This window comes from Gymnoscopelus microlampas (assembly GCF_963454915.1).
Source record: "Gymnoscopelus microlampas genome assembly, chromosome: 22".
In the NCBI taxonomy this organism is placed as follows: domain Eukaryota; kingdom Metazoa; phylum Chordata; class Actinopteri; order Myctophiformes; family Myctophidae; genus Gymnoscopelus; species Gymnoscopelus microlampas.
Window position 1 is genome coordinate 7,648,726 of NC_139959.1, and position 72,089 is coordinate 7,720,814.

The 72,089-nt window shown below is 40.2% G+C and overlaps 2 protein-coding genes across 2 annotated transcripts; both read left to right on the top strand.

Moving 5' to 3' along the window:
- The first annotated feature begins 24,508 nt into the window (after positions 1 to 24,508).
- Positions 24,509 to 34,506, top strand: insig1 (insulin induced gene 1). The gene is made up of 6 exons (XM_084048413.1): positions 24,509 to 24,833; positions 25,423 to 25,803; positions 28,368 to 28,492; positions 28,958 to 29,124; positions 30,849 to 30,948; positions 32,776 to 34,506. The coding sequence occupies exons 1-6, from the start codon at positions 24,782 to 24,784 to the stop codon at positions 32,803 to 32,805; spliced, it is 855 nt and encodes a 284-aa protein (XP_083904539.1). The 5' UTR covers positions 24,509 to 24,781; the 3' UTR covers positions 32,806 to 34,506.
- A 14,950-nt stretch (positions 34,507 to 49,456) lies between these two features.
- en2a (engrailed homeobox 2a) lies at positions 49,457 to 52,479 on the top strand (the record flags this gene model as incomplete). Its single annotated transcript, XM_084048435.1, has 2 exons — positions 49,457 to 49,943; positions 52,106 to 52,479. 2 exons carry the CDS (start codon positions 49,457 to 49,459, stop codon positions 52,477 to 52,479), a joined length of 861 nt encoding a protein of 286 aa, XP_083904561.1.
- Positions 52,480 to 72,089: the final 19,610 nt, after the last annotated feature.

Below are 72,089 nucleotides of genomic sequence, written 5' to 3' on the forward strand. Positions count from 1 at the left end.
ATGATGATTGCAGTCTGTTCATATTCACATGAGAACAACTGTCACTCTCATCAAGACAAGTAGCCTGGTGTCCATTGTTGTGTGGACAATTATGGGGTGGCCCGTTTCATATAATGCGTTTACGCATTGGTGTTTGATAGAATAACGTATATTACACAGGCTTTGATTTTGACATTGAGAAAATAAGTAGATATTCCAGTGTGTGTTCTGTGCATGGGGCCCGGCACAGAAGTATCATTGTAAGAAGAGTAGTGGAGACAGGCTGGCATGTTGGAAATATTTCCATTTTCTAGCCACAAGTGGTTGGATATGGAGAATTCTTGCTTTGGTGCCATGGACCAAGTCCACTTAAAACAAAAAGATATGACCATGAAACTCCAAACAACTAGTGTTTGGAGATGGAGATGGATAATTCTTTCTTTGGTATGATGGACAAAATCCACTCAAAAGTCTGCTTCATAGCTGGATAAAGGTGAAGAATTCTCCCTTGGATGTACGCTCGAAATTCACCTTTTGTGCTTGAAGGTTTCATGACATGCTGGTTTACAAAAAATTCAACGTCTTTATCATGGTCCTTGGCAGGTTTTTCTTTCTGTGTTCTGAAGCCTTTTCAGCTGCAATGAGAAGAAAAGTGCCTGCCCACCACTGCAGAGGTTGTGGGTTCAAGTCCACTGTCTATACGAACACAATTGGCCCGTGTTCGGGGGAGGGAAGCTGGGCAGGGAGGGTGATATCTCTGCACGTAATCCTACAGGCTGGGGCGGCACCGGTCAGCCAGGAGTGTTGGGCAGGAGGAGATTTTTTTTTAATATCCCTGAACCGATTATCTGACGATGGTCTCAATCGTTCAGAAAGTGTTTGTTCATAAGTTGGTCCACCTGGACCTTATTGACTGCAATGTATTCCACGGCTGCAGTTTGCTTCCCAGTGAGACGAATCTGCCGGCTGGAATTGCTGGATAGTGAAATGACTATACCTTCTTTTTAATTACCTTAACGTGGGTGTGGGGATGACTGGTTTATCCTGTGTGCAGTCACACACACAGTTCACAGAGCCCAATTCTGGACTCAGGCACCGGCTTCGAATGCTATCAATGCATTGAATGGGAGATTATCACGTTTTATCAGACCATTGAATGGGCGAAGTAGGCGAGCTACCGTCTACCCCGCGATTTGTCAGACCATTCATTGGGCGTAATCAGGAGCTACTGACCTACCGACGGAGGCGGAGCAGTCCCCACAACAATATTTACGATTCTGTCCATATCGGTACATAACTCGAACGGCGCTGAGTAGGCACAGGCGAGGGTCGCACCTCGCCTGAGACTGCGCGCCTCCGTCATGGTCCGAAACCGAAACAACCAAAACCAAAACTAAAGTATTTAAGTCATCTCCGTCGGTAGGTCAGTAGCTCCTGATTACGCCCACTGAATGGTCTGATAAATCGCGGGGTAGACGGTAGGTCGCCTACTTCGCCCATTCAATGGTCTGATAGAACGTGATAATCTCCCATATGCATTGATAGCATCCGAATCAGGTGACTCAGGCCAGGTGTGACTGCTTAAACCAGCCATCACTTACCACAATCTTATTTATATTCTTTATTTTATCACATTCTTGTCCTGTGTTTCATTCCTGCTGCCATTGCTGCTACAACACCTGAATCTAATATCAAAACACTTAAAATGTTCATATGTCCACAAAAACAAGGAATAGAAAAACAAGTATGACCAAAGTCATAATAAAGCCGCATGTGGCAGGCTTTTTTGGCCCCAATCTTTTCATAGACCTGATTACTTGTTTTTTGGATTGCTTGTTTCTCTCGCCAAACCTGGCAACATTTAGCGTCGCAAATTAACGCTCTAATGTTTTTAGCGGCGCGCGGATATTAGCCCTCTATACCTGGCTTTTGCGTCAACGTTCTGATTGGTCAGGCTCGCCAAGGTTCTGATTGGTCAGGTCCGTCAACGTTCTGATTGGTCAGGTCCGTCAACGTTCTGATTGGTCACTATTCATGACATCACTATGTTACTATTCATGACATCACTATGATGTCATGAATATAGAATTAGATGTCTATATAAACAATGACTAAATAAACAATGAGTAATATCAAGAAATATTTAATAATTTCATTTTATTATTCATTTGGCTAAAGTCTCCTTCTAGGTAAGTTATTTAAAGTTAGATCCTCAATTTAACTTTATCTTGGGAATCTTGGGATCTGTCCAAGATTCTTCCCAATATGACGAATAGAAAGAGAAAGATACAAGAACGTAATGTTCAAATACAATCTTTGAATGATGAACAGACGAAGGGTGAAGTAATAGAAAGTCTGAGTTCGGGGATCCAGTCATCCGTTATGAGAGAATGGTTTGATAAAGACGATCGAGAATCCAAGAGTCCTTTCTTTCAGGAGCCGAAAAACGCAGTCATTGACCCAAAAATGAGCTCAAAGAGTGATGTTATCCCCGAGGATACAAACAATGTCATTGACCCTATAATTTCAAAGGATATCACAGAAATAATGATGTCCTATAAGTTCAAATTGAATGAACGTGATGTTCAAATACAGTTGCTCACCAAGGAACTCGACGCCTTTTAAGGTAGAAACGCAGCCATGTCACAGAACCCGATGTTAAAACAGCTAGAGAGAGCCTCGAGCTGTAACAGTGCAAGTGCAGATACTCTGTTAGAAATTACCGAGACCAAAGTATATGGAACCACAAATACTGAAGTAGCAGCCAATGTTTCAATAACCCCTATTGCCAAACTTAGAGTCTCTATGACCTGGAAAATTCAAGGAGTCGTCGTAGAAAGCTCAGATGTCAGGAAATATGTAAATATTTCGGGAACGGGCAAGATATTTAATTTTACTGTGAGCGATCAAAGTGGAGCAATTAAAATCATCGCATTTGGAGAATACACAGAGAAGTTCTTTTTAAAAGTGAAGAAAAACAATTCTTATTGTATTTCGAATGCAAAACTACAAGTAGCTAACCATAAGTACCTCACGGTAAACAGGGATTACGAAATTATCTTACAACAGTCTATCAATTCCCACTAGTACTTTGCTATGCGGCAACATGCCACAAGTTCCAAGGACAAGAAATTTCCAAACCCCAAACAGCAGCTATGGACTTAACAACAATATTCCAGGCCCGTCAACGTTCTGATTGGTCAGGCAAGGGAACTATTCATGACATCAATATTATATCATGAATACAAAATTAGATGGTTTATATAAACTGTAAAAGTCCGGAACATAAACACTCTGGGTACGGCTTATAAATTGTATAGATTATTTCATAACACATACATATCTTTCTGGTACCACATTTATACACACGCACACACAAAGTTTATTTTTTAGGTACCCACTCTATCAGCTATGACAGATCAGTTTTTGCCACTTACCTTGGAATGCATTTGGTGATTCGCTTCCAATGGCACTATTTAGTGCCACTGGAAGCCTTGAAATACATTTACAGAGATTTAATATTGTTTCTCTAGTAGAAACACATATCTATGACAAAATATATCAACGGCGCCGCTACCTTCACACAGGTGTGATTTTTTATATAAGTGGTGGCAACATTTTGTGACACCACACGGGTCTTCCCAACAATAGCTAAGATTGAAGTCAGTGTGAACATGGGCAAATAACTTAATAGCCAAACTAGGTCTAATGAAGCACGCTAGCATTTAGGCTAACCCTCCTGGCTGAAGCCGTCTCCCCTTCTCTCTCTCTCTGCTGTGTAACTCCATGCGTTGCCTTGTTGTGATTTGTGTTCGTCCATGCTGGCCCCTAATATGGTCTGCTTCCGGGTGGTTCAACCTAACTTAACAATGAGGATCGTTCTGATTGGATCCCTTCCCAACTAGTCCCTCAAAAAGAGTAAATCTGATTGGATCTCTTCTCCATTCGTCCCGCCCTAACATTTTCGTCTCGTCTAATTCGTTGACTAACGTGTCCGTTACATTTCCGTCTCCCCATTGGCTTAAAAGGGGGGCTTAAAAGGGGGGAAGTGTGATGGACAGCCAATGACACTTAGGTGTCGACACTTTTCACTCAGGTGTCGACACTTTTCACTCAGGTGTTGGACTAAGACTAGTGCTGTTTATAGAGCCGCGCTGCTAGCGCATGCGGCTAAAAACAAAAGAACCTGGGCTTATAAGGCTCATATAGACTCTAGTCAATAACACCAGTCAGGATGGCCAAACAAAATAAAACAGGGTTTGTTGTGTTCCAAATGTAGTTCCAGATCAGCCCATAAGCTTGACAAATTTGTATTATGACTTTATACTATATATTTTTTATAACAAAAACAAAGGCCTTTTTGAGGACTTGCTGCTAGACTACTGCATTGTCGTTACTGAAAACCCTGATTCACTGCAATACTTCTACCCACAGTACTGTAGGTATTTAATTTAACTGCATATGGTTTCCTCGGCAAGTACACCATGGTGTTAGGAGGATTTAAAGTTCATACTGGAGCCACAAACCACCAGGAAACAAAGGTTGCAATCAAATATCCAGTTTATTTAGCCGGATAATGATGAATAGCGTTGACATTTGGTTTCATGATGGTGCCATGGTTCTAAACAAAACAAAGCAAAACAAATTTTAATATCATGCCAGATGAAATATCACATAAACATAAATATGGCCTTTAAATCATATTATACGTCAAGGTATTGTATATCATCAACATAATAAGTGGCCAAGTATTTACTTCATAATATTAAACTCATCTAAATATCCATATAACTCAAGTTCATCAATTCTTAAATATAATCCACATCACTAGAAGTAAAACACTGGAACTTACATTATACCAGGTTTAACAGACGCATGGCAAACATCAGTGGTACATCAGCAGCACACGGCAAACACAGGTTGGCTGCATGTGTTTGGAAACAAAGGACAAGGGGAGAATGAGAAACTCAGTCCTGCTTTTATAGTGGGAGGAAGTGAAGTCACCACCACAGGTACCAGTCTGAATCCCATTGTGGTGTCTCCTAGTGGAGCGGAGGGGAAATGAACCTTGCAGTTTCTGACAATGAGATACATCCTTTAAACTTTTCTGTGGATACAGGTTTCAATAATAGATGTACTGTACAGTATGTGTGGCTCCTGAGGGAAATGTACCCCTTGTAAACACTGGTGTACCTACAGCCGGTAGAGCGGCTGGATGGAAGCCTTGAGGTTTCCAGTTCGATCCCGGGCTCCCCCAGAAGAGTTAGTGTCGAAGTGTCCTTGAGCAAGACGCTGAACCCCTAATTGCTCCCGATGAGCAGGTTGGTGCGCTATATGCACCATTTACAGTCAGTGATGGAAGAAGTACTCACATGTTTTACTTAAGTAAAAGTATCAATACTGCATCATAGGATGTGACATAGATGATTTTCCGGGCGAAGGTGGACTTCTTGGATTAGATGAGAGTGATGATTACGTCGTCGTCAGATGAGGATGATGATGATGAGGATGGTAGATGATGATGATGGTGTGACCGTTTATCTTTGGACAAACAGCGTCCAAATGTCTCAAACAACATGTTGACCTCGGCTCTGACCGGTCACTGGTCAGTGGTCACTGAAAGAAGGGTTAGCGTAGAGAAGAACACCGAGATGAAGTGTTCTCAAAACATTCCGAGATTAACTCACTATCTACTTATTGTTATTAAATTCCAGGAGCCGACATTTCAAAACAACGTTAGTGGCAGAGATGAAGCTGCAGTGGCCTTGCACACAGAGAGAAGTAGAATAGGAGAAATAGAGTACATGACTGAATTTAGGCCAATATGACACCATTTATATTAATTTGACATTTAAAGCAGGTTTAGGACACTCGACAAATTATGATAAACAAGATTAACTCTATCAATTGTACCGGAGTAAAAGTACAATATTTTTCTCTGAAATGTAGTGGGGTAGAAGTAAAAGTATTGAAATTTGTAAATACTGAAGAAAGTGAAAATACCTCAAAATTGTACTTAAGTACAGTACCTGCCTACAGTACTCTAGTTGCTTATTGACTGCACACTGATGTTCACATCAGTCATCCTCAATCTAGGCACCACTCCAGGCAGTAATTAGGGTTAATGTGTAGCACTTGGCTTGTTTCAAGCCATCATGCTTGGAATTGTAAAACAAATATTACAGCCAATTACAATTTGTTGTTCAATACTTTGATTGAAAAGCTTCCACTTTAAGCAACTTTGAAGCAGCTAGAGATAATACCTCTAGATAAGTAAGAGGAGCTCATTCCATTGCAACATATTAAATAAAGGTAACTCCTTTTGTCTTGAATGGAGCTGTTCAGAGCTTTCGTGGAGGCAGTAAGTGTTTTTTAGATAAACATGTTTTTTCAGCGGACATCTTGGTGGGGTATAAACAGGTTGACTTAACATTGTCCCCCACCAGTATGTCTGCAGCTACTATGCCACGCCCCCCGTGGTGACGACACGTTTACAGTATATAGACCGCACTCTCGCATCACGTTGCATACACTGCCAGGAGGACCTGGGGATCAAACCAGGAACCTTCTGATTGCAACTGCCACCCTGCTTAACCACATTAACCATTGCATTCCTATTTTAGGCATGTCATTACAGACAAATATTGACATGGGCCTATTTAATTTCTACTCTGTTGTACACCTAGGTCGCACGGCGAAAATAGCAGATCTACAGTACAAGCTTGCGGTGCATTGTGAGCTTGTACTGTAGATAGGCTATTTTTAACGCAGGACACCGCCGTATGAAGTGTAAATCAGGGCTGGATGGTTAGGATTGCTACTGGGATATCTATCTTGTGCTCAATATTTTTAATTGACTGTGGTGTTCCGCATCTCAGGGCAGTGTTTCAATCAACATCACTGGATGTATTATTCTTCAAGTGTGATTATTTCAAGGGTGTCCATTTGGCAGACTTGCAAATTAGCTGCAATTATCCTCTATCATCATGAGACGCAATTATGCAACAAAATAACTTTTGTTATAATTGGGTGGCAATTACTGGGTGAGCTGCTGCCGTTAGCATTTTGTTTCATGATGATAATAAAAAAAGAGCACTGTAACTAAGTAGATGTCAAAGATGTACTATGAATAATTACCTTTAAAAAGAGGATGACACACTAACTGCTAAATAATAGGAGAATGGTTGTGGTTGCCATACACACTGTTTTATTGGAGTGAACTTGAATGAATGGAGAAAAGATGTAGCGCTAAGAAGCAGAGTATACTGTGTACAATAAACCAATGTGAGCCCCTTTGACACAGAGAAAGAAAGAAGAGTTTAGGTGTCAAAGCATATGACTTCAAAGCATGACAATAACCACTTAGATCCTCTATACTTAGTAAAACGGACCTGAGTTGCATTGTACTTGACGCAGTCTTTTTTATCTACACCACCAAAACATTGCAGATACAAGCTCACAACGCGCCACGTTGAGCCGTGTTTGTGAGCTTGTACCTGCAATCTTTTGGCTAAATGTTGTTCCCCCCAGAATATGGATGCTGGGGTTCATGTGTTTAACCCTCATGGGAAAACATTTCTTAGAAGACTAAGTTCTCGCCCCTCCCGTTTTAATGAGAGAACTTCTGGGAACTGATTACTTGGAAGACAGACATGACAATGTTGACGCATTATTGGAACATGTTGTTCTATGGTTTAAAACCATATTGCTTCTTACAGCTATTTATTACTGGTCTCTGACAAACAAAGAAGGCCAGGCATATTGTTTCCTGTTCCCATAGCAACATTGTGGTCTCGTCTCCCTCCATAACCACCGTCTGTGACCTCCCCCTCCGCTGTAGCTCCAGGACTCATTCACATATGGCAGTGGTTCACAAAGTGGGGTCCGGGGACCCCCAGGGGGTCCTTGGCGGGGTTCCAGGGGGTCCCCAGCTAAAGTAGTCAATGTAGCTTCACAATCATTTTAAACACTTTTATCCATGTATACGTTGGCTATTCAAAAATCGCAGATGTGCAAGCCCACAGCGCGCTGCGAGCTTGTACATCTGCTGTTTTTGAACATTTTTGAAACATTTTGAAAGTTTACACAAATCTTCTCTTCTGGGGTTCCCTGGCACCAACAAATGCGTATCATTTTGGGGGTCCTTGACATGAAAAAGTTTGAGACCCACTGTGGTTAAGATCTGCCTCAGGGGGCGACCAGCAAAATGGCCGAATTCTCACTTTTATCATTCTGAACGTATCAAAAATGTAAAGGTTGTTGTCACACAATCAAGTGGTTTATAAATTATGAATAGATTGGCAGGACTAATGAGGGAGTGGAAACAGTGAGTAGTAGTAGAATGGACTGTGGGAGTGACCAGAGGGAATGAGGAGACGGAAAGAGAGAGAGACAGAAGACAGAGGCAGAAAAGAATGTTTGTGTTATATACTGTAGAATAGATGTTAGGTGTGGTGCAACCGTCTATGTTCGGGGGAGAGAAGCCAGGTGGGGAGGTTGCTATTGGTCATTGCATGCACTCCCATGGGCTGGGGCGGCACCTGTCAGCGGGGAGTGTTGGACAGGAGGAGTAGGATGAAGGCTCTACGGTGGGGGCTCCTCACAGGTGAGTCAGTAGGATACATCAGAAGGATACAACTTTAGGCCTACATGTGCTGTCTACCTGCCACCCTAGTTACTTTGTTGCACATACTGTACTTGGTTTCTTAGTAGGCCTACTCCAACTACCTCTGATCTGCACCACTTAACCTGTTGTTGGTTGTTATGGCCCTTGCACTGTATAAGACAAGTCATTCTGGATCAGAGCGTCCGCTAAGTGCTTTTTAATTGTAATTTGTAACATTACATTACAGTATTTCCATTACATTACTATATGTGTAGATGAGAAGTGCATGTAGCGATAATTAATGAATGATACTGTTACACACTTCCCTAGAATAGTTTTAAATAACAAAAATATTTGTGATCGAATCAGGGCTACGAGAAAGAAAGAAGGAAAGAAAAATATGCCCTCATGATCATTCAGCAATTGTTTGCCCCGTCATTTACTACAACATGACTGCCATCTGCTGCTTTATTTCTGTATTTTAAGGATAATAACGGTATTTCCCTAATTCAACCACTAGAGGTGCACTGCTCTCTGTTATGGCTTGTGCCATGGGCTGTGAAAGGAAACCCATTGTAAACATGTGTGCAGGCGTTGCACTACTGAAACCTCATGTTTACACACAAGGATCACACAATAATCTGTTGATTTGTTTTTGTTTTTGCAGATAAACATATTTTTTCATTTTTTTCTTGAAGACAGAGCCTTGAATGTCCTAGCAATATCCATAGTGTAAATATATTATCAGTAATCAGGCAAGAAAGATACAGTAACAATAACACTCACAAATTTGATGTACATGCAAGGTAAAGGGAGCACACTCTATTTAGTTACATGCAGTGGTGGAAAGTATCTAATTACATTTACTCAAGTAATGTACTTAGGTAAAATTTTGAGGTACTTTTACTTTACTTGAGTATTTCCACTTTTACTTCTACTCCACTACATCTCAGAGGCAAATATTGTGCTTTTACTCCACTACTATTATACTATTATTTGAAAACTTTAGTTACTAGTTACTTTGTTGATTTGGATTATTATTACAAAACGTACATTAACCACTTCAGCCCTATCTGAACTTTGGCCATTTGAAAATAGCCGATCTAAACGTTCACAACACAAGGCGTTGTGAGCTTGTAGATCTGCTATTTTCAAAAGATATCCCCACTTCTGGTTGACTATGGTAATGGGAACAATGTAATAGATTAATTTGAACCAAAAATAGTATGCCCCATCTACACAAACAGAAACATTCTGTATAGATAGTCAGACTCTTGTTTATTTTACTTGGCTTTTTCATTTATATAAATATACCATTTCTGTTTCAACCCATATGTTTGGGCCTGATTGAACACATTTTCTTACTACTGGAGAATGTTCAATTGTTATTGTTTCTGGTGTATTTTGATAACTAAAAGCAGTCCATTATTTGTGTGATTATTTGATTTGTGTGTTTGTAAGTGTATTATGGAGATTCATTTTAATTATATTTTCCCTATTGCTATCATTTTATCTCTCTTAAAACATGTTAACTTATCTGAGCCACACCTTCAGCTTTTTGCTGTAATTAAGAGGGTCATGTGGTCACATAACTTGACAAGAGAAAACATTTAAAGTTTACTGTTTAACCTTTTTTAGTTTAGTTTTTAGTTTTCATTTACCACCTCCCTTGAAATGTGTCCTCAACATCAAATATTAATCTAAGAACCAGTTTGCCTGAGGTAACAGAGGCAGTGATATGCATCAGTGATCATTGAATAGAGGTGGGCAGACACAGAGTATTAAGCATACAATGTCCATCTTTTATGAGTGGACAAGCAGGTTCAACTTATTTAGATATTGTTCTACTATTTATGTTTCAACCACTACGTTTACAGCCTTGATTGAACACCCACATTTTTGTTATTATTGGTGAATGTTCAATTTGTATTGTTTCCAGAATACAGTATTTTGACAACTCAAACAAACCATTACTTTTATGATAATTATTTTATACACATAGTATTTTTTTTGCAAATGTACTGTATATGGAGATTCATTGTGTTCCGAATCATGTCATTTGCCCTAAGGTAAATGCCTTTTTATCTCTCTTAAAACATGCTACAACTTATCTGAGCCACACCTTGAGCTATTTCTGCCGTTAGAGGGTCACTGTGGACATGTGGAAATAACATGTACAATTTGTCAATGTACAAAAGGGAGATTAGAGCAAGTACTATCAGATTGTGAGTTATAGTGAATTAGATTGTTTATCGACCCTTTTTTAATCCTCTTTGCCCTTTTTGGCAGAGCAGTGGACACAATGATGGACTGGTAGCCAATTGGGACTTGGGAGTTCCCCTTAAATATGGCAGTACAGCGATCAGTAGATCTGTCGCCAGCCAGCCTGCCCCTCACTGAGTAAACAACAGGCCAGCGGTCCTCAACCTGTGGGTCGGGAAATGTTGGGCCGGGGAAAAAAGCAGATCCACAAGCTCACATTGCGTTGCAATGCGTCATACGACGAAGTATAAAATAATAGGGCTTAAATGGTTAAAAGAAATGGACATATAGTCATATACACACCTTATATTCCTGCCTGCATCTGTGGGATACATATTTAAATATCAATTCAATTCAATTCAATTGGAGCTTTGTTGGCATGAGAAAACATATGTGTACATTGCCAAAGCAAGCCTCATCAGGTCTCTGTGTCCTGATAGACTCTCCACCAGCACAGGTAAACATCCTGAACCGGCTGTTAAATCACCTTGAATAAACTCCTCTGCAATCCCGTTTGGCAGGACTGAGTATTTGCAACTTCCCTTAGTTGAAATGAGTCCACAGTGTTGAACATTAATCTATAGGCAGAGACAAGGACTGGGTTGCCTGAGGTAACAGAAGCATGTTATTGTAAGCATTCTTTAACCTGAACGTGAACCCTAGAGTCCCAATTTTGTGCATGTCATGTCAGGTTGTCGATTGGTCTCCAATGCTCTCCACAGAGACATTTAGGGTGCTTCTTGAGGCCACATTACGTGTGACTGCACCTGTTTTATGTAGCCCTATATTTATTTGCATCTGTGATTTGTTTTAATGTAGTTCAAATGTTTGTTATTCATTATATGCATTGTATTTTATAACTGTACTTGTTTGCATGCTGTAATCAAGACGTCCTTGAAAAAGAGAGCTTGCTCTCAATGGGCTTCCCTGAATAAATAGAGGAAAAAGAAAGGTGGACATTCAGCAAACATTATGCAAACAAAGCAGATCTACAAGCAGTGAGCTTGTAGATTGTCTATGTTCCGCAAAGAGATTTGTTGTAGAGGAAGACAGTGAGGGAGGCCAAGTATATACCAAGTATATACTTAAACCCTATGTACTGGGGGCCAGTACATAGAGTTACATAAGTGGTTAAATAAAGCCGTGATCGTTGATTAGACTAGGTGGGTAGGACACAACTATCAGTGTGAGCTTTATTTTACATTCATGTCTTATAATAGAGAGACACAAGTTTCCATTCAAACTAAGCAACCTAGTAGAACACATGCAACCAAATCTAGCCATCTGCTTTACTCTCTTCTTGACACTGTCCCATTGTAACACATTTGTTCAAACATTCTCTTAAAGTTGATCAGCTTGTTCAGTCAAAACACTCTCTCTTTCCTGCAGGTGTGTGGACACGCATGCACGCGCGCGCGCACGCACGCACGCACGCACGCACGCACGCACACACACACACACACACACACACACACACACACACACACACACACACACACACACACACACACACACAAAACAGGGGATTTTCCCACTAAGGGAGCCACTGTGATTGGTCAGGGTTGACACATGAGCAGACAGGAGCGTGTTCATTGGCTGTCGATGATGCACTGATCATGGGTTACTGTATGCCATGCTGCCGTACTGCACTTCAATGAACCCATTGTGTAGCCATGGAAATATCACTCTGTGCTATGTATACATTTAGAGTAATAAAGAATTCAACAAAGGACCTGAATAAATGAATGGAGAAACATGACGATACCTTCATATACTTAGAGCACTTGTATGAAAGTATGAAAATGCATGCAAGTCAAATGCATGGCCTTATCGCAGTCACAAGATCTCAACCCAACTGAACACATTTTGGACTGACGTTAGAAAGCGCTCTCCTCGGTAGCGCTGTCGCCTCACAGCTAGAAGGTCCTGGGTTTGATTCCCGCCAGGGACGCTGTGGGCGCTGGGGGCGTGTCTTCTCCTCCGCGTCATCAGCGCCCATACCCTAGGTGGGGTTGGCGAAAGGGCCTACTCTGTGATGTTTGCATGTTCTCCCCGTGTTCCATAGGGTAGTTAATACCCTCACAAAAACATGTAGTAATCCTGTTCGCTATACTGCCTCCCCCTGGTCAGCCGGGGCGCCTGATGGAGGGGAAAGGAACTGATTGGAATAACGTGTTCCTTCCACGCGCTACGTCCAACCGGGGAAACTCCCCCCTGTCAGTTGGCTCTCATGCATTGAAGGAGGCATGAGCTCGGCCCTGGGCTCCCTAGGCTGGTGGGGGGAGTGTAGCGCTCAGGATCACTTAGAAATTGGCACCGGGTGAAAAAAAGGGTTACAAAATCGCGGGATAAACAAATCTAGGTAAAACAATAAAAACATTTTTAAAAAAGCGCTCTCCACCATCATCATCAAAATGAGGGAATACCTATTGTTTAGTCCCTCCAGTAGACTTCCAGACACTTGTACAATCTATGCCATTGTGTATTGAAGGTAATCTGGTGGCTCGTGGTGGCCCATCACTAAAGCACTTGATGTTGTTTTTCCCTTTGATTTGTCACCTGTCCCGTCTGCATATATCCTATTTCTATTCTATTACCCCTTATTTAACCAGACATGTTGACCCGGCAGAACACAATCTGAGAGTGTTTACGGAACTGTCCCGCCATGCACTGCCAATAACGAGATCTGGATGAAATGATGAAGAGAAAATAGCTTTTCTTTCGCTCACTCTTTTACAAGTATCCTCAAACTAAATATAAGAACGGGTACTGTACAGAGGGGTTGTTGCATGACTGAGACAAGCCCATATGCAGAGGAATGGATCGATGATGCAGTGGTGGAAAGTAACTAAGTATATGTACTGTACTTAGGTAAAATTGTGAGGTATTTTTACTTTACTGGAGTATTTCCAGTTTTCAGTACTTTTACTTCTACTTTTAGTATAGTTACTTTAAAAGATTTAAATGATTATATTATAAAACATACATTAACCACTTTAGCCCTATTTTATATGTAGACTATTTGAAAATAGCCGATCTACAAGCTACCAACGCTGTAGATCTGCTATTTTCAAACATTTTAGTACTTTTACTTTTGGTACAAGTATATTTTGATGCCAGTACTTTTGTACTTTCACTCAAGTATCATTTTGAACACAGGCCTTTTACTTGTACCAGAGTATTTTTATATTGTGGTATTGCTACTTTTACCTAAGTAAAATATCTGAGTACTTCTTCCACCAGTACTATGATGTAGCTGTGCGCCAAAGTGAAGCTGCTACAGTATGTTGGCCTGTATATGCGGCATTTTTGAAAGCCTATCCCTGATGAAGAACAAAGAGACCAGGAGATTGTGTCCTGTTGCCATATCCTAAAGCTGTGGAGTCAGGGCCTTTATGGTGCCTTTTGTTCAGGTGATACCCCCTATACCCCGGGAATCTGCTATATTGTCTTTTATGTCAGTGATACAGAAGCAGTCAAAATGGTTCAGGATATCCACTGTATATTACAGTGGCTCGCAATGGAGCTGGAGAAAAGGTTAAGCAAGAGGCTGTGGAGCTTCGTTTAAAGCCGTGGAATGATCAGCACCCTTGTTATAAAGTGGAATAGATGCCATAATCACCTTCAGTGTGGTTCGCCGGTGATTATGGGCTGTTAAACTAATTGCTACTGTATTCAGTACTGTAGCAGTCCAATTAAGCGGAGATTGTAGAAGAGAAAATGCTATTATTTTGAAATGGGCCGATGGGGGATCCAGCAGAGGATGGAGCGGATACTTTTTTGCCTTAATCTATGAGGATGGATTAGGATATCTTATAACTTTATGCATGACAAGGGAGGGGGGAGGCACACTCCAGCATTTCCATTAATGTATCTGTCCACATGGACGGATTAGGGTGTTTCCCTTAATAATTTCATACAGGATAATGGAGAAAAATTGTCAAGCTCCTGTTTGATAGATCAATTTACTATCTGCTGCCACAGCAGCATATTCCTTGTAGATACATTGCGTTCCCTCCCAGCTATAATCTATATGACATGCTTGATCTGGTGTTCATTTGAAGTGTTGTGTCATCCTGCTTTATCTTCTGACGAAGCGGAGACGTCTTCAGTAACCAGCGCCTACACTGCTGCTTGCTTGGAGCTATTTGCTGTTATGTCAGATCATTTTCATGGGTATTGTGGTCCACATTAGCTAGCATAAAACTCTTGGGTTTTAGCCTCTCCATTATGTGTGGGTACATTTGTGCATCAGAAGCACTCTAATGTCTTCGTCTTTATGTCTCTTTCTCTCTAAACTCTAAACTCTCTTCTTTGGGATTAAGATGATATGATAAAATATTTGTATTAACAAAATTTGTTGTAGTGTGTATAGCTTGTATGGGTGTGGTTCAGCTAAATTGTATTCATTTATTTGTTTAGCTCTCATTTCCCCATTTTCGTCCAATTTAGTCATAGCCAATTCCCCATATGTACAGTAGCTACTGCAGTCCCTGTTGCTGCCAACACCCATTGTTGTCCACATGCCTCCGCTGATACAAATGGTCAGTCACTGCCCGCTTCTTTTCACCTGACAGTGAGGACTTTCACCAGGACCGTGTAAAGTTTAACTAAGCACACAGAGCGAGGTTCACGCTAACTTCCCCAGTTCCCCTCCCCTCTAATCAGGCACCCGACCAACCAGTAGGAGTCACTTATCGTCACCTTGCTAAAATAATGCCCTGAGTCATTTTTTGAGGTAAATGGTATTTTTGCCTAAGTCAGCTGTTCATGACCCTGGCCACCTCTGGTCAAATCGCCTATATCCTTATTGAAAAGGATCATGCTAAGCATTCTCTGTGTATTTTCTTTATGCATAATATATTGGACCAACAAGTGCATCACATATGCTGTCATACTCTTTTGGCTGGTGTGTTGTTGTTTTTTTGTTTTTCCCTTTTTGATAGGGTTGGGTTATGTTTGTTGTGTTTGTCTTGTGTGTTTGGTTGTTTTCAGAAAACTTGAAGGGTTTCTTTTTATGACTGTTTATCTTATCCTGTAAGCAGTGACAATCCTTCAGTAAAGATAATGTTTAAATGAAAAGGATCATGCTGTTCCAACCCCAGTAGTATAATGGCCTATCTCAAGAGTGTGATAGGAGATAGGAGACACAAAGACAATATGACTTCTGGTGTAAGTCTGGAGTAAGTCACTTACTCCATTAATAATTTGGCCTAAGTCAGGTTTACAATAGCCTAAGTCAAAACAAAAAGTAATTTAATCCTCTTATGTTACATAACTGCAAGACAGCGTTATTTGTATGTCAATAGTCATATATTGCTATAAACATTTTGTGTGAAATTATTAAGAAATGTCATATAGTTTGTTTTGGTTCAGTTTTCTGAAAAACTTTAAGGACATTATTAGCAAGGTGGTGTTATGTAGCGACAAGGACACAATCCCCTGCTGGCTTCCCGTTCTCGAACACTGCCAAGTGTGATCATTGGAGCACTTGGAGGCACCGCAGCCAGGAATCATAACCCAGGTGTCTACAGCAGGTGGCGAGTGCTTCCCATCCATGCCACCTGGACGTGGTTTAGCACGTCCAGGTGATGGAATAATGTAAGTTCACCCCTGGTTTCTCACAGCCAGTGATGGAAGAAGTCTCAATTGTTTTATTTAAGTAAAGGTATCAGTACCCTATTGCAGAAATAGTCATAGTTACAAGTTCAGTATTCAACATTTACTTGAGTAAATGTACAAACGTATTGGCATCAAAATATACTTTAAGTACCAAAAGTAAAAGTACTCATTATGCAGAAGGTCCCATTTCACAAGTTTTCAAATGTATAAAATCTATGAAAATCCTTTGAAAATAGCAGATCTACAAGCTCAAAACGCATCGCAAAGCGACGCATTGTGGAGATGTAGTGGAGTAAGTCAAATTATTGAAAATTGGAAGTACCCCAGTAAAGTAAACAATACCTAAAAATTTGACTTAAGTATAGTACTTGAGTAAATGTACTTAATTACTTTCCATACACAAATGCATTACACACACACATGCACTCAACACACACATAAATGCAGAAGCACAGAAACACATCATAAGTGCTGAAGCACAGAAACACATCCACATGCAGTAAATGAGCACATACCCCCTCAGAAACAGAGAGAGATACATGTGCACACACATGCATGCGTGCACACGCACGCACGCACACACTTTCATACACAGCTGTGGGCAATTATCCTCAGGGCATGAGGGCCCTCCAGATTCATGGGGAACAAGTACACGTTCTCAATCCAAGCATTGAGCATTAACAACTCTCACTCATCCAGAGATAGCGAAGAATAGCATTGTTAAAGAACTATGATGATGGGGTGGTAGTTTGGAGAACTGGGGGGAGGTCCCTCTGTAACCATGCTTCTCTGTGTGGCGCTGGCTGGCCTCCTTTGCACTTTTGGGGAACTGTGAGGCCCAAGCAGTTTATCTATGTTAACCACATGGTCCGGTGAAATGAGGATAAAGTGAGTCTGACCGATGCTATTTTCTACGGGCCGCAGCAGAGGGAACATTCATCATCGCTGTCGTGTGTAAACCTTGTGTGTCCAAAACTGTTACTTTTCAGGAAAGGTCAAAAATAATCTGTGTTCCAATGGAGCCAATTTAGTTATTCAGTCGCAAGCTCTATAAGCTCTTGGTAATACTTTTTTTTAATGATTTATTTATAGCTTTTAAACATTTTGATACAATACAAACATAATACCCTAAAACATAATAAACATAATGATGAAGAAAGAAAGAACAAAACAGAAATGTTTTGCTTCAATATTTATAAAACCCACTGACAAAAAAGTAAATAAATAGCAAAAATAGCAGATCTACAAGCTCACAACACATCGCGATGAGCCACGTTGTGAGCTTGTAGATCCGCTATTTTTGCCACTTTTGTGACACTGTAGTGTAGTATGATTAGGTAGGGCATTATTTTATTTGAAAATAAAATAATGGAGATACAAGGTTTCTGCCCAACAGCAACGGTATGTGTAAAGTATGGGCCTCCACACCATGCATGTAAAGAGGCCATGAATGAGGCTCTACAGTATTATGTCTACAGTATTATAACTTTATATGTAACCTTTAATGGAGGTATGAAATGGGTGGAGATGAGAACTCTTTTGATTGCTTAGAAACCGGAATTCAATTTCAGAGTATGCGCCGCCCTTATCCTGTATGTTGCACTGTATTTGTTCAAGATTTGGGCATGCACCTGCACAACATTTTTGAACCAAGCCGGGAATAAATGCTAACTTTTAAATTCTCAAATATACTTTCATGGTTGACTTGTTTGGTACACTAAAAAAGTGAAAAGGTTCTAGTCAAATACAGCTCAGCCTTTTTTATTTGATCAGTTATCACTGCACAGAAATTGGTTTATATTTCAAACTAAAGCAAATTTAAAGTCAACTGGTTTGAATTGTCGGTGTGCAGTCTGAAACCCGCAATATGTGATTTATACCACCATGGTTTTATAGTTCCCTATAAATTTGGCGTGAATTAACTATCTCAGCTAGAGTATTGTATTTTATAACAAGACTAGGTCAAGCCCTCCCATATGGCTGGAGTGTGGACTGTGTTTGGAGACCTGGCCATGGTAGCAGCCATAAAAAAAAACACAAATCACAACACATTAAAATACAACATAAACATACATGGTAGTAAATACCGATCATAGTGAACGACATTTGTGGTGACATGGTTAATTGATGACCAATGCATTCCAAGTCATTAACACACAACCATTGCATTTGCTTACAATAGTCTTAATTTAGATTTGTACTTGACTTAGTAGCCGCATACTGTACATTGTAGCCACATACTATACAATTAATACTGAATGGGAGTTTTTGGGCAGCCAGGTTTCTGTCAAGCATAAAAATCCCAAAATGAATCAATATAGAAGATGTTGTACTTCACTTTTTGTAATATCATTTTGAATATTCAAATGTCTGCCCAACAGTCTTCTTGGTTTAGCCCAAGGATCCCATACACTATAAGCATGGTTCACTGTTGGGAGAAAGTGAAACTAAAGTGCTTAAATATTTTTATTTAAGCACTTTATCTTGCATGTTGAATAGTTTGATGACACAGAGTTTATCCTCATCACAGTTCAGCATGTAGAGTGGCGCAATGCTTGGCAAGCTTTCTGGTGGTGTTTACGCTCATTGAGTCAGCTGAGAACTCACCCAATCTGATGACTTCATTGGTGATCCATTTGCTATTCATAGCAGTCAAAGCAGCACTACAGTTTGTAAATTTCCTCTTCTACCCCGATTTGAACTTGGTTTCCCGATTAAGTGCTGAATGTTTTACCATTGAGCTAATGGAGTCTGCCTCATTGCTCGGGGGATAAAATTAATCTTGACCATCAGGTCAAAATTCGTGTCAGATCCTGTGTCTAGGTGAGACATGACCTTTGACACGATCTAAATGGCTCAATAGAAGAGCAGGGAGACAAAATACAATCACCCCAATTGTATAAGTCATATTGTATTAACATACTTTACCATACAGATTGGACTAAATTAAAATGTATTCCTTAAACAAAAGGTTACATGGTGAGGCTTTAAGTCGTACCCCAGAGTATTTTGGACAAGCCAGGATTGTGGTTCACATTCCCTCTAAATGGCACAGAATCATATCGATCTACACACATGCTCAGCCAGTGTGACAAACAGAGAGATCCAAGGATGTGTATAGAAGGAGGAGGAGGAGGACATTCTATGCCATATTATGCACTATAGACGCATTGGGAGGCAAACTGGAGCTGGACTATTAGCTGAGACTGAGTTGTGCTCGCATTCTTTCATGCATTAGTTTGGAACAGGTGTTTTCATTCCCCTATATGATGATTGGTAGCCTATTGAGCCAATGATGTAACTTCATTAGGGACTTATAGTCACCTTAACTTCATGAACGACTCAGTCACTGACGTGTGTATTAATCGGGCTGGGCTCACTCTGCAGTGCCGTCCAGCTGTGTTTGTATGTTTCTATAAATGACTAATGACTCTTAATGAATTGAATACACAGGACCACAATGGAAAAAAGTCCCCAGGGCTTTTTGTGTTATCCTTTTAACAATGTTTGTAAACCGTACCTCTGTACAATCTGCAAACTGTTAATAAAGTATTCAATCAATCAAACTAGCTTCTGCACTAAATGACTCCCTGCAGTAGGAAGGCTAAACTAAAACTAAACAAAAAAAACATTGACATGATTAAGATCTTTCTCTGTATTTATCAATTAACCCTCCAGTAATTAGGGTTTTGTTCTTTTTCAACATGGCTCATAAAAAAAGATAGACCATTGAAAAAATAAATACATTCTGTGACCCAGTTATAGGTCTTTGGGGCTGAACCTTGGACAGCAAGATCCAATCCCCAGATCACACTGTCACACATTGATGAACTTATTCCTGCTCCACACATAATAAATGCCTCAAATACAGACAATACAATGAGGGGAAATACCCTGAGACATTGCCAACCAAAATTATTACTTTAAAAAAATAATGGATTTTAATTAAACATAATTGAAAAGAAATGCTATCTGATTAATATGCTCTGTGTTTTGTCGTCCAAATTTGCTGTAGGACATGAAGCATCACTAAATTTTGTAAGCCAATTTGCATGAAAGGGGTGATTCACCCTTCGTATTACTTTATGCAAAGTGCCTGCAGCTGATATTGAGTAAATCCAGTCTTCTTTTTTTTGTACATTAGACAGGCTGAGTTATGATTAATTAAATCATTAATTATGTTTTGGTATTTATTTGTATATTGGAGGGGGGGGGGGGGGCATTTACATTTCATTAAATATTCATCCAGTTTTGCAAAGGTGAGTTTTCCTGAGAGATGTCTAATGTCACAAGATGTGTGTGAATATCCCATTGTGAGTTATGCAGTGTGTATAATTTAGAAAATATGGCTACACGTGTGAGTGTGTGTGTGTGTGTGTGTGTGTGTGTGTGTGTGTGTGTGTGTGTGTGTGTGTGTGTGTGTGTGTGTGTGTGTGTGTGTGTGCGCGCGCACGCGTGTGTGCGTGTGCTGTCTGACTGATTGGGTTTGTGTGTGGGGGATAGACAGATATTCAGTCACCCAGAGGCGACACAGCAGTTAAGGTTACAGAGTTACAGGTAAAGAGTAAGGAAAAGAAAAAGTGTACAGCAATACAAGGCAAAATGAAATACAAGAAGCATCAACAATACAAAGCAACAGTACAGAAGTGAAAACCTCTACAACTGCCCTGCACTATGCAGGAAAACAACAGTGTCTCGCCGTTTCCCGTCCTGTGCTGCACAGGAAAAGCAACAACACAGGTTACAGTGTCTTACAGTTTCTCACCGTATCCCGTCATAAGACGAATGAAGTGTCCACTACAATCAGTGCCTCATAAATATCTTACCATATCTTGTCATGTTACGACCCTTAGTCTAGGGGTATAAAGGCCATAACATAATAACTTAAAGGACAAATAATTTAAAACTGAATATGATATTTATTACAGACAGAAAAAGTTAACAAAAATGTTACACAAAGGAACCTAAACAACAGATTTAAACAGAAGTGAACTAAAGGCACAAATGAATCAAAAGGTCTGGGTGACAGGACAGAGGAAGGGATTCTCTGCTGCCGAAGCTGGCAATCCTCTTCCTCTTATTCATCATCATCATAACCTTTATTTCAACTCGGAGTACAGTTGAGGGCAAGCCCTCATTTTCAATGTAGCCGAGATACAACATAATCAGCATAATCAACATGAATACATTTACATACATCAATTAATTAATAATCAGAGAATAGAAATACTCAGTATTTCAACGAAAGAACAGGAACATTAAATAAAACAGTTACAGCCTGGTACAAAGGTGCTGGAAACCATTGCTCTATATTGACCCAATGAGGGCAGTAGTCTGATTTTTAGGGACTTCTGAAGCTCATTCCAGGCAGATGGTGCACTAACAGAGAATGCTGCCTTGCCTAGCTCTGAATTCACAAATGGAACCTTGAGCATCAGGAAGTCACTCGAACGGGTCTGGTGGGTACTAGGCTTCTGATCCAACATATTACAAATATATGGGGGGAGCATTCCTGAGATAGCTTTAAAAATAAACAGATACCAGTGCTTATCACGCCTCACAGAGAGTGAGGATAAGCCTGCGTTCTCATAAAGAGTACAGTGATGTGTACCATAACTGTCACCAGTTACCCACCTTAAGGCAGAGTGGTATACTGTGTCGAGGTGTTTTAAAGTTGAAGGGGCAGCAATCTTATAAATAATGTCCCCATAGTCTAACACAGAAAGGAAGGTGGCTTCAATAATAGTTTTTTTGCGGGATGCAGGAAAGCACGCTTTATTCCTATAGAGAAAACCAATTTTCTGTCTTAGTTTAGTGACAAGGTTTTCGATATGATATTTAAAAGATAATTTTTCATCCAGCCAGATGCCAAGGTATTTATACTCTGAGACTCTCTCAATTTAAGAGCCACTTGAAGCGATTATAGTTAGATTTAGATTGTCACGGTTGGTGGTTTTAGCCCTAGAGACCAAGCATTTCTTGAGTGAGCTTTATAGTCTATGGTGAATGTTCTCCAGTCCCAGCCAATGCAAGCAGAGTTCATCAGAGCTGGCCAATCCATGGAGGGAACCAATTCTCCATGGGCAGCTGGCAGACTCCAGTGATCAACAGACTTGACAATCAATTGCCACCGGCAGCTGACAGTCACTTGGCAGTTGGCACTCAGCACCTCCAGTTCTCCACCTCAGAAACAGGAACACAGAATACAAGCAATACAAAAGGCAAAATAATATAATTAATCTATATATATACAATAATTAAACAAAATACAAATTACGTCATAAAACAAATAATAATGATCAATGAGCCAATCAAAAAAGTGTCCATTCAATCAGTGCAAATGCGTGAGAAAGTGAAAGTGCTCACAGTGAAAAACAGCACAAAACCCTACCCATGTCATTAGAGGTCAGAGTCTTTGAGGGGGCGGGCATGTGTGCTGTACGTGCAGACAGAATTGCACCGGAATCTAGAGTTGCTCATGTGTGCTTTTTACTGCATGTTTTTGTCGTTGGGCGAAAGAAAACTCTTATCACACGGTAGTAGTGGAGAGATAGCCAGCCCACTGGGTCACAAACAGAGGGTCTTGCAAAACACTTTTCCCCATGTTGTTGTTGGTCCTTGGAACACATCCGGCCATTGAACCTTTCCATTCCCATTATCTCCACAAAGTGACGTGAGGGGCTTCGCAGGCCCTGCATTGCAACTCCCCTCCCGGGGCAGTTCAACAACTGCATCACCTGCAGCTGTGCCACTAACCCCATTATGAAAACATGCCTAGGCCTATATAAGGGAGCCCAGCCAACAAACTGCAGCCACTCACAAATTATACGAGGCCCTGCAGCCTAGAATACTGAAGCTTTAGTTACCTAGGAAAATAACCAAGCCCAAGTTTTATAGATTGTTTTAAAAAAAGACTTTGCAAAGTTTCAGCACTCTCATTTTAGGCTATAGATAATTTAGATACAGTTTCAGAGGGAACGCTTGAGATTGTGTTTTTTTCCCTTATTTTTGGGGGTCAAGACTGGCGCATACAGGTACACCATATGCCTTTACATAACATGTCTTGTTTGTATACTGTAAGTCAGTGGTTCTCAAAGTGCTTGAGGGGGTTCCCCAGCTAAATCAGTTAATATAGCATCAAAATCGGTTTAACCGCGATGCGACACGTTGTGAGCTTGTAAATCTGCTATTTAAATCATTATAATCTTCATACAAATGTGAAAACTTTTTCACATTTTCAGATGAAGACTTTGGCCAAACACATTCATTTGGGGTCCTTGATGGGAAAAGGTTTGAAAACCACTGCTTTACAAAACGTATCCTGTTTGTACTGTAAGTAGCCTAACACTGTTTGTTAACTGTACTGGTGTTGTATGTTTACCATTAGTTCTCAAAGTGGTGTCCGGAGACCCCCAGGGGTCCTTGGGGGGAGTACCAGGGGGTCCCCTGGAAAATGTGTTAATACAGCAGCATCACAATCATTTTAACCATATTTTATACTTTGTATTTTCAAAAATAGCAGATATACAAGCTCATAGCGCGTCACTTCGTGCCACGCTATGAACTTGTAGATCTGCTATTTTTGTAAATCGTGAAAATGTGTGCATATTTTTTTACACAAATATAACATTTTTAACACAAATCTTCTCTTGGAGGTCCCTGGCACAAAACAATTAATACTTTTGAGATGGGGGCACCACAGCCAAATACATATAATTGTGGGGGTCTTTGACTTTGACTTTGAAGTTTGAGAGGGGCAGGCTTTCCTCCTAGGAAGAATGACCTTTTTGGATATCTGAAATGACGGTTGTGGATATAGGAGGAATGTCATTGTGGATATCCGAAACGTTAGTTTTGGCTAGGAAGAACTAAATTATAGATATTATCTATAGGCCTAGTATACATATCCAGTCTAGATATTAAATGTTAGGACGGCTTGCCATCGGCAGGCAGAGTAGCACATCAGCTCCCATGCATATGCATGCAGCACCAGGCTCTCCCTGTGAGGCTCAGACTGTGTGTGACGGCGTCCTCAAAACCAAGGGGGCGGTGGGGTGGCGCGTCACGTCATATCGAACCGCCGCGCTCCCATTGGCCGACGATCCTCACCCGACACAGCTGTGATTGTTTTCTGCAGAGGAAGCTCCGTGTCTGGCATGAGGTCTGCTGCTCTGGAATGGAATAGCAGCCTTTTTTCTCTCTCTATAACGATGATGATGTGAACAAACAACCGTACAATAGAAGCACTTCTCTTTTCTCTCGTTGTTGTAACAGCAGAAAAGCTTCATCGTTTCCAAAGCAAAGCCACCACGGATGAACAGGAGTGGAGGAGTGCGCCAGACAGTGGAGACGTCTGGATATCAAGGTAATGTAATAATGATTATACAAATAATAATAACAACCTAACATCACTTATAACGTTTGTACAGTTAGACTTCTTGATTATTTTTATTGTCATGAATATAGTCTACAATCGCCAGTTTAACATGCAACACCTAGCCTTGGATCAAGACTATCATAGATGTATTTTTAATCGAGTCTGACTTTTACTTTCGTATCTCTACTATCTCTAGATATAGAAATTTCAAAATCGACAATGATAGGCTATCCAAGGCTAATGCAACACCCCAAATCCAAAGGAATGCTTGAACACCATGTGTGTTTCTGTAATCGCAACGTTGATATTAGGGCACTTAGGCCAGTAGGAATGTTTTCAAATCCACAAAAGCTTGTATATGTGAGTCTCTGGCACAACATATAGTATCTTAATTCTAGACCTAAAAAAATGACTTAATGACTGTTGTTTGGGTGTTTTATTGCCAGCTCCCAAACTGTGTTTGCCAACAAGACTAGAGAACCACTGCTGGAGTTGCTCTTGTCTTGTAGAAGTAGGCTACCGTAATTCTATAACTAAAAAATGACTAAATGACTTGTGGTTGCCTTGTTCTCACCAGCTCCCAAACTGTGCCAAATGCCAACAAGACTAGAGAACCACTGCTGGAGTTGCTCTTGCTGTGCATCAAGAAGATCAGTGGAATCTAACACGAATTCATCGTCAGGACCGAAGTGGTTCGCAGCCAAAGGATCCGATCAGGAGATGATGTCCATCATAACGTCGGTGCTCCATCAGGCCTACGGCTCCCTGAGGCACGACGTGCGGTCCAAGGCTCACCTGATCCGCCGCGGCCTGGTGCTGTTCACCGTCGGCGTGGTGCTGGCGCTGGTGCTCAACCTGCTGCAGATCCAGAGGAACGTCACGCTGTTCCCCGAGGAGGTGATGGCAACTTTGTTCTCGGCAGCCTGGTGGATCCCACCGTGCTGCGGGACAGGGGCCGGTGAGTTTATTGATTTTTTTAAATTATGTTTTTAATATTTTTATATGTATTTTATGATATATTATATTTGTTATTATTTTGACACTGGCTTTGGCAATGTAAACGTATGTTTTCTTTTCTCATGCCAATGAAGCTCCTTTGAATTGAATTGAGTTATGATCTTTGACCTTTTGATCAAGATTAAGAAGCATTATTAGTTATGATCTTTTGACCTTTGATCAAGATTTAAGAAGCGTTATTACGGTGCTATAAATAAATCACACTAGTCGTGGGTGGGTGTATCGTGCATGACTGTATGTCTGAGTTTTTTGGAGTGGGAGGTTGTTGTTTTTTTGGACAATGGAATGCAATGGAGGGGGGGGTCTATGACTTATTCACAGAGCCATATAATTATAAAAGACATCACAACATGACCGGTGAGTCGTTTTTTCGCGGTCACATGATAATGACTCGGATTGTGAAACATTTGAGGGTTTGTTATGGTTATTATCCATTATGTAAACGGTTCTACCCTGTGCATACTGTTTTGTCTGCTGGCCTAGTGGGAGAGTGGGGAGCAGTGTTGCCAGGTTTTGCGAGAGAAATAAGCAACCGGGTCTAAGAAAACAAGCCCAAAAGAAGCAACTTAGGTCACATGAGACATCTTTAAACCTATACACATTGGCTATTTGAAAATAGTCGATCTACAAGCTCACAACGCGTCGTGATGCGATGCGTGTGAGCTTAGCTGATCTGCTATTTTCAAAGAAAAATATTGGGGAAAAGGTTAAAATGTAGGAATATTAAATCCACAAAATCTTGTATGGATTGGGGGTCTCTGGCACAAAATATTTTCATACGGTTGGGTCTACAAATATATATTAATTTGGGGGTCCTTGACATGAAAATGTTTGAGAACCATCATGCACTGGTCTGGTTTAACATTAGTTTAGTTAACAAGCCCAAATAAGCAACTACACTTTAGAAACAAGCCCAAATAAGCAACTACACTTTAGAAACAAGTCAAACAAGCAACTACACTTAAGAAACAAGCCCAACAAAACGCAACCCGCAACTAACCAATATTTTCAAGCAACGTTACAGAAAAACAAGCCCAAAGTCGCTTACAATAAGCGGACATGGCAACACTGAGAGTGGGGAGCCTATTATTAACCTCTCTATACTGGGAGAGCTGCCTCGCCATTCTATTGGCTTCCTGTGCGACAGTCCGGTGACGTCAGAGGCAAGCGGCTCTCCCCATTGGTTGCTTTCATAACGGGTGAGCTGGAGGGGGCGGGGCGTTCGTGGCCGCCTGGCTTGGAAACAAGGAAGTCAGTTATTATGAGATAAATAATATAGGTCTAACCTAACTCTACCCCTCCCCCCTATACTTTGGCAGAGGATATTATCAGTGATGGAAGAAGTGGGCTACTCACATGTTTAAAAGTATCAATACTGCAATGTAGAAATACTTTGTAAAAGTCTGGAATTCAAAAATGTACTTGAGTAAAAGTACAAAAGTATTGGTATGAAAATGTACTTAAAGTACCAAAAGTAGACTCATTATGTCTAAAATGGATACAAATCTTTTGAAAATAGCTGATCCACAAGCTCACAATGCGTCGCAAGATCGGCTATTTTCAAATGGCCAAATGTATTGGGCTGAAGTGGTTAATGCATGTTTTGTAATAATAATCCAAATCTACAGAGTAACTAGTAACCAAAGTTTTCAAATAATTGTAGTGGAGTAAAAGTACAATATTTGTCTCTTGAGATGTAGTGGAGTAGAAGTAAAAGTACTTAAAATTGGAAATACTAAGTAAAAAATACCTCAAAATTATACTTAAGTACAGTACTTGAGTAAATGTACTTAGTTACTTTACACAACTGCCTAACTCTGCCCCTCCCCCTGTATACATTGGCAGAGGATATTATGATTCAAATATTCAGGATAGTTCAGATTGTCACGTTCGTTATTTCTTCATTCCACACGTTATCAAGGTGTTGTGGTACAGGTATTTATAGACCTGTATAAATAAAACATTGAGAAAGGGGGTATTTGTTATGTCACAGTACATTTTCACATTACGTGACACATTCGTCCTCTGCATTTAACACATCCTATTTGGAGCAGTGGGAGATCGTTCATAAGCGTTTATTATCATGATCATGATTATTATTGTCCGTTCAGCAAATTCTCCACAGCGCTATTAGTTTATGATAAGTTTGTGTAAACTGTTATGTAACCGGAAGACTCGCCCCAAAACACACTCGCCCCCATATTTTTCACGGACCGCTCGACCCGAACGGTTCTTGTATTCTTCTTGTATTGGTTTTACTGAGATAGGAATAAGTTTAGGCTGAGTTAGGCATAGTTTTACAGAGGCTATGCTAAGGAATAAGGTTAGGCATAATTTACTGAGGTTACGTTTAGGAATACCTGGTGGTGACAATTTCCGAGGTTGCCGGTTTTGACTCAGGCGAGCGTTCTTGTATTCAATTGTTATATGCATTTATAACCTTAATAGTTATGCAGTATATGTATGTATGTAAATTGTTATATAATGTTTTTCCTTTTTTTGCAGCTGTTATTGGCCTGTTGTACCCCTGCATCGACAGCCATTTGGGAGAGCCCCACAAGTTCAAGAGAGAGTGGGCCAGTGTCATGAGATGCATCGCAGTCTTCGTTGGTATCAACCATGCCAGCGCTGTATCCTTTCACCAAGTCGATCATTATAAACAAAGGGAACCTCATGTCCCTCCTTCTTATCTTATCTTTATTTTTATTACCTTTAGTATCACTATTGTTGTTGTTATGTTGACGCCGCACAGTATGTTTCGAGGACCAGGCTCACGCACTTGCATTTTGCTGCTTGTGCCTGTGTGAGTGGTGACAAACTTTTTGACTATTGATTCATGTTTACACATAAATAATTATTGTACACATTGTCCCTTTTTAATTTCTCACCCCACATGGGAAGTAGATCTGTTTTAACTCTCCATTTCTAGTTCAAGACTTCAAATAGTGTGCCAAATCAGCAATATTGTCCCTGTGTGACATTTTCTTTAAGTTATATAATTTGTTTACATATTGAACTAATATTTGCAGGATGATTTAACCAATTGCGTGGTGCCATTCTCTCTTGATATTCATCTTAACTGCCTTATACCACAGAAACTAGACTTTGCCAACAATGTGCAGCTTTCGCTAACACTTGCAGCCCTGTCGCTGGGCCTCTGGTGGACATTCGACCGGTCAAGAAGTGGCTTTGGCCTCGGCATCACCACTGCCTTCTTAGCTACAGTCATCACGCAGCTGCTGGTCTACAATGGCGTGTACCAGTAAGTCAACAAGGCATTTTTTAATAGACCTGCAATATTGTCTTTTATATGACAGGACACCGTCTCTGTCGGGTGCAAACCTCATATGTCCAGAACGGTTACTTTTCAGGATTAAAATTCAAAAATGGCAAAAGCAGCAGATCGACAAGCTCAAAACGCGTCGCTTCGCGCCGCGTTTCCAGCTTGTAGACCTGCTACTTTTGGTCATCGAAGCATGTGGTTACCCATTTCTTTACAAAAGTTACTTTTGGTGCTTTTGTGTGATGCTGTAGTATAATCAAGTAGGGCGTTTATTTAAGAAAAAACACGAAAAGTAAAAATTTGGAGTTAAGAGGTTTTTCTGCCCGACAGCAACGATATGATAAGGCCACATCAGAGTAGTGGTACAGAGTCTGCCAAAGTTTCACTTTTGAACAAATGAAACCTGTTCTGCAACAGTACTGTACTTTCTCTTTTCCGTCATTATGTCTGAGGCTTGATCCGTAGAAAAATGCCTTTGGATTTGACTAAATGCCAATTTGGTCTTATCCGCATAGCTTTGAGTATGAACCTACGCAATGGTATGTTATGTGAGACGTTTTTTTTTTTTTTCTTAATGCTGACGAAGGCCAGAAGGGCTGAGGCGTGTTTGTGACTGATGCTGATGCATTAACCCATTAAAACCAAACCGGGAAAGCATCTGTGTGATTTTAGATTTTTATAGCACATTGGTTGGCTATTCAAAAATAGTAGATATAAGGCCCGGACGGTTGGCGTAACCGTCTGGGCACCTCAGCAGGTCGTGGGTTTGACTCCCGATTCCGATGACCTTTGCTGCGCGTCACCCCCCATCTCTCTCCAGAAAAAGGATTTTTTTATATACAAGCTCATAGCCGTGCTATGAGCTTGTAGATCTGCTATATTAAAAAAAATCCTGAAAATGTGTGCAAATCTTTGAATATACAGGTAGATATTTGTTTTTAAAGCGAACCTTTTTTACTCAAATCTTTGCTTCTGGGGGTCCCTGGAACAACATCTTTTGAGATGGGCGGTCCGCGGCCAAATGCATATAATTTTGGGGGTCCTTGACATGAAAAAGTCTGAGCACCACTGATATAGCAACATACGTTTTTCAGAAAACTTTTAGGATTTAGAAGGCATTTGTAGAATCGGCCTCTGGTCTTAATGGGTGAAAAGGAAGCCTGAAACCTATTTTCTTTAATGCGGTTGATCCTTTTTTGATCATGTCTGTTTTAAGAATCTGCACCTGCCATTAATCTTAAAGTTTTGTGAATTGACCGCGCCAATCCTTTGGACTATTGCTTGTATAGACTACAGTGTTTCCCACCATGTGACCTCATCAAAGGGGAACTGACTGATAAAACACTGACAGTAAATACTTTTTTACTCGTACTCCCATGTGATCAAAAGCGCCCAGCTGGGAGGACGTGCACTGCTGCCTCAGTTATAGGGGGCTTGAAAAGCGCTGGGTTCAAAAGACCCCCACAGCTCATGTTGACTAAATGAGCTCGATACAGAAGTGGGGTGGGGGTGCAAAATATTGTTTTTCAAGATGAAGGTCTCGCTCTCTGCGTTATGAAATTGTGCTGATATTGCTTTTCCTTTGACAGATGTGTCTTATTTGAAGATGTTCTTTTTTTCCCTTTTACTGTTAATTTGACTATTGAGAAATGGAGTGTGAATTAAATGTGATTGGTTGTGGGGGGTTTTTCTCTCTTTTTCAGATACACATCTCCAGATTTTCTGTATGTACGTTCCTGGCTGCCTTGTATATTCTTCTCAGGAGGCGTTACAGTAGGAAACATCGGACGCCAGCTTGCCATGGTAAAGTCTTATCACCATTTACGTATGTTACGTAACTAGTTGAACCCTATAGCACAGCAGCCCTATTATGGGGGGAACATTTGCCAAAAATAGAACATCTACACGCTCACATATGGCTTGGAAGTTAGATCGGCTATTTTTGGCGAAGAGATTTAGACGGTAAAAAAGCTGTCCAAATATAGTTGCAACTCAGGTCTGTTTAGAGGGTTTAAGTGGTTAATAAGATTCTGCATATTTGTAGGGAGAATTATACTTACTGTACATATGCACTGACAAGTTATCTGTAAGTTATGATGCTGTGGTAAATGGGTTGAAGTTTCAGCAAATACCATGTAGCTAGTTTTATGTTGGTGTGATTTTCTTTTCACTCAAGACATCACTCTATTCTGAAGGAAAGTGTCAACGTGCAGTATCCTGTCATCTCAAATGTTGCTTTAATTTCATCGGCACAACAGAGGAGGGAGTCTAAACTTCTCTGACTTGCCCCCTTAGTTCACAATTATCCCATCAAGTAGACGCTGATGTCTTCATTAAGCATCATCTGTCATCTATCATAGAAGGCTCAACTCGTTCTCTCTGAAGAGTTGCACAACGGTGTCACTCGGCGCCTTACAACTGACTTTCAAGTTAACACGTTGTTGGCTTGGAAAATCAGTTATTTTGCGTATGTCTGGAGGTATAAATTAGGTTTAAGAGTCCCGCCAGTCCCTCTGTTTGACTCTGTGAAAGCAGATTATGGGACGTTGTTTGTCACAGTCGTGGCCCCCTGAACACATGAGCCAGTCACCAGTCCACTGACCAGAGGGTCATTTGATGCTTGTTGTTGTTTGTGATGGGGCTTGGAATGTTGGCACGAGTTCTCACTCACTGTTTTTGTTCTTGTGCTCTCTCTCTCTCTCTCTCTCTCTCTCTCTCTCTCTCTCTCTCTCTCTCTCTCTCTCTCTCTCTCTCTCTCTCTCTCTCTCTCTCTCTCTCTCTCTCTCTCTCTCTCTCTCTCTCTCTCTCTCTCTCTCTCTCTCTCTCTCTCTCTCTCTCTCTCTCTCTCTCTCTCTCTCCACGCTCTCTGTGTCCACTGTTTCATGTGTGAGAGGGCATAGAAAGAACCTGATATTTCATTCAACTTTGCCATATTAGTCAACAGTTGACATGCAGACACGATACAATACAATACAAAGCAATGCAGACAAAAGTTACTATTACTTTTTATCAGGATGTAATGCATAAACTGATATGATTGTACTGGCTTAAGTGAAAATGTGGTAGAATGTGACATTTTGTGACAAAACGGTGGCTGAATAGTTTGGTGTACATTTAAACACAACCTTTATTTTTTGATATACTTTATTGGAAACACAACCTTTTGATGTCATCTAAGTTCCCACTATACAGTTTGCCTTAGTGCATAAAATGCTGAATATGGAAGTTTCATTTCTGGAAAAATGCAACAGAAAGAAAACACTTCCCCACTTCCCTTTCTTATCATTTCATAAACACAGCAGAAAAACTATTCACTCCAATGTCATTAACCAATCCTTCGTGATGAAAAAAGTATGGTCATGAGATGATATAAAAAGAAAAATATCCGTATAAAGGACATCAGACAAATGACATCTCACAAAGTCTTCTTTAGTCCTAGCTAGCATAATACAAGTGAACTTCTAGCTTTTATACTGAAGTCCCACATTAATTTCTCTTTCTCTCTCTCTCTCTCTCTTTTCTGTTGTTGCAACTCTCAACCTTGTAAGTGACTGTAACTTTATTTCATCCCCATTTGACTGATGGTGATTGACATGTCATTAACATCAGTGTCTCCCTGTCTTCCCCCAGGGCGCTGTTGAGAAACCTCACAATGACTGAAGACAGTTCTGACAGCGTGGAACACACAGGAAAGCAAAGAAGTGGAGCCAAGACAAGAAAGAAAGTAAAAGTTGCAGAGAGTACGAGAAGAACACAAAAGAAGAAAAAAAAGGACTCATAGTTTTTAACTTTTAGTTTTTTTTCTTCCTATTCTCATAAAGTGTAGGTCGGGAGAACACATGCCCCATGCCCTGACCTAATGTGCCATGTCTTCTGCACCTCCTTGTGGCCAAACAACCTACAGTAACCCTCCCATTTGTACTATACCACAGTAACAATAGGAGGACTTCTTTCACACGAGTTGGGAGGACATGTTGGCCACTCCAGTTCTTTGGTGCGAATAGTCACCTGGTTTCTTAATATTGCTATTATTTTCTTCTTTTTACATTGAACAAGTGAGCCATTTAGCTTCTTGCTGTTAAGGGAGTGCAGGTGTGCGCGCTTTTGTGTGGATGCGTCTCTGTCTCGGCAGAAAGACATGGTGGCAAGTGGTGGTGCTACAATATTTTGTTTTGCCTAAATATGATATGAACACAAAAGGGATTTTTTTTTTTTTTTTCGTGTGGTGGTGAAAATGTCTTCACTCTCATATGGAAATGTATTCAGCAGTCATCTTTATGGCTCAGATGATGTATTGTATGTTCCCAATCTAACCAAAATAAGTATTTATTTCTTTACTGGCTGAAACCAGCCTATCCTTGACCCAAACCAAAAACAAAACAACCAGCATACTATATAATAATAATAATAATAAATAAATTATAATTAATTATTTTAGTTTATTTAATTTCTCCTTAGGCAAGATTATTGTCCGCCCTGAAGGATTTTTTTTGTTTTTGTTTATCTATTTGTTTTTCTTCTGATAGATACAATGAATAGAGAGAGGAAAGGGATACAGGAGTTACAATCAGTATTGGCAGGGCTTCACTGCTAAATGTGAATACAAATATTGCATCTGTCAAGTCCTATTAAAATATTTTTTTAATTTGGGAAGGCGGAAGTGTCAGACATATAATATATTAATGGATTGGAATTGGATCATCGCTAATTAACAGCTCCCAATCAGGTGATCCCTAGAGAGAGACATGACAGCATAAGTCTAACTTTGAACCCATGCCTGCTAGGGGATAATTCCTGGTATCAGTGTGGTGAAGACACCCAGAATGCAATACAAATTTAGAGCGAATGTACTATGATAATAACAAACAAGCATTGGTTTGTTTTTAACACTTTCCAAGAGATTACATTTTTGACCAGGCATTCGCTTGGGACTGTCTTTTGTTGAAAGCCCACAGTGCCCCTTGAGAACCTTTTCCCCCATTCAGAGTTTATAAACGATTTACCTTTTTTGAAGGTATTTTCAAACTGACACTATAGCTTGGGAACATATGCTGACTGAAGGAGAGAACAAGACTTTATTACTTCTGGCCTTGAAAACTTGCAATCTGTGATTGCCTTTGTATTATAGTATGTAGTGCTTTTGTCACTATACCAGTTTCATTTTATCATTTGTACAAACGTAATTATATTATTACATATGTATAATGGCTTGCCTATGTAATCAGACAGGTATTACTATACTAGACCAACAGTATGTTAGTTAGCTGTTTTGGGGGTCTAGAGGATTAAGTGCAATCACAGTATACATTAGGGCGATTTTTCTTCATTATTTATTATTTCTGACAGTGGCTAAAAAGAATATATATATATAGAATATATATATAAAGAATATATATATATATATATATATATATATATATATATATATATATATATATATATATATATATATATATATATATATATATAACTTGTTGTAATCATATGCAGTGTGGGTACTTTAAAAAAAAAACAGCAATAACATCAGTGTTTTTGGAAACAACGAGTTTGTCAGAGATTACTTGCCTTCTTATTAGAGTCTATACAATGACTCCTCTTACCAGAGAGAGAAAATAAAATGTGTCAAACTGTTGTAAAATCTCATGTAGTTTGCATTATTTAAACATTTGATTTATTTTTTAAAGATGTGTTTTGTGACAGATCACAATGGGACTGGCTGCCCCATGCTGTTTTGATATGATTAAATTCAGGTGTGCTAAACGGAAAAAGGAAGCTTTATTTTTAAGGTGGCGAGCCACCGATTATTTCAATGTTTAGAATATGTGAGTGTCTGATATTTCAGCTGTGTATCATTTTTACAACCTTGGATTCAACTGAAAAAAATAAAATAAGGACTGATACGAATGTTCGTGTCCTGGCTGTTGATCTAGATATCTTTGTAGGTTTGATACTGCTGATAGAACAGCTTTGTATACTAACAGCAGGGCCATATTTGTTATCTGTATTGCCTTTTATTGGCCTGATTGTACTACCTTATTGGTGTAGTGTTACTCTACAATAATAGACTAGAGTTTATAGTATTCAAGCCAGAGAAAACATTTTAGGGCACACAGGTCTTCGATTATACAAAAAAAACCTGTGTATACAATTATGCCCAAGCCCCCACAAAAGTGAGCATCAAGCATGTCATTCCGCATTTGATATTTAGACCCAGGGAACAGCTAGACGTTGGCCTAATTACTTGTCTCAGTAGATTCGGCAAAACAATGGCCTTCCAAGTATTCGGGATGTCACTGGTACTAGCAACTCTATTTGACCTGATCTTTCTCGGGGTGGTGGCGGTGATGCCATTTGTTGTGTCTGCTGTCAGAGCTCAGATGAACAGAGGGGGACACTCCTTTGTCTGAATATCTATTGTAACATTTCTGGTCACCTCTTCCTCCTCCCCCCAGTCTCTGAAGCCTACATACCCCCCTGCCTGTCACCGGGATCACTATCATGACTACCCCCTCCCATGCACACCCCACCCTGGTCTGTCTACCACCCCCTCTTCCTGACACGCCTTTCTGGAGAGCAGACTTCTATTTATACCTAGCAGGGGACTGACAGTTAACCTTTTGCACTGAGGGAAATTTCTGGGAGTGGGGCCAATTTTTGTTGTGGGCTACCCTGATTTGGCCCCTCTTTCCGGGAGTCTCTTCTCGATCTATCCATCTATCTCTCCCAACCGGCAGGGCAGCGATCCAGCGCCACACGCCGCTCCACTCTCCCTCCTCTCTCTTTGCATCTCCTCCTCTGCTCATGCAGAATAATTGGCCAGACTTCAAGCTCCTTTCATTTCCACCCAGTGCGGACTGAAGGACTCCATTAGAACACCTCCCTTGGCCAAAAGGAATCTCTCTCTCTCTCTCTCTCTCTCTCTCTCTCTCCCTCTCTCTCTCTCTCTCTCTCTCTCTCTCTCTCCCTCCCTTCCTCCTTGCCCTCCCTCCAGGGCAGGAAAATAAACGAATCTAGCCAGAGGAGCATGTGATGAATCCCATACTATATTCAATGTGTGCTTTGGTTTACCATGGTGGCACAATATTACATTTCAGCTTGTGCTCTCCTCTGTAGGTCTCTCTGCCTAAAAGGAGCCCATGTGGTCTCTGGCTGTGAAGGGCCTGGTGTCCCTTCTGCTGTACAGGAATAGTAGTAAAACTGCCTGGCCATTGTCAACACACCTCTGCTTTGACATGCTCTGTTCAGTCATTCTGGCTGGGAGTGAGTTGTGTCTCAACAACTTGTTTATTTGTTTGTTTTTATTTTGACATTTGCTGATTAGGTGGCTTGACATAAAAACATCAGCTGAAGAGGTTTTGTGTGGATAGGAGTGTGGACCTGTAAGAGTGCAGTCAGCTACTGTAGGACAGAATGAGAGGTTCAAGGTTGCAGCTTGCCATGAGAAAAAGATTGAAGAAGAGACGTGTAACTAAAACAACAAGGATATTGTAAATCATGACCCTTACCGGTCAATTTTTACAGTTTTGGTAGCCACAAAGAAAAATACCACGTTCATGAAACTTTAAATGAACAATTGGTATGTATTTTGCTGTGTGGCTACCAAGATTCTGTCTAGTCAATGGTGATGGCTTTTGTTGCCACCAGATGACAGTATTTATCCTCCCTGTTTGTCTGGACCTGATTATTCTGACACTTGTGGACACCTAGTGGTAAGACAAGGAACAGCCGTCCAGTTGGTGGAAGTTTGTGAGTAAAAGACTGAGTAGTACCAACATTTGAAAGAAAGAAAGGTAGCTATGTAGCAAGACAGCAAAATAACTAGGGTATGTATGTAGACAGACAGACAGACAGACAGACAGACAGACAGACAGACAAGTACAGTAAGTCTAAGTGTTATTTGAACTCAGCGTCACTGTATTTTGACACTGTTCATATAGAGAAAGAGTGAGATATGTATTTTCCTATTTCAATTTGATAACTTTATAATGGAAAACATCTATTTGTTAATGAACCTGATCCCTTGAACATTTCACATAACAACTCCCCTTCAATCACACCTGCTTATTTAAAGTCCACCATGTTAGATATTTGTCATATTATTATGATCCTGTGTCTATTGTAGGTGACCTTTGACACGATCTAAATGTCTCAATTGAAGAGCAGGGAGACAAAATACAACCACCCCAATTGTATAAGTTATATTGTATTAACATACTCTACCATACAGATTGGACAAAATTCAATTGTATTCATTAATACAAAAGTTACATAGTGAGGCTTTAAGGTCCTTATGGACCCTTATGGTTAATCTTTACACTTTCAGAGTTAGCACTCAGGATTTAGCAGTGTGTGGTGGTATTGTACAAACTTTCTAAACCACAAACAAATCATGAATCCATTACACAGCATCAGAGCAGCATCCTTCTCCACATACATCAGCCCAATTTGGACCGTGCAACGGTGTCACATGAAAAAAGGTCAGCTAAGTGGATAGAGTGTGAAGCAAATCATTGCACTTTCATTTCTCTGCCAAAAGGTCTTCAGTGGCACTAATGTCCTGCTCTCTGTGATACATAATGAAAGTGTGTGTGTGCGCGCGCGTGTGTGTCTGGTTTGGGTCTACTGAGTCTTCATTACACCAGAGCTCCGTCCACTCTTGTCCTCTCCCATTCCCTCTCCCAGGGCCAGCCAGGAATAATGAATGGATGCCATGGGGGTCGGAGCGAGTGGGTCAGAAATGGACTCCATTTTAGCTCAAATTACCTCTCAGAAATCCCTTTCAAATTGCAGTCTTTGGATGTTCTATGCCTTCTCTCCATATCCTTGTCAGGGTGTGAACTGATCCATTCAGACTGTTTCTTCATTTGCTCATTCAGTGATTTAAGCAGATCTGCTGTTGGCTTTTTGGTGGTCAGTGTGCCCAATGCTGCCCATTGCTCAAGTGTAACTCGTAAACAAGGCAGCTGTGGAGCCAGCCTAATTTAACAGCAGGTTATTCCATGTCCATGTGTTAATGCCCTAGAACGTGCCAGGGACAGATCCTGATAAGATTTTGCCTGAGTGTCCAAATTATTAAGTTTTCAAGTCAGAAAATAAGACGAGTAATGAAATGTAACTTGTGGCAATGTTAACAGCAACCCTCATTGTGAAATTAAACTATCTCTCATTTGGAGATCTTTTTAATGACTGCCGCAACTCCCTGCCTGGAACCGCTTTTGAGAAACCCCTGCAGTATACTGTGAGAAACAATCATGACATTTAATTCATCAAAATAAAAATAAAAATAAAAACATGCATACACACACATTGAACAATTACAATTAAGGCATTTAGCAGGTGCAGTGCCATTTCAGTCTAGTGCCATGCAAGTAGCATGGGTCAAAGAGGCTGATACAAAATGATGATGATGATGATGATGATGATGATAACAACAATAATAATAGATTGAAAAAAATATAAATATATATATATACATGGTTGATATATTTTACTTAACAGAGTAAAGACAGCAGCTGAGCTTACTGAGCTGGACACAATGACAGCATAAACCTGCAGGTGATGGCACACATTATGCATCCTATCCAAACAAATCCTTTCCAACTGAAATTAAACACACCCAGCACATTTTACAGTCCGGATTTAGGCTCTGTAAAGGCGACCAGGGTTATAATAACCAAATAAAGGTTAATGGAATAAATCAAGTCGTGGCTCGTGCCTTTGCCACGCGTAATCCACCCTCTGAGGCAAAACAACAAAATTATGCATCCTGTTTTAAAATATATGCCAAAGTTTAGATGATTAGGTGATTAATGCATGCAGTAGGCGGCCTAGCCAAAGGTTTAAATCAAATCATAGGTCTGTTTCTGCGTTCGTTTCGAATCTTGCATTTCTGTTTCTGCTTTTCTTCATTTTTTTTCCCTACAGAAATAGAATGTGACGCATTATATTCTCCATCAAAAATCTCCAGTGTCTACGTGCCAATAATTTTCTGGTATTAGAATGACTCCCATTTAAGACCTGGTACTATAGGGCTAGACAAGGGAAGAACTGCACAGGCGTGTTAGTAAAGAATTGCCAATGTTTAATACGGTAATAATATAGCCCAAATAGCCCAAATCCTGCAGTCAAAAATAGGCCCAGCCCTGGCGCTTATCTCTTGCCTCTTTGTACTTTAGAATCTGACTCAGGGAGCTATGCTCAAGAATTCCAGAAGGCCAATATCGTAAAAATGGCAAATAACAAATATCTTGAATCGTATTGGATCCAAAGGTCTATTTGTTGCTAAACAGTCGAAAACAAACCTTGCCACCTGTTGACCTTGCTGCTACAGTAGGCTACACAATAGTTGCCTCCCTGTAGGCTACAGCTAATTACAACGGCAGAATTTGTCTGCTATAACATGTGAACTTCTAACGAAGGTGGCCTACCAGCCTATAGCACCACCGTATCCACAAACTAACGGCTGTAACTAACAAACAAACAAACAAACAAACCCACAGCGCCTGATCGATGGCCTAAGAGCCAATTGAAGCATTTCACAAATCATGAGTGTGCTTTAATGAGCTTTGATGTGCATCAAAGTCACCAAGTGGGCTTTTATTAGCCCACATTAGTCGATAGTAGCTATAGCCTATTAACATTATCAAACCTCTCCGGCGGCCGGTGACCCGTTCAACTTGGTGACCCTGAAGTTGTCCGGTGTGCCTCTATGGTAACCATGGATGCTTCTCAGGGTCACATACCCAACCTCATGCACCTGTCCGAGGCTCCGTGCTCATTTATGAGGGGACAGCACAAGTGGAGAGAGACAGGTGGAAAGCACTTGCCACACGAGAGAAAATGCTAAGCATCCCATGAGAGACTTCTCTTCCTGGAAGAGTTATATGTTCATTCATTATATGAGTCATTCGATTTCAATTTAGGCATGGGTGTTTTATCTTTAAGGTAGGCCTACAGTGTTGCATTAATTTACTGATTTCAGAATATAGGTCAAAGTAATTAATTTAGTGAAACTTTCCAATATACTTCAAAATTAGAATAGGCTACATTATCGTTATAATGACGCAAGTGCGCAAGAAACACTAGCACAAGTTTTCTAGATCAGGCTTTTGCTTGGGGCGGGTTTGGGGGGGGGGGGGGGGGCAGTCAGTGAAGGTTTCCACATTTGAGAAACAATTTAGGTCCAGCTTGCAACTTTAATAATAGGTGATGGGGGGTCGGTCATATAAGTAGTTATTCGACCCCTCTTCTTGTGTGGCATCAGGTCTTCTCCCATTTAACTTGCCGAAATAGTGCATGGAATCTCATGAAAGCGCATGTGCCACGGAGCACCTTTCACCCGGTCCACCTGAATTGTTTTTACCCCCAGCGGCGGATATGTCGGGAATTTGTCACTTAGGCCCATCAGGCTAATGACTTATGTAGGAGGCCGGCCGGCTCAGATGACATTTTGACGCACAAGTGACTTTCCGAGTTCGACCGCGTCGGCATAATGGAGACGGTATGTTCCCCAACGCTGCAGAGTTGGGAACATGCACGCCTGTTGCTTCCCAGTGAAGATATAGCGTTTATAGCTACCAGTACCTTAACACAGTGGCTCTCAACCTTTTCAGGCTGCGATCCCCAAAAAGAATAATATTTGAACTGGGACCCCCCAACATAATCATATTTGAACTGGGGACCCCCCACCCGGACAAGCACTTGGAATTAGGAGTTGCATTAGGCTACATTTACTGTTTGACTCTGTTCCACAGATTGTGAAAATATAGCTAATCATCACTGTCATCTGGGGACCCCCGCCCCAAAAAAATCATGTGGCGACCCACCTGGGAGTTCCGTCCCACAGGTTGAGAACCACTGCCTTAATACATTTTGACTTTACATTGCTGTCTTTTTTTGTATCCCGACGGGGTCTATAGCCTATTTAGGAGCTGATTTCCAGTGCCAGTTATTCATAAATGTGCCCCCCTCCTATGGTATTTGTTCTGTATGACTGGGAATCTAAACCCATTAACCATACGGAAATAGGCACCACGTGCATGCATTCATTCTTTACTGTGACAAGTAAGACGTCGTGACACGTGAAAGGTCTGCCTGACCAGCTGGACAACCTGTGCGCCCTTTGCTGTTCATTACATGAATAGGTGTATGTATAGGCTATAGGCCTGGATAAGCTGCTGGGATGTTAACAGTGTATAGCAGGGGTCTTCAACGTTTTTTTAAGACCAAGGACCCCTTAGCTGAGAGAGAGATGACGCAGGGACCCCCACTTCATTGTTTACAATTGTGCTGCAGATTAAACTTTTTCATATATTTCATATAGATACCTTCATTGACTATCATCAGTGTTGTGTAAATTTAGTTTTTTTTTGTTCATTTCAGACATTTAAGCACTTAAACCTTAAATTATTAGTGCTTGATTCGCTCCTCTTTCCCCCCTACACCAAACCTCTAAGTGGCTTTGTGAGTTTGTAGATCTGGTATTTTCGGCTAATGTTCCCCTCAGAATAGGGATGCTAGGGTTCAAGTGGTTAATGCAAAAATAAACATCTTATCACACACAGATTTGGCGGACCCCCTATAGTAGCTCTGAGGACCCCGGACCCCCTGCTGAAGACCCCTGAATAGTCTATATATGTAAAGGGTTCAAGGCTCAACACCATGCACGCACTGATCCTGTATAAAATAAGTTGTGCATTTATGTATTTTTTCAAAACGAAAATTAAAGGCAATCCATCCGTTCATGTAACTTTTAGTATTGGAAATCAGAGTGAATTCATAATGTTTGTTTAGTGACAAACATAAGGAACCAACCAGAAATAATTCCACTCCTTTGTGTGTGTGTGGTAATTGTCCGATGTAATAAGATCATTATAGGCTAATGAAATGTATGACATTTTAAACGATTTCGCTACTGATGTGGAGTAGGGATGCATATAGACTTAGCGGTAGGCAGTATGGATGTCCTATATAGGAGCAGGAACTTTATAAGAATCAAACCAGTTCCCTTTGCCAATGTTTGCCAATTCTCGCTCTTTTATCTAAAATTGTATTCAGGTTTCACAGGCATTAGACGGATGTGGATTGAAAAATTGACGTGGATTATTTTGCCATAGATTTAAAGTGTGAGAAGAAATTGAATACTTATATGATCTAATATGCCTAATTGTCTCAAAAGGAACCTTTCTGAGAAGAAAGGAGTATAAGGTTGAGACCCCTGTTTAAAAAAATATAAAACACCTACACCATGACACAAAATTATTATTATTATTATTAGGCTATTATTAAATCATTTTACGGTTAACTGCATGATCGTAAAGCCTACTTTATGACATTGGAATTGTGGGTGGATCCTAAGTAGAGCAAACCATGGAGCTAAACTTTGCCAGCAAAACTTTTTTCCTATTAAATATTACCTACAGGCTAAATCTAAAAGTAGAAAGTGCTCGGAACATTCTCAAACCGAACGGATGATGTGGTTATTTTCTAAATAAAACGTAATAAAGCTACACGTAGAAAACGTTCAGACGTTCATCGTTAATTACCCACAAACAGCCACACTGTAACCTTAAACAAAAACAAGGCTATCCGTATGAATTCTTCAAAACAATGTGATGCTGATTATCTTATGATTATCTTATATGCCTGTTCTGTATGATACTGATCTGCTAAGGGGAGGACATGCCTATAGGTTATATTAGTCCTTATATTAACAGTTGAAAAAGTGTTTGCTGATAAGTTGATAGCTCAAAGCTGCTTTCAAAAGTTGTATCGGCCTTAATTGTGTTGGGGGGTAAACTCCATATAGGACCTATGCAACTGAAGAACAATTCCAATTCAAATGAGACTTATCTTCGCCAGACCGATCAGACGGATTAGGGTTATTAAAACCAATAACGCAACCCAGCACAACCAAATTGTGTCACACAGTATAGGCTACACTAAATGCCAAGCTTTTTTTCTGCCAACAAAAACTCTGCACCTTGATTTATATCATGCTATAGTAGTAGTCTAGTATAATGCGTTTGTTTCAGTATATTGCTTTTAGAGTCACATCTCAACTCTTCGACATAACACTGAGGTCAGAGGAAAGCATCCCCCCCACCCCCCATATCAACGCCATGCACTGAGTCTGGACTAAAGGGGCAGCTTCCAAACAATGGCACAAAAGCACAAAAAAAAATTATACAAAAATCATCAAATGTCTCCAGACGTTCTTTTTTCGCGTTTTTCAAAAGCACAGGAAGCTGGCTGGATTTTGTCCGAAGATGTTATGTGACCCATTCATTTGGGGGGGGGGGGGGTGACCGGAGGTGGGGGGTGAGTGGGGCACATCTGCAGCATGCAGTCCCACAGCCCTATGATCTGTGAGCTGGCACAGACAGATCACGGCGTCCATTCACAAATCCTTCTCTCTCTGCATGCGCGTCACCTTTTGTAGTAGCGGCTCATTCCACGGTGCTGAGTCCTCGTGACGTCTGAGACAATCCTACCGAGGAAATAGCTACAGAAGGAAAAGGAAAAATAGGTTAAGACAGGGGTCTTCAACGTTTTCCAGGCCAAAGGACCCCTTTAGCTGAGAGAAAGAATTGTGTTGCAGATTCAACTTTATAGATTTCATAGCTTACTTGTGTACGTTGTGTTGGATTCATGTTAATGTGCACTTTCAGACAGTTAACCACTTAAACCCTCAATGCTTCGAAAACTTGTAGGCTACTTGGTCTGCTCTTTTTTCCCCTCTACACCAAACCTCTTTGTCGAAAATAGCAGATCTTGTCTGCCAGGCGTTGTAGGCTTGGAGATCTGCTATTTTTTGGCTAATGTTCCCATCAGAATAGGGATTTGGCGGCCCCCCTTGTAGTAACTCTGAGTGAGGAGTGAGGATCCCCTAGGGGTCTCGGACCCCCTGTTGAAGACCCCTGGTTTCAAGGACGTGCACATGCGCAATACAGCGCTTTTTACGCGTTTTTATATAGTAACAGCAGGAAGATGCAAGGTCTATATGCTATATTATGCAGTGTTGTTGGAGGCCAGTCGAACCATAGGCATGGATAACATTTTAAAATGTAGGCTACGAAGTTAGGGTGATGCAGATTTTGCAAATGAAAAAAAATATATTGTATTTATTTAATTATTTCCAAAATGCATGTAGATTGAACGATGGATTCCTTTTTTTAAGTACATGAATTCAAGCAAAACGGACAAAATGGCGTGCCAGACATGCCAAATACCTCACTTTTTACCCTTCAACTTGACAGACTTGCGTAATTGATAGGCCTAAATAATTCCTGAAAAACACATTCATATACACATTTTACAGTTGTTAATTTCAAATAATAGTACATTTCTTCAACTGCTAAAGTTCATAATTATGACATAAGTTTTAAAATAGGCGACTAATTTAATACAAATATGGATGATTCGGGGATTGTGTGTTAGTAAATAACGAATCGTTATTAGACGAATCCTAAAATCTTGGCTGATAAATGTCTGGCAACTGTTTGGAGGTGCAGACTTAGGGACACATACAATTGTTAATAACCAGTTTATTACAAAAAAAAGAAGAAGAAAAACGCCCTCTTCATTTAATAGGTGTAGGCCTGAACATGACCGCACGAACTCCAATAGGTTCAGTCACTAGAAAAGTCATTATTTTGGATGTTTGAATCCATATGTTGGGCGTAGGGTTGCAAGCGCGAAATGCATGGGCAAGAGGTCGCTTTAAAAACAAATTCGACGTACCAATCCATATTCTGGCAAAAGACGAGGCACGTGAAAGCTTCTCTTCTCTACACCGGTTCTTTTCAGGCTGTGACCGCCCAAAATAATCATATTTGAAATGGGGGGCCCCCCAGATAAATATTATGAAAATAGCAGATCTACAAGCTTGTAGATGGGCTATTTTCAAATGTTTTGACTCTTTATTACATTATTTAACATTTTGGCCAATGTTTGACCATATTTTTTAGTATAGTTTGTTGATTACTTTTGATGCTGTAATGTTTAGGTATTAAAAAGGTCTTAATAGTCCTAAATTGTTACTTCACTGTCACCTGGGGACCCTCCCCAAAATCATGTGGGGACCGACAGGTTGTGAACCACTGCTCTACACCAAGGAGAGTTCTGACGTCATATGCATTGAATCATATAACATATTGTGAATGCATGTCTTTTCAGCAGTGAGCCAATCCAGAGAGCTATAGACATTTGCTGTATAACCTCATAGGCAAGTTTCCTTACAGGCTACATGGCTAATAAAAGGTCAATAAGTCAAGATAGAATAGCCTACAAATGTTAAAATTATATATATATATATATATATATATATATATATATATATATATATATATATATATATATATGTGTGTGTGTGTGTGTGTGTGTGTGTGTGTGTGTGTGTGTGTGTGTGTGTGTGTGTGTGTGTGTGTGTGTGTGTGTGCACGCGCGCGCGTGCGGCCGGCGTATAGATAGATAGATAGATAGATAGATAGATAGATAGATAGATAGATAGATAGATAGATAGATAGATAGATAGATAGATAGATAGATAGATAGATAGATAGATTTTTAGATAGACAATTTCGCAGGAACTAAATATTATCCTATATTATATAAAATACAGAACCACGTTAACCTTAATAGGACAGAACAAGTTAACTGCAGTAGTAGTAGACATTTCCATGTACAATTTAACAAGCAAGAGTTAGCAACTTCCCTATATATGCAACATTGCAAAGTGTGCCAAAGTGCTCGACTAATGAAAAATGAACACACAAACTATAATCAAACATCGGCCATTTACTGTTTTTACACAGCTGCGTAAAAGAAGCATCTCCAATATGAGTGGACAATACTAAATATGAGCCCATGAACGCGACATGTAGCTCCAAGCCACTGGTTCCCAAACACTGGTTCGGGACCCATTTGTGGGTCGCGGACACCTTTTTATGGGTCGCGAGTAAATATATATTTTTTGTAATTTTCTAAAATTACTATTTCAAAACATGAATGGAAAAAAAATAGAGAAAAACAAGGAAAATCTAAAAACATTTTTCAAAAGAATATGAAAGAAAGAAAGAAACTTTTAAGGAGTAGCACAGCACAGCACAGGCATACAGTGCCGGCACTGTGAGCTTGTCCATCTGCTATTTTCACTATGGGTCCCGGGCAAACGTCTAATTTCTCGTTTGGGTCTTGAGCTAAAAGGTTTGGGAACCACTGCTCTAAAGCTATATGGATATCCATATAGGCTCTGATTATTAAAAAAAACAAAAAAAAAAACGGTGTCATTTCCTCCAGACTTGCCTATGTTGCTGTGGCTCACTGTGCAGAGCGGAGGGAGGTGAGAGGCCAAGCCCAGGCGGTAGAGCGGCCTGTCTGGGTTACTATTGTCTGCTGCCTATAATCTGGGCATCCCCTCACCAGTGAGAAACAAACCCAGCGTGAGAGTGGCCTGTCTAATTACTTTCACTTCAACAGTCGATGCATGGGGATGGAAAGGTATAGTGAAATTAAACCAAAAGATGTGCGCCGATTGTAGGAAATGACTAATGCTCTATAATATACCTTTGTTTTGTATGATAAGCAGAGCTGTTTGTAACCGTTTTAGACAAAACATATATACGAGTATATATATATATATATAAGTATAAAAATAGTCTGCGCAATGATGTCGCTTCATAATCGGTTTGCAGTTTGTTTGAATATTAGGTCTAATAAGTTGGTAATAGTGAAAGGTTAAACATAGGCCTATAACTGTATACATATATATATATATATATATATATATATATATATATATATATATATATATATATATATATATATATATATATATATATATATATATATATATATTTGCAGCACAATAACGTGCCCAGGCAGACGAGGCAGTCGGGAAAGTGTGGTCTTATTTGGATTTCCTAGTGCAAAAGTGTTGTTTTGAGCAGCAGCATATTTACGCAAACCTAATTTTCACGGTATCCACCCACCCAACACTCCTGTGTTATCCCACACCAGCTTCACAACAGGCAGGCCGGATAAAACATCACAAATTAGCCTAATGATGGCAATTAAGTAGGCTATAGGTAGGCTATAGAAGATGGAATATCAGTTTACACAGAGAAAATAAACAATGAAAACAACTGTTATCAGCCTATATACCAACCTTTAGCAACATTCATAACACAAAACAGACATATGATATACGAAATAACTGACTTCGTCAATGAATTGCTCACAGATGATTCTCACTCACTCTTGGCCTGGTTTAATTCCTTGATGCCATTTTGCATTCATGCTGCTGCCCGGCCGATCGAAGAGGAAAGAGTTAACAATAATAGGCTACTGCACAGAGAAAGCACAGAGAAATACAGACTTGGTGTTGGTCAGCAGAAGTTGCTCAAAGTTTTGTCTTTGGCGGGACTCAGTTTCCTGAGCAGCCCTGCTGCTCCAAACAGTTTGTTTGCATCACTGATTTCCTTTAAAGGGATATGGACCCAATTCTTGTTAGACCGCAGCGTCACGACAGGCAATCAAGAGATTCCCTTCCTTATCCACTTGAACGCCGGCATCCCTGTTCTGGGGGGAACGTTTGCCACAAATAGCCGATATACAAGCTCACAACAAGGCAAAAAAATAACCGATCTACAAGCTCACAAGGCCTGCTTGTAGATCGACTATTTTTTGGCAAAGAGATTTGGTACAGATCGAAAAAGAACACACCAAGTACAACTCATGTCCGTTTATAATATGCACCCCTGGAACATTTGAAGTCATAATGAGAAGACTCATAACTCGTTACAGCATTTCATATGCACAAATCTCAATTAAGCCTTTTTTTTTTTAAAGAACAGACTATCATTGATGCGCCAGATAGGCCGTCCAACAAATTGCATTGGGGAACTAGGCTACATCTTGTTGTTAAATGGAATTATTGTGATCACAATCGGGGTATAGCCTCATTCAGTCAACAATGTAAAGGTTGCATGTAACCTTAACCTTGATTAAGGTGCACATGTGAGTAAACCTTGTACATGATATAATGACCTGCAGGACTATAGTGGCAGATTGTTCATTTATTATTATACCATATCTACTTTATCCTGGCATACACACACACACACACACACACACACACACACACACACACACACACACACACACACACACACACACACACACACACACACACACACACACACACACACACACACACACACACACACACACACACACACACACACACACACACACTATCCTGGCACACACACACACACACACACACACACACACACACACACACATATACATATATATATATATATATATATATATATATATATATATATATATATATATATATATATATATATATATATATTTGTCAACAGCAGACACCAATGAATAGAGGTTTGTGCTATAGATATAGGCAGTAGCCTATATATATAATCAATTGTGTGTGTGTGTGTGTGTGTGTGTGTGTGTGTGTGTGTGTGTGTGTGTGTGTGTGTGTGTGTGTGCGTGCGTGCGTGCGTGCGTGCGTGCGTGCGTGCATGTATATATATATATATATACACTGTACATACACATACATATAGTGTGTGTGTGTGTGTGTGTGTGTGTGTGTGTGTGTGTGTGTGTGTGTGTGTGTGTGTGTGTGTGTGTGTGTGTGTGTGTGTGTGTGTGTGTGTGTGAGAGAATGAGTCCACAGTCCAGAAACGGGGCTTACGGTTAGGCATTCTCTCTCAGCGATGTATTTCAGGGACTCTTTCCCTTTAGTAAGGCGAGGCAGAGCGTTTGTCGATAGCGCTCGAGTCACTGTCACGTGGTTACGTTTCGCCAGCATCATTGGTCAAAGGCACGTGTCTGGGATCGCGGTGGCGACGTCACTCGGGGGCTCGTATTGAAAATAAGAACAAAACTCCAGAGTGAGAGTATTTCAGGATCAGTTAGAAGCCTCTCTTTATTTACCCTTAGTTTAGTTTAGCCACTGTTATTGATCACAGTGCAAACGGATAGCCCTAAATTGGATGCGCAAATGAAAAATGGTGTATTGCTCTATTTGACACCATGCAGATATAGCCAAGATTTGGTGGGAATATATGACAAAAAAACAATGTTTTTCTCAAAGGACACTGCTGCAAGGGTTCGCATGGTGTCCAATGCACTCAGCAGTATTTGAGTTTTTTTCCCCCATTTATTTTTTTAAAACTCGTACATATTATTTTTTATTTTTAAGTTCGTTTCCTTTAAAGTTCTTCGCGAATTTTATTGCAGGAGGGGAGCGATAAAGGGGTTAAAGTGAATCAGTATGGAAGAAAATGATCCCAGCATCAGAGACGTGGAGCGGCAGGAGTCAGCGGATGAGTCCATCAACAGAGACATCCTTCTTCCCCTTTTGCAAGCACCTGGAAACCTGCAGCAGATCCCCCATCGAGTCACCAATTTCTTCATCGATAACATTTTACGACCGGACTTCGGCCGGAAAAAAGATGCAAGCCACGAGGAGAACGGTAGTTTGTCGGCGTCCGGAGAGAATCACAGCCCCGCGGCACCTCGGACGGAGCCGGTGGGCAGCACGGAGGGAACCTCCACCCCGCATGCGGTCACCGCCGCGAAGAAGCCAGCATCACCACCCAGCCAAGACTCCCTGAAACCCCGCGGGGAGAACGGAGATCAGTGCCTAAGTTCAGACTCAGACAGTTCCCAAGCCAGCACCAACCCATCATCAGCCAAACCGCCTATGCTCTGGCCAGCGTGGGTGTACTGCACCAGATACTCGGACAGGCCTTCGTCAGGTAGGTTTTTAGACCATGCATGCATACTATTTCTTATAGGGAGCCTTATCCTGAAATAGCCCGTAACACTGACCCAGAATGCCTTGACCGAGTTCGCAGAGTAGAGCAGCGCGAGACGTGTTGCACTTGCTCAACGCCGACAATATTAATGGCACAAAAAAAATGTTTGTTTGATTGATTGAATACTTTATTTAGCAGTTTGCAAAAAAAAAAGCACAGAAAAAAAGTACAGTTCTATACAAAGGGATGCTAAATAGGATTAAACTCAAGAAAGCTCTATGGCTTGTTTCCATTGGGGTCCTGTGTGTTAAATTAATCGAAAATACACATTTCGTTGATGGGGTTTTGCCAAAAGTATGATTTTAATTGCTAAAGTGCAAAGCGCAAAGTGTATGACAGACTGCGAACAGAAAACATATTTTAGTCTTTGTATGTCAAACATGATACAGGAGTAGCTATAGCACCAGCCTAACAAACAGGCCGTACTTTTGGGAGATGTGTATAGCTACAATAGTTTTGAGCTATCGGTATAACAGCACTTTACAATTGTGAGTTTAATGTTGGCTACATTGTGTGCGACATCATCTCCTCAAATTGTTTTATTTACAAATATAGGCCTACATGCAGGGGAAACAAATGTGATCAAGTTTAAAGAAAGGATTCATCATACATCTTTCCGACAAAGTTATTAATAAATAGGCAGGCTACTTGCATGGCTATGGGTCCGAGCATTGTCGCACACATTAATATCCTGGTTGAACGGTCACGCGGAGAACTGTTAAACATGTCAAATAATATTTGGTGTTGACGGTTTCTTATCTATTTTCCGAAAGAGCCTATTCTTGAAGCGGTATAGTTTTGTTTGGGATTAATTAAATATGCATCTGATTTGACAATGGAGGGCCCCATATGTCATAGTGTTGTTTGTGGGCCTTTAATATTTAGCTGCCGTGTGAGAACAGCTCGTGCGTTCACATATCACATCTTTATTTTAGATAAAATATACAACCATTTATTTTGTGCAAGCGGTACAATGTTATGCTTGTGTTTTAAATAGATTGTTTTGAATGTAGCCTATATCCATAGTACGGTATGTTCTCATGCATTATGCAACACGCCAGAACATTTATGGCTACTCGTAGGCAGTTTCTGGCAACAAATGTGCTGATGTATAGGAATAATCGCTTACATGGTTTATCTCTCAAATCTACATATCTACATATCTTTATGCATTTCCAGATATTTTGCGTTGAAATAACAAATGCATGGAGTGGAAGGTCCACCTTTACCAAATCGCAATTGGCTCGGCCTCGGTGTGGATGGAAAATGAATGTATAATTGCCCACTGATCAAATTCAATTCATTTTTTTAACCCATCTGAGTGACTATATATACAACAAATTCTTGTTGTATATAAAGGCTATGTAAACTCACTGGTAGCCTACCAACTTTATAGCTGGCAAAAACACTTCTTAAGCTGTCAACAATAGTTGCATTGATGCAAGCTAATCTGCAAATAAGGGTTAATATTGTCTAGTAGACGTATGCATTTGAGTGTGACAGAAAGGGAAGGGGAGGGGGGGGGGAGAGAGAGAGAGAGAGAGAGAGAGAGAGAGAGAATGTGAGAGAGAATGTGAGAGAGGGGGGACTCGGGGAGAGAGAGAGATAGAAGAGGGAGTCATGACTCGTATTGTCTTCATTCTTGCAGTGGACGTGAAAATGTTTCACAAACATTCTTCTTTTTCCATTTGTTCACTATTGGAACGATATATCAAATCAAGCCATGACATTTTGGCTAACCCGTGATGCCTGATTTAATAGCTTGTAAGTCAATGGGAAAATGTTATAACCACTGGATGTTATTTTAGGTTAAGAGATAGCTAAGAGATAGCTACCTTAGCTGAAGGGTGTCCTATTTTTCATTTTTTTTGGTTATGCGTTTGTTTGTTTGATTGATTGATTGATTGATTGATTGCTTGATTGAACGAACACTTTATTAACAGTTTGCAAAAAAAACACAGAAAGTACAGTTCTATAGAAAAGGATGCTAGAAGGATTAAACCCAAGAAAGCACTATGGCTTGTTTCCATTGGGGTCCTGATATTCAATTCATCGAAATATTAATTGGTGCTGAAAAATTGTGTGTTTTTCTCAAAACACAGGGCCAAGATCTCGAAAACCAAAGAAGAAATCAGCCAGCAGCAGCAGCAGCAGCAGCAACAACAACAACAACAACAACAACAACAACAACAACAACAAGGAGGACAAGCGACCACGGACGGCCTTCACAGCAGAGCAGCTCCAGAGACTTAAAACCGAGTTCCAGACGAACCGCTACTTGACGGAGCAGCGGCGGCAGAGCCTGGCTCAAGAACTCGGCCTTAACGAATCTCAGATCAAGATCTGGTTCCAGAACAAGCGGGCCAAGATCAAGAAGGCCAGCGGCACTAAGAACACACTGGCCTTGCACCTGATGGCACAGGGACTATACAATCACGCCACCACGTCGAAAGACGACAAATCAGACAGCGATTGAGTTCGACGACAAGGAGACAAATCTTATCAAGCCTACAATGCAATAATTTCATTGAAAAAAAGGGCCAGTGTATAGAGGGTAACAGGGTAGGTGGGCACCAAGGAAGAGTGGGCACCTCGGTGTTAAAATGGCATTTTTTTTCTCAAAATGTAAAAAAATTAAATATTCGGAAAATGTTTTTAAGTTAAGTAAAGTATACATGATTAGAACATGCTTAAACATTCGACAATTAAGGTCTAATATTTCTACAATTGCAACAATTGCTACAAAACCAGTATATCCAGTCACTTTCATGTATACTTTACATTACTTAAAACCATTTCTAACGTTTTGGACAAAATAGCCAATTTTACATCGAGGTGCCCAGATGTCCCTAGTGCCCCCCTATTCTGTATCCGTATAGAGTATACCAGCATAAATTGATGAAAAAAAATATATAGATATTTCTGCAATATCATGTCTATAAAAAAATATGTTGTATAAAGGTATGTTTTCACTGTATGTTTTTTTTTCTTCTCCAGGAAGTATAAATGCTTATTATACACATCATTCATCTTCATTCTCCATTCAACTGACGTTTTAGATCTGTCAGTGAAGTTAACTTGCTTAAAGTCCAAAGAATATTTTCTGCTGCATCCAGGCAACTGTGAATTTCAATAAATGCTAACAAGATTTTTATTTCCATGGTTATTGGTTTTATTAGTGTTTGGTGTAAAAATGGACATATAGCAAGGGGGTTTGAGTGTCAGTTGCAGATCTAATTTGACAGGATTTGAATTTTGATGAATGTTTTTTAATCCACAGAAGCAGTTTATAATATCATGTATAGGCCTAAGTGACCGAGAGGTAGCGATGTTTTTTTGTTTGTTTTTTACGTCATAACAAAAATGCTAACTGGCCTATAGCTTATTTGTATGTGGTTGTCTCATCATAGCATCTAAACAAAGATAATTTCCTTTCAAGATGTGCGTCTTCAAACGTCAAACCAATGCGTCAGTGCAGCTATTTTTTAAAGAGCAATATAAGTAATTTCTTTTGTAGCTAAATATTTTGGACGATTTAATGCTGCCCATGAAGTGATCAAGAAACAAATGTGTAGCATATTGACAATGACGACCACGCTTATAGCGCATTCTTGGCTACTTTGTGTCAAAAGCAGGATTTGGGACGTTCTTATTAAATCTGTCTCTATATACATTTTATTACATATCCATATATCATAAAAGATGGCAAATCAGTTAGTGGCTGTATTACAAATGTTGGAAATCTCTTATCGTTGTTGAAAAGACTTCATATGTGTATTTATATAGATTATATTGAGAAAAAAAATCTATCCAATGACCAGTGTTGCTTTAGAGTAGCTATCTGAGGTGTTTACACTGCTTGTTTATCTTGCAATAACTTCTTTTTTTGTGAATGAAAATAGTTTATGGGGCCTTTGCATGAAAGCTGCAATTTGTTGTACTTGGGCAAATAACTGTGTTTATAAACTCTGGTCTTTGTTGACAGAAAGTATGATGGAGATATGTTATAGACTGTATCCATACCAAATTGTGGACTTTTGCCTTTCAAAGTGTTTTGTTGTGCATCTGCAAAAAGTGTGTATGAATTAAAAATCCACCAAACAGAACACACTTTGCCTTAAAGTTCAAGAGTGAACTTTTTATGAAACAGAACTGTGCCGAATCAGAGAAGCAGTATTACTTCAAATGCAGACTATTCAAGTTTATTGCCTTTATGAAAACTGCTGGTATGACATTATGAATTTACTCATCAGCGCGTATATCTATCTATATGAACATGTTTAAATAAAATTACAACACAGAGTTGTAAGATACAATGCTATTTTTATTTTATGTTGGAAGTATTCTTTGGTATAAATGTACATACTTTGTATAATGTATTAATTGTGTAATTAACTGCCTCCTGAAAAAACTGGAAAAGAAAAGTAAATAAACTTTGAAGATTATACACACATTGTTTTACAGCATCTTCATGTCATTCAAGATCAAGGCACCCATGGCACCTTGTCAACAGAGGCAGAACATAAAACAAATAACAGGCCAAACTGATAAAGTATGCACTAATGAGCTCTTAAAATTATGTCAAAATACAGAACCACACATTATTATTATTATTATTATTATTATTATTAAATGAAAAATACATCAGAAAACTATGCATCTTGCTGAACAAGTTTTACATCAGGGTTGTTTGATGTCATACTCAACACAAACATAATCACAAACATCAGTAAATGGCCCATGGCAAACCTTTAAATACAAACACCCACACAATACATAGTATGGGGCGGTGAGGATCACATTTATCAGTTTCACAGGTTTTCAGATTTAAAAGTATTTGCAATTGTAGCACAACAGTATATACGAGGGGAAGCCTCGAACAATTCCCAGGCATGTTCCTTCCACAATGCCTTATCTGCATTTCCATACTTGCGCCGCTAGTCTTCAAACGCCATGTCTAACGGCCAGTGACTAGCATTAGAGGGGATAGGGTTGTCTTCAAGACGGCCAGTCTCCCTTACTGCTCCTGAAAAGAGCCTGTGCTTCTATCACGAGGCAGGAATGGATAACGAAAGGCGAGAATGAGAGAGTAGGGGAGAAAGAGGGAGGGAGGGAGGGAGGGAGGGAGGGAGGGAGGGAAGGAGGGAGAAGAGAAAGAGCGCAATGAAGGTCAGAGCCTGTCATGGCTGCAGGTGGCTGGTTTCCCCCCGCCCCTTAGTAACCCATTCTCCACACACAGCTTTCTCACCCACCAACTCACGCTCTCTCTCTCTCTCTCTCTCTCTCTCTCTCCTTCCTTCTCTCACTCACTCACACACACACGCGTATGCACACGCACTCGCACACACGCGCACACACACACACACACACACACACACACACACACACACACACACACACACACACACACACACACACACACACACACACACACACACACACACACACACACACACACACACACACACACACACACACACACACACACACACCAATCTCCACTCTGAATTTACTCATTCCTACCTAACATGCATACTGCAAAATCCAGAGTGTTAATTTCACTCTGAGAATGGGCTCATAAGGGTCTGCCTACACACTAACACTCTGGATTTCATAGCGCCCCCCCCCCCCCCCCCCCCACACACACACACACACACACAGTACATATAGCCAGATTCATGCACATACACAATGCCCTGTGGATTTGTACCTTCATTCAAATTGCCAAGAGCAGCCTTCATCAAAATTGACTGAAAAGTTCCCAAAAGTTTTTATTGTAAGAATAATGTGGAAAACAATGGATAAAGGTCTAGGGCAAGGCCATGTGAGCAAATTCTCCCAAAAAATAAGACAGGCTTATCTGAGAACATTTTAACTCTCAAATCTCTGTGAGGGTCATATGGTCAAGTGATTTGGGACGTCCCCCCTCGTTCAGGGTTCTTATATTTTACTCTTATAGTTTAAACTTTATAAATCTGGGCCATCGAGTACAAAAGACATCTGTGTTGTATTATTTTACCATATATAGCACCATTCTCGAGTTGTAGCCTTTTGGACAGAATTTCACAGAATAAGACACCAGTTGAGAGATCTAAGACGAATCCATCAAACATTATGCATGCAGAAAGAGTCAATCCCAAGGATGGTTAGAATTTGATTCTAGTAGACCTACAACTTTCCAAAAAGTGCAAAGTCCACCCCAGTGTAAGATGTAAGTGAGAGGAAAGCTAAACAGATCACAGAAGTATCAGTGTCTATGTTGAAACACAAAAGGTCCATCCTGCTATGACCTCTCCTATACCCCTTCGCCCCCCCGTACCCCTACTGTGTCATTTACCCCCAGTTTCTAAAACGCTTCCTACGGACTGAGTGGAATCTGCTCAGAGGTGCCTGGGCTTTGTGGCGGAAACATAATTAAAGTGGTGAAAGATGTAAAAGGTAGAGAATGGGGATGACATCAGGCCAATTTCACACTTGGCACTCGAATGGCTAGGTCCAGGCCAGGACTCTTGCCTCGCAACGTAGATCAAAGCCCACTGTCATCGCACCAGTGCAGGAGAAAGAGAGCCAAGAGGACACCTAACTATGCTAATCCCCAGGACGAATATATTTTAATCTTGTTAGAATACAAGTTAATGCTGTGGCTCAGTGACTGAACGTTTTCGGCAAAGATGAGAGCAGAGACAGAACCACTTTCACCTTTTTCTACATTAGCTGCCCCTGTATAGCACTGGCCGCACAGACTGGTACAAGCTTCTTTTGGCCAAATTCAAAACTTAACAGCTGCATATAGGGAGCAGATACCATTCATACACAGGAGCAACCGTTTTCATGCGAACAATGACGGAGCAAACATCAATCCCAGTGGATGTGTCAGTGACCCTGTCTGAAACCCCACCAGGTCACCTAACATGCAAAGGAAATGAGGATTTTGTGGTCTAGTTTGTCCTCTCTCACACCGAGCGCTCCTTTCTCAATAGCACCTTGGTAACCCTTGATCTCTCATGTATGGAAGTCAGGGCGCTGGGGCCTGCAGAAGTTGACTGGCCAGACAATAGCAAGCGGATGCTTCCTGGAAAAGTCACACTCAGGCAACTCTCATTTCACACACCGTGTTTGAGTGAACCTTGTTAAAAAATAAATTAAATAGAAAAGTTGCCTGAATTTTCAATCAAGTATCTTTTTGTTTGCTCCAGGAACTCAGAAGAAAAATGAGGAAATGTTATTTTTCCCCCTCCGTGTACGATATATACTTTCTCTAAAGAGTGGACATTCGTGTTCTTCAAAGGCAATGAATGATAATGTGATATGGCATGGTAAACATCACCAAGTTGTCTGAAATCACTTCAACCGGTAGCTCTACGCTATCGCATTCGGTTAGTGATGGACAGATCAGAGGCAGGCGACAAAGGCTATTGTCACACGACATTGAAAACAACAGGAACTGGTTTTATTCACTGGTTTAAATCCCTCTTTAGATGAAAGTTGCAGCAGTTGTTTTTCAATCCAACCCATTACTTAGTGGATTACACCAAATATAAAGTACTGGTGAAATTACTTTGTATCAGGTAACAGATAGCAAGCAACAGAACACAGCCCAAACACCTGTGACACCTTTCAAGGTGATTTTGTAGAAAGAGAAGGTCACAACAGCTGATGTAATGGTTCTGACCAGTGGAAGATGATGTTCTTCACTCAGCAGCACAGTAATAGATACTAATTGAAACCAACCAGAATCTCACAGATTTTGTTAATCTCTAACTTCATCTATCTACCTTGTTGAGGGTTGAGTTTGAGCAACCATCATGTGCAGTGCGCCATCTCATCTCCTTGTCTTACAGGTTTTCTTTTAGTTCATCAATACATTTATACAATTTCTAATTCATAAGTAATATTCTTTATCATGCTATTCTATGCAGCACAAGACAGGTCCCGATGGAGGCAGATCGCCGAAGCCTTATGTCCCACTTGGGACGAAGACTAAGTAAGTATGCCATTCCATAAATTCACTTATTTTTTATGGCTCATAGGTAATTGCAATAATTACGTTAATTATGTTTAGGCATGCTTACAAACTATACAGTCTAAATCCCATAATGCATAATACACTGTCTGAAATGTCAGGTCATATTCAAGTGTTTAGCATCTGTGCCCGGATAGACTAAGATATTTTTCACAGTGATGCCAATATAAAAAAAACATAAACATATAATATAAACTAATTCAACAATGTTATGAGACAATCCTGAAACAAGTACTTATTATGTAAATGAATTAGACCAACTTTTAACAAGTGTCATAAAGAGTTGTGTTATTCATACTTATTTCTCTCTCTCTTTTTTACTCAACAATAGTACAAATGAAAATTCTTATTGATTTCCTCTTCTCTAATCTCTCAAGAACAGATTCCGACCTGCGGTGGAATCTGTCGGAGCGGTTCGTCCTAACCAGTGCGCATTGGCTACAAGTGGGCGTGCCTTCAGATCAGGAAGTGGGCCGCGCTTTACCCAATCAAATGTAGTGGGCGGGATTCACGTGTCCATCCACCATGATCCACCCTCCCCCCCTCGAAACTAGCCGAAACTAATTTAACAATAGCGTCCTCGGAGCGGACAAAACCACGGAAAGATATTCACATTTTAAATTACTCTTTCATCATAGAAACAAGTGGGCTTATAACCAAAACCATCCATGTTCTCTGGGAGAAGTGGTGTTAGTGTTCCGTGTAGAAATATTGTTAGTGGGAATGAAAACATGGTCGCACCAACCGGAAGTGATGCGCTATAGGCAGACATGAAACCGGTGTTTCCCTGCGCTCTAGTCTAACATTATACTCCTGCCAGACTCCACAGAATATCAGAAAAGCAGAGGTCGCTGTTTTTCATTTTCTGTGGGGTCTGGCTACGCGAGACTACCTCTTCTCAGACACCTTCATGACGCTTGTGACAGCGATTACATCGTTTCTTAACGATACATTGTTTTCTTGAAATGCATCTGTGCCGTCATGTTATACCTGGCCTATTTGACTGAGTTTGATTTGCTGGACAAAACAGAGCTAGACAGGGTCAAGGGCAGATCCGACTCACCTCAGGCCCCCAGGTCTCTCTGGGGGCTGGCCTGTCACTCACTTTGTGGTTAAGCATCATGGCTGACAGAGGCACAAAGAGAGAGCTCGACGCTGCATCAACACCAGCAACATCATCGCCCAAACCTATCCTTGGAATGACATCTTCCTCCTAGTCAACCACCCAACCATTCTCTACACTGGGGGGGAAACAGAGATGCACATTCACATAAACAGCCAATGAAAACATGTCCTAGCATAAGCAGAGATGCCTAAAAATAGAGATTTGCTTCAGTCCCCATTTAACCTATATGATTTTCAACACATGGTCAGTACATTCTATGGACATTAGTCACAAATCCATTGCAATCACTTCTGTATAGGTTTGAAAAGATCCAAATGGTTAACATTTTGAATTCAATGACGGCGATGCCGTCAATTGAAAGAAGGAAGAGGATAACATTTTCGAAGGGTTATTGAAACTGGATTTACAGTAGAAACATCAGCAAACCATTTACTATGGATCTCTCGCTCATTAAAACAGCATGTGTTGTGTTTAATTGGTATTATAATAAGGCGGTGTATATAGAACCATTTGACAAAGAGCATAGGGTTTCAATGATCAAGGCCTAAAACTGTATTACTCTAAGCGTGATTTGTTCATTAAAAATGAATAGTAGTCACAGAGATACAGTACTGGACAACCTTGGAATACAAATGCTGCAGTGTACCATACTGACAGGCAGGCCATATTCTATGATACTGCAGAAAATAAACCGCGGCTATTATGTTATAAAGTGCAAAAATAAAGTACAACTAAACATATACCACCACCCATGTCCAAGTGATAAAGCTCACTAAATTGGATGAGCTGGATTCTAAAGTTTACATGAATAACACAAGATTTTATTTTGTAGTCTACCACCTCTATTTTACAGGTAAATGTTTGTTAGTCCCCAGTCGCCTTAATGTCTGTACCTTGTGCTGTTTACATTTCTGACTAATGAAGTATTCAATCAATCAATCCATTAGTGAAGGAAAATAAGGCGATCCTTATACGTAAGTAACTCAGAATGTTCTGTACCGGTATGTACTCACAGCTGGGGAAATATTTTACCAAATAAAAGACTTAGTTCCCCGAACCCAGTAACTTTATGTGGTCCCAATACCCACTTCCTGGAGAACTGTACAACAGCACCATTACAAAAGCTCAAATCCATAATTTGACATTCCAATAAATGGCAGCCCGCCAAAGCACAGGCGAAAAGGTTCACAAAATCTTTCCATTCTCCAATTCATTATCATGGAGCTCAGCATGTACTTTGTACATTTCTCACCCAAGCTACTTGTTTACAATTTGAAAATATCGTGGTTAAATGGTTTTTGACTGTGTTGGCTAGACTACACTCACTCACAATGAGTAAACTCTACTCTATAGACTCTATAGTATAGAGTAGTATATCATCGTGTTTTCTTAGCGGTCACTGTAAATTACAGAATGCAAATTCTGTACAGAACAAACAGACCACGCTGTACAACTACCATTCACCATAGGCAAACAACACTGAAAAATGTACAGCAAAAGACCAACACCTCACTGATTTCTGCAGAATTAACCTGTATCATTTACAGTATGTTATTGTATCATACTGAAAACAACTGGACATACAGTATATAGTAGAAAGCTGAAGCAGAAAGAAGGCCTATAGGCTCAGCCGAGTGTGCCTTATCCCATAGTAGTGGGCGTCTCTCTTTTTCTCTCACTCACGTTGCTGCATGGTGCCATTTTACTGTTCCTGAGTGGCAGGCGAGAGGGCGGGGTGGCAATGGCAGCCATGATGGCGGAATCACAACACCCACTCCGCAGAAACAGCGTCTGTATCTGCTGCCGGCTAACCATCATGGAGATGTTCTAGATTCATCAAAGACAATTACCAGGCTACGTTATGATTCAGGGCGAGGACAATGGTGGCTGTATTTGATAAGAGAGAATAACAATATAGCAATATCCCATTATGCGCACCGTTAAATATTTCAGAACGTTTTGACCACAATATGTATCATGTAGTAACTGTACGAATATCCTCAATGTAATCATATTCAATGTTACGGCCAAAATTGTAGAATCATTATAGCCATAGACGGAAATGTTCAAAAACTGTACATTAGCAGATGTACAGTAATATATATATATATATATATATATATATATATATATATATATATATATACACTGTATATATACTGTATATATACAGTGTATATATAATTTACTTTTATGAAGATTTTATACTTTATCAGCAATAATAGTCGCCAAGTTGCACTCCTCTGCAGCATTCAATTACACAAATGTTACAATATTTTTACTGTGACCATATATTCTGTACATTATAGAGCTCTCCTAAAATAATAAATGCATTAGTTCATGACCATAAAACACAGTACTGTATCATCAATGTTGAAAAAACAAGATATTAAAACATGAACACGCATTGCTTTGAAAATGAATGAATATATAGCATTTCTTTGCAAATATTTTAAAACCACAATGTGTCTACCTCACATAGTATATTCAATGTTTACTTACAGAAAACCTGTTGTCCGAAATGTCCAAAATTCAAGAAAAACAAAACAAACAAACATATGTTTGATGGAGTGAGATCTCAATGGATAAAACGAAACTTGCTTACAAGAATGTCTCCATTTGAATAGCTACAATCAAGCAAGCAAACAAACAGTATTTTTGGAAGACAGTCAGGGAAATCCTTCATAATCGTGTGGTCCTGGTGGAGGTTTAAAAAGAGTGAAATATTACACAAAAAAATAAACCCAAAAGTGGAAGTTTTGCCAATATATTCATTCTCATGGTCCCTTCAGGAGATGGTGTAATATGTGGGTCACAGCCATACCCCCAGCCTATTTTCCCCACCCCCAACCTGCAGGAAATTACGAAGAAAAAAAATGTCCGGTGACCAGAGTGACTCTTAACCAACTAAATTTAAGGGCAAAGTTCAGCATGTCCCCTTGGCAACACCAGGGAAACGGGCAACGGTGTCTAGACAGGTCATGGTATCACCCACCCCCCTAAAACCCCGGAAGGAGGTGTCAGCAGCAGCCAAGTACAGGGTAAATAGGATAGAGGGGGGCGGCCTTTGGCCCCCGCGAGGTCGGATCACCACCTCCACCCTCCGCTGATCAAAGCCCGAGGATCATCCATGCCAGGACCTTGGTCAAAGGGGGCAGGGTCGGGAGATGAACTCTGCGTTTCTGTAATCTGGACGTGTCCAGACCCAATTGTCTTCTTTCACAGCCTAGAATGGACCCTTCCGGTGCCACTGATTACATTAGGGAGGAGAGCCTCTTTTCACAGGGGCACCCAGACAAAAGAGGCGCTTCCTTGCCCCCCTCCGCCATCTGGTCCGAAAATAAGAGAAAAGGTCCCAGGAAAAGAATAAGAACGGCACACAGCCTCGCAGCACTTAAATGAAAAGGGATGCTGTTTGAATAGATGGCAGGCTGGACAGATAAGCAAACATACAGTAAACCCTTATGCATTTACACAGAGACTGGAACCCAATCTGCATGAGCAAATAAGGCTCTGATGGGCTCTGATAGACAGGGGGTACAAACTATAGAAGGGCTTGAGCAGAAATAGATTTTTTTTCCCTGTGCACAGAGCAGCTCAACTACTCCAACACATGTATATTAATGCAAATCTTTTAAACCCAAAGGCTGTTCATCAAGTCAAATTAATGTATGGCATACCACACCCATAACCATAGAGTCCAGGAGGGAGTGTCATAAACAGTGTGTGTGTGTGTGTGTGTGTGTGTGTGTGTGTGTGTGCCATATATGCACACATACCATATATGTATATACATAATATGTATACTGTATGCACACACACACACACGCGCACACACACACACGCGCGCACGCACGCACGCACACACACGCACAAACACACATGCACAAACACACACGCACACGCACACGCGCACGCGCACACACACACACACACACACACACACACACACACACACACACACACACACACACACACACACACACACACACACACACACACAGATATATATAATTCATAATCAAAGCTCAATTTATACATTCCATGACCGAAAAGGAGCAGGAAGTAGAACATCTTGTTTTGCCTGACCTATACTCCTATCAATAGATGGTCTGCCAGTTACCGTAACCTAGCCACATGAACCATAGTGTCCCTATTTTGGGACAAAGATTCGGCGAAAACAGAAGATCTACAAGCTCACAACACGTTGTGAGCTTGTAGATCGGCTATTTTCCGTAAAAAATATTTAGTGTTGAGGGAGAAAAGGAGGGAGTAGTATAGACCACCGGGGGACTCTGATCAATGAAGTGATACTTAACAAGCAATACTTATATATATGACATAAGAAAATAATTTCAAAAAACATGCATGTAATAAATGACAACTTCATATACTGTAGTCTGTTTCCAAAACAGTGGGTTGGTACCCATTTGTGGGTCACGGACCCCTTTTTATGGGTCGCGATTAAATATATATTTTTTCGTAATTTCTTTTGTTTTATTACTTTTAAAGATTTTCAAAAAACATAATTCAAAATAATTTAATAAATTCATTCAAAGAAATTCCATAAGTTTAAAAAAACGTTTAAGAAAATCGCAAATCTGCTCCGCTAGTTTCACTCCCCCGTCCTGGGGAGACATTAAATTGCTCTTTTGGGTCTTGAACTAAAACTTTTGGGAACCATGCACTAATTATTCTTTCTTTATACATGTTCTGGAACTGAAGGATATTTAAACAAACCTTTAAAATAATTCTGCAGATAATTCCACAGTTTGACACAAACAACTGAAATACACATCTGCTTTAAAGTAGTCCGTGTGTACTGATGCTTAAAAGGACTCTAGCATGCCTATTCTGGAGCAAACATTTGCCGAAAATAGTCGATCTACAAGCTCACAACATGTCACATTGCAACGTGTTGTGAGCTTGTAGATTGTCTATTTTTGGTGAAGACATTTGGTGTAGAGGGGAAAAAAGAGCAGAGCAAGTACAGAGCTAACTCAGGTCAAGTTTAGAGGATTTAAGTGGTTAAAATGTCCTTCATTGGTCCTCCTCCTCTGAACTAAAAACAAACAACTTTTGAAATGATCTGCTAATACTGCTAATATTTTTTGCCCTGTACATAACTAATAATGTCTTAATTAAATCTTTAGGTTGAATTAGTCCTGACTTAATAAGGTTTGTTCCCTTGACTCCACTTTATGAATAATTCTTACTGCTCTTTTCTGTCATATAAAAATGGCTTTATGTTGCTCATATACATGCTACCATGTACTTCCACAGAGTAATTCAGATATGGCAAAACAAGTGAACACTACAGAATTCACATTACGTTACTTACTTTGCTCTTTGTTTAAAACAAAAATACTCTCACACCTTTCCATGTCAGTTTTCCATCCATGTGCTACTGTATATGAGATTTCCATTTTAGTTTGTCATCAATATTAAACCCAAAAATCTAAATTCACATACTCTTTCAATATCATCTCCATAGACAATACATTTGTTAAAATGTTCAGCAAAAAGATAACATTTTCATCAAACCATCTTTCAAGTTTGACCATTAGGTAAAAAGTGTGGGACTCCACATTCAATCCCCATACACTCAACTGTATTACCAGCAAAAAGTGTCCAATCCAGTATGACGTCATTGCAAGAGTAGTCTATTAACAAATGTTTTCAAGTAGTATCACACGATACCATTTTTAAGTAGTATCACATGTTCAATGTCTAGGTATTTTAGATCAGCCATGCTATCTAACATTATTGGAAAACGTGTAGAAAACCACTAAGTGTTTTAGGGTCTTAGTTTTACATGTGCTCATTCTACAGTATTCCCTGACATGCATGGCTTGTAATTCTGACATAGCACAGTTTGCATAGAACATTTAGTAAGTATGCAAGATTAGCAGGGGCTTAAATGATGATGCCCTTGACCTTAAACGTTATCTTTGTAAATGAGGAGGATTTGATGAAATTGTTCATTCTGATACAGGTTTTATATACTGTACAGCACAGGAGCAAAACAACAATTACAACAAGAACACATAATTCAACTCTTAACTGGAACTGGTAATGTAGCTTTCAAGGTGTAATAGCATGCATAGGCCAGCATCAGATAATAAAAGAAACTCAAGGTCAGTAAGTTCAGTGTTAGAATATCCTGTGTGACATCCATTCATGGGTAAGACCACACGGTCTATTGTCCTCTTAATCTGTGTCTGTAACTGTAGAGGTGTAGACCATTGGTTCTCAAAGTGGGGTCCGGGGACCCCCAGGGGTACTTGAGGGTGTTCCAGGGGGTCCCCAGCAAAATGTGTAAATATAGCATCAGAATAATTATGACCTTTTATACTTTGGTTATTCAAAAATAGCAGATATACAAGCTTTTGTATATCTGCTCATAGCGCGGCATAGCTGCTATTTTTGAAAAATCTTGAACATTTGTGCAAATCTTTGAATACATATATTTTTTAAGCGAACATTTGTAACTCAAATCTTTGCTTCTGGGGGTCCCTGGAGCAAAATATTTTTAGATGGGGGTCCGCGGCCAAATACATATCATTTTGGGGGTCCTTGGCATGAAAAAGTTTGAGAACCACTGGTGTAGACCACCACTGGAAGCACAAGCAACTCAACAAGCACTCAGCCTGCACAACAGTAATACTTTTTTGTTTCATTTGTTTATATCTATTCCATGGTTTCAGATATCTGTCATGCTATAACTACTAAGGACATTGTGTTGGTTATGCAATTGTTTTAATGAATGACTTAATAAAGACATGCTGTAGTTCAAACTATGCCTTAGAAAAGGATATCTCACAGGACGTCAAGTCATGCATATAAATGCAGGTCAGTTGTTTCTCTTAGCTTCAGACTCACCTTTGATAGTTACACTTAATTTATTTCCTTTCAGCTTCACAATATCCTGGGATCTATAGTCATTGTTGTCAATTACTCACTTTGGTTGTTTGGAGTCACATATTAGTTAGCATAACATAATGTATACAGTCAGAAACACCTAAAGTTCCACTTTCTTTTAAAACAGCACACTCTATACATCTTAAAAGTTGCTATAATAACCTTATCATATTGTGTTTGAATATTTATGGACAACAACTATTTTGTTAAAACTGCTCCAAAGCGTTTTAATTAGATTATTACAATATGGCTATTTAATCATTGTTTCACTTGTTTCAGTATCACTGTAAAAAAGAAAAGAAAAGAAAAGCTTATGAGATTTCTTGCTTTCCTCCTGGGCACATCACTGTTGGAACTTCAGAAACCAAACTGGCTCAACTTTGACAACTACTGTATCTTTTTAGCCATGAAGTTACTCTTTCAAATCCCAAAGTCTTCTTCTAGCAACAAACCCCTTCCCTACCGCCTACACATTTTTTTTGAGCGACAATCACAAATCACCTGATCTATTATGCATCAGAATAATTCTATGCTAAAGCTACAACAATTGGCAAAAAAGAAAAATTGTTCTGTCACTGCTTTACTCCAAGCTCCAGCAATATGCCCCAGTCCATTAGAGGATACTTATCGTGAGACATTCAAAACACCAATTAAAACATACATAACTCTTACCCAATCAGTCAAGCAGTCAATAAACACCATTCACAACCAACAGATGCAAGGCATCAGCTAGCTTGGCTGTTATTATCCCTTTACTTCCACCTTTCTTTTCATCTCTGAGTCTCCGTTCTTCATCTGGCTTTTCTCCTATTAGAGTTCTGAAATATTTCCCACTCGTTCCTCCAGACCTTCCAAGCTTTTCTTTCCCCGAACGGGACCCCCGCTGTGCTCCAAAAAGTTTTTCTTTTTTTTTTGCTATTGTAATCTCTTCCATAAATAAATAAATAAATATGTAAAGCAGTACAATTTTGAACGGAACATTGCAGCTGCACACTAAATTATGCATATAGCGATGTAGGCAAAGGTGGTCAAAAATAAAATAAAATAAAATATGTACTGTAGATGAGTTCTTAAAATGATTCAGGCTTCAGGAAAGCCTGTGTATACCTACAGTATGTGTACAAAATGGAAAGGAAAATGGGTGAAAATAGAGATTTCAAGGTCTTAAAACACCTGCAATACATGTGATAACAGTCTCATCTTAATCTGCATCTACCTACCAGTCATACCAAGTAATTTTACTAAAGTTTTAAAGTTTGCATAGAAATGGGTGAAACCAGAGTGATCTCACAGAGACGACCACTTCCTCTTGTCTGTGTATAAAAACTCATCACTGTACCAAATATATCAAATAAATGCATGTACAGTACTGTATTCCTGGCCAGTGGCCAGTTTTCAAGGACCCTAAGTTCAGTTTGCATTAGGTCATCGACCCCTATAGCTCTGAGAGAGTTACAGTCTTGTAAGGGTCAATTTAGATCGGGATCCTTGTCAAGAAGCCCTGGGGGATCCTGGACCACTGCTATAGGCTCCATAGCAGTGTATCCATGGGTCTAAGTTCAGACAGATTAACCACAAACAAATATTTTAATAGATGGACTTTTTTCCACAGTAGTGTCTTTGACCCATTGTGTAGTAGGCTATGAACAGTCACCCATCAATATACCTATACCTATACCTATACCCATACAGTGTATGCCATTCACTAACTTTGGCTTTAGTCTTTAATCTGAAAATCCAACACATACAAAGTAAAAAGGACAATACAACACTCTGGGCAACTTCATTGTAAAACGACTAACCCAGAGAAAGACATTTGAGCACACATACTGTATCTTGCTTTGGACTCTGATGAAGACGCTGTAGCATCGAAACGTTAATCATGTTTGCAGTCTTGTTTATTGATTACGTAATCTAAACAATGAAAACTTCTGGTATTCTCTGGGTTAGTCCTTCTGCAGTGAAGTTACCCAGAGTGTTTTATTGATCTGTTTGTCCATTTCTGAGTGCACCAGGACTCTGAAGAGGCCGGCTGAAGCACAAGTGTGTGAGGTTAAAAAACATTTGATAGTTTCTTTTTGTAGACTCTAAAAGTTTTCTGTTGGCTTGTTTACAATTATTGACAAAGACATTGAAGAAGGAGCCGGTATTGTAGAATACAAGCCCCAAAAAGCCATGATTTTAGAACAGCTAAGAGGCGTTGTTAGGCACAACGCCGAAGGTCCGACGCTCCCAATTATCCTATCTATCTTACTAGCCATTGTAAATGTGAAATGAATCAATAATGCGCAACTGTATGGCCTATTCCTCACCTAAAACGTTAGCAGAAACAGATCTAGTTGGATAGGTGAAACAGGAATAGTTTCCAGACAAGCCCATAACAATTAGTTTTGTGTAGTAAATACTGATGTACTGATGCGGTCACAAGAGTGTTTTTATGTAACACACACATTAACACAACCATTGTAAAATGAGTATTTTCCAATGGACTTCAGCTGCAGCTCAGCCAATCATAATCAAGGACCGTCCGGGACTATCCCTTTTATAATTGAGTAACACATTTCAGGTCCAGTTAGAGTCAGTGGCTGTTCCTGTCATGCTAATGGCAGCATACTGGACAAGTAAGACGCGCGAACGCTGGAAGCGAACGCAGCTCGAAAATATTGTATATTTACAGACTTTGTGTGTGTGTGTGTGTGTTTGTGTTTTGACTGTAGCTGCAATCTGGCGCACTCTGTTGACCGCACCCAGGCAGTGCACTGCACACAGACAGACACACACACAAGCCGAGCAGACTTTCATAGTAAGCTCCACTTGAGCGGCGCGCCTCCTTCCACGTTTGCAAAAAGGTTCTTCCAAAGGGAAACAGTGCAAGGTTTTGAGGCCAGTTGCAGTACATCATTGATAAAAGCCATCACATTAGTGACACATTTGAATTAACAATCATAAATGATCAATCAATCTGCCATAGTATATTGTGTAAATACTGAATGTGCTACACCATGAAATAGTTTTTCCTATATCTAAGAGCTTTATCCCCCCCCCGCCCCAGTTTCTGCGTTGCAAACATAGCACAGCTACATAGCACAAAGAGACAGCAAAGAACCCTCAACACAAAGACATGGAACTGCAGCATGGACTGAGACAAACATATTGAAATCAAAGCAATATCGTGCCAAATGATCTACGCTTACAACCACTTGAACATCAGGGTGCCCAAAAACAACAGCCATTTCAGCAACCTATCAATTTGGGGTTCAACAGGGAAAGGGAGAACTTTGTTAACCCAGACCTGGAACACCAATACGTAGCTATACCTTTCAATCCGGGAACCCCTTTTGGTGTAGTTGTTGCTGTATACAGTATATAGCAACATTCATTTTTGTAATTTATTCAAATATAAATTTAAGTTTTTCAGAAAACTTAGGTCAGGATTTAGAAGGCGTTTTTAGAATCGGCCTCAGGTCTAAATAGGTTAAAGGGGCTACACCATGAATTTCATTTTTTTTTAGGTTTTTAGTATTTTTTGGGCTCCCCAGTGTCTCTTGTACCCAAAAAAATATATTTTTTTAACATTCAGTCATTCATGCTCATTTCATGGATTTCCTGAATGGGCGTGTCTGAACAGGCCATTTCAGAATGGCTGTGCAAGTGATGTCACTTGCACTGATTTTGCATTGACGATGGCCAGACAGAATTGCTCAGTAGCTCCCCCCTGCCCAATAGGACGTTTTGGTATTGCAGCTGAAAAAGCTTGGAATGACAGACAGTCAGATTGTGAGAAAAAATATCTGGATGTTTTTTAGGCTTACAACCTGTTTAAAACGTATTAGGGGGCAATATTTATATATAATATATATTTTTTAAATTCATGGTGTAGCCCCTTTAATCCCGCAGGGGAAATTCAGTTTCAGCTTCTCCCAGCTGATAGCCGCTCAGATGGTCATTATTAGGAGCGCTCGGGGAGAAGCTGGGTTAAGTGTCTTGCTCAGGGACATGTAGACACGGGCAGGCCAGGACGCAAACTGGTGACCTTCTGATTACTGGACGGCCTCTCTACCCACTCAGTTACAGCCACCCCGAGGCTTCCATCAGCAGACTACACTATTATAGTCAATCTGTGAAGATATTCTATGCACTTCATACTGTAGGTTCATAGTTATTTTATCCAGAGTTGGGGTTAAGACCCTGGTTGGCATAGAATCAGATGCATCTATGATATTCACCGCTGTCTCTCTCCAAACTGTCAGATCTTTCCCACTGTCTCAATAGCAGGATAATAAACAGAAGCCCTAAGGGTAATGGACTAACCACTTGGTTGGAAAAACAAAGTATAATATTATAATACATTAGAAGTCTTGGGACTGGAATATAGACCACAACCATATACAGTTATGTCTTTGATTCCATGACCCATATATGTTCAGATATGGCCCTGAACCTATACTTCTAATGATGTTTTTCTGTTCAAATCCAGTCACATACCACAAGTGATGCCAAATGTATCTGCGTGTGTGTGTGTGTGTGTGTGTGTGTGTGTGTGTGTGTGTGTGTGTGTGTGTGTGTGTGTGTGTGTGTGTGCGTGCGTGCGTGCGTGCGTGCGTGCGTGCGTGCGCGTGCGTGTTTGTTTGTGCGTGTGCGTGTTTGCGTGTTTGTTTGTGTGTGCATGAGTGTGTGTACGGTATGTGTATGCGTGTGTGTGAGTGTGTGTGTGTGTGTGGGGAGGATAGAGACAACTGGCAGATGCCATCTCCATTTTACAACTCAGGGACAAGTGAGGGGAGTGTGGAATATAAAGAGGGCAGGTGGCACCAGTCAAGTGAAGAACATGGGAGCACACAGTCCCACTTTGCAGTCTCTCTATAATTAGTCTTTCTTTCTTCCATGCCAATCTCCAAATGATGTTATCAGTTCTTCCAGTATACTTATTATTACTTGCGGTAACAAACAAGATGGAAACAACTTCTTCAATCCTATGGAGACCTGAGAACAACGTTCCAGGGAGGGACTTCAGTCACCGTGTGAAACCAACAAGAACAGACACGGCGACACCTGGCATTTCTCAGTTAAAGTGTGCTGTTGCACACTGCTGAGCACACGGGCAAAGCATGCCTCTTAATTGTGCTAGTTTGAGCATACTGAGTAGTAAACATATGCGGTTATAGATGTTATTATAACATGGATTGGACTTTCACCTTTGCTGAGAAATTATATGAAACAATCTAAATATTGAATGCAAAGGTATAAAGTAACAGCAAAATAACGAAATGCACAAAATGTATTGTGGTCTAGCATCACTGTGCCCATCCAAAGCAATTATTCTCAGTATATGGGTTTCTTGGTTGTTTGCCAACATTGTCCAATCTTCTCATGATAACAAAACTGAGACGTTTCTTGTAAATTCATTCATTCACGGTTGTACCTCCAGCTAGAGATATATACCAGCATGTTTTTTTATTTTTTTTATTTACAATTTCCTGCAACGTACAACAAGGGCACAGAATGTGTCAGGCCTTTTCAGAATGACAGGTTGAAAGTTGTCAAAAAACATTACACCAGATTTTTCCTGCGCAGTAGAATTTTTGGCACCACCAAAGAGGTTTTAGCCACGCCCAAAGGAAAATATGAACACCAAAAGTATAAAATATGTATCCTTGGTGGCCAGCAAGTACGAGCTGTTATTTGCCTACAGTATCAACAAATCAGTCCCTAGGATTGTAGTCAATCACCTTATAATGGTTTATGGCATTCCACCCACTCTCCCTCAAACTGCCCTCCCCTCTTCCAATGTTCTAATCATTTTCTTTTTGAAAAATGTCTTAATTGGTTTATCAAATGGTCAGAAATAACAGCAAAATGCATTTTTTTCCTTGTCTCATTGCCTTTACTGTTGCGCATGATGTGGACGTATCATGCTTTACTGTCATGTGCACTGTGCAGGCAACCCCCCCAAAGACCCATTCTGAGTTAGGCAAAACCCTTATACTTTTACCAAACTTTGGAAGCCAACACTATT

Excerpts from the sequence above, each read along its gene's own strand:
- insig1 (XM_084048413.1), top strand. The coding sequence starts at position 24,782 with ATGAACAGGAGTGGAGGAGTGCGCCAGACAGTGGAGACGTCTGGATAT. Across the intron at positions 25,804-28,367 it reads GTGCTGCGGGACAGGGGCCG|CTGTTATTGGCCTGTTGTAC; the intron begins GTGAGTTTATTG and ends CTTTTTTTGCAG. Across the intron at positions 29,125-30,848 it reads GTCTACAATGGCGTGTACCA|ATACACATCTCCAGATTTTC; the intron begins GTAAGTCAACAA and ends TCTCTTTTTCAG.